Source organism: Carcharodon carcharias, chromosome 25 (assembly GCF_017639515.1).
Source record: "Carcharodon carcharias isolate sCarCar2 chromosome 25, sCarCar2.pri, whole genome shotgun sequence".
Lineage (NCBI taxonomy): Eukaryota > Metazoa > Chordata > Chondrichthyes > Lamniformes > Lamnidae > Carcharodon > Carcharodon carcharias.
In genome coordinates, this window is record NC_054491.1 from 40,500,530 (window position 1) to 40,572,618 (window position 72,089).

Sequence of the window (72,089 nt, forward strand, 5' to 3'; positions counted from 1 at the left end):
CCCTTTTTTAGAAATTCAGGGGTACAGGGAAAACTTCCTGCATTGCAACAGATAGATAGAAGAAAAGACTTCCATTTATGTAGTGAAGGAATCTCTGTTGAAATCTTTAAGCACAGATAAGAGGATCTAACATTCCAGCTCCATGCCCTTATCCTCCAAATCTAGAATGAAGAGGAAATCCCAAATGATCTCAGTGACAGCATGATTGTGACAGTCTTCAAGAAAGAGGACAAATCAAACTATGAAAAATACAGACATCTCCCTGTTTTCCATCGCAGGAAAAATCATTCCAAGAGCACTTCTGAATGAACTTATTACACTTGCTTAAGGGCTGCTCCCCAAATCTCAGTGTGTCCAAGAGGCATGGCTGACATGACTTTTACAGCTCACCGACCACAAAAAATGGTGCAAACAACATCAACCTCATTAGCATTCTTGGACTTGAAAAAGGCCCTAGACTCGGCAAATCATGAGGTACTCTGGAAGAAGTATGGGTGCCCTCCAAAACTCGTTACCATCCTTTGCCTGCTTCATGATGACATGTGAGTGATGATCCTTAACAACAAATCCATTAAAGCCCCTTTCAAGGTTAAAGTAGGGGTCAAAGGGTTGTGTCATCACCCCCAACTCCTTTTTTGTTCTTCCTTGCTGCTCTGACTAGAGACAAGCTCCCTGCTGGAGTGCAGCTTATTTATCGAATGGACAGTAAACTATTTAATATCAGAGAACTCCAATCAACAACTAAAATCACCTCAATCTCAGTCATTGAGCTTTATTACATTGCAGTAAGTGCTGTGGTCAGAAACGGATCTCCAGAGAACCATTGACATACTTACTGAGGCATACGAGAAGACTGAACTTATACTCAACATTCAGAAGACTAAAGTCTTCCAGCAGCAAGCTCCAACTATACACACCACAACCCCACTGATTGGGATTCATGATAAGCAATGGAAATCTCTCACATACGGAAAGCTAACATTGATGGAGAAATCTGGCATCACCTGAACTCTACTGGTCCATACTTTGGCCACCTGAGTAAGCGAGTGTTTGAAGATCACAACATCAAAACTGAAACCAAGCTTATGGTCTACCATGTGGTCGTGATCACTCCCTCATCGTACAAGGCTAAAACATGGACAACTTATAGGAGGCCCCTCAAAGCACTGGAGTTATACCATCAACGCTGCCTGTGAAAGATCTTACATATTAAGTCGGAGGACAGAGACACCAACATCTCACAGGCAGGCACCAGAAGCACTGAGGCTATGATCATCTGCCACCATTCGTTGGATTGGTCATATAGATCAGGGGTCAGATATCAAGCCCCCAAACAGGTCTTCTTCTCCCAGCTCAGTAAGGGCAGATGCCCCAGAGGAGGACAGAAGAGCTTCAAGGATGTGCTGAAAGCCAACATGAAGAAATGCAACATTGACACCAACTCCTGGGAGACCATTGCCTTGGACCGAATCAGATGGCAGCACAGTCTGTGGGAAGGATCCTCGCATTTTAAGACCCAATGATGACGAAATGAAGAGGAAAAGCAAAAGCAGTGAAAAGAACATGCCATGACCTGAACTGATAATATATGACCAAACATCCCACATGACACGTGTCATAAAGTCTGCAGATCCCAAATGGGCCTCATCAGCCATCTTGGGATTTGTTTAAGACAAACATCCTTGCTAGCGAAGGATAGCCGATAGCCAATTATAATAATTCAAAAATTCTGTGACGATTCTGATGTCCTCTGTCACTTTAACAGTTTTAGTTTCCTAGTTCTAGCCATCTCCTTTTCACCATTGACCTCCAATCTCTCAGCAGTTCCAGCCCCAACCAGGCTGACCTCATCCTCTTCCTCCTTGAATAGAGGACCAATCAGACCCCCACCCTCCTGCACCTGCCTGAAGTTCTCCTTTAACTCTACTCACTTTCCTTCAAATAAAATACATTGCTATGGGAACCCAAATGGGGCCCAGTTCTGCCTGTTTTTTCATCTGATATGTGGAACCTTCTTTGTTCTAGTTCTACTCAGGTCCCCTCCCTCACCTCATTTCTGGCACATTGATTATTGTATCAGTGCAGTTTCCTGTTCTCTCCCTGAACTTTGCTTCCAATTTCCACCCTTCTCACGGTTTCACATTGTCCATCTGTGACTCTTCCCTTCCCTTCCCTGACTTTGCTGTCTTCCTCACATCCCACTTCCTGCAAGGAATCTACTCCATTCTCCAAGTTTCTCACCTGTTACATCTGCTGTGACGAGGCAACCTTCCATTCCAGTGTTTCAGATTTTTTTTTTCCTCAAACGAGGACTCACTCCATCCCCCCTCCATGACTCACACTGGGGTAGGCAGAACAGTCAGAGAATTAGCTTGGGCCTCTAGATTATCTCTAGTCCAGTAACATTACAACTATGCTACCATCTCCCCTGAGTTTGTGTTAAGCTTCTTGAATATTATTGGAGTGTTATTGAGTTACTTTTAGGTGGTAGAAGTCATAGCTTTGGAAGGTGCTGTTGAAGGAGCCTTGGTGAGTCACAGTGCACCTTGAATATAGTACACACTGCAGCCAGTCTGCATTCGTAGTGGAGGGAGTGAACATTTAAGATGGAGGAAGGGGTGTCAGTCAAAGATTATTTTGTCCTGGATGGTGTCAAATTTCTTGAGTGTTGTTGGAGCTGCACTCATCCAGGCAAGTGGAGAGTACTCCATCACACTCCTGACATGTGCCTTGTAGATAGATGGTAGACAGGCTTTGGGACGTCTGGAGGTGAGTTACACTGGCAGGATTCCTAGCTTCTGATCTGCTCTTATAGCCACAGTACTTATATGGCTGGTGCAGTTCAGTTTCTGGTCAATGGTAACCCCCAGAATGTTGATTAGGGTGATTCAGCGATGATAATGCCATTGAATGTCAAGGGATGATGGTTTGATTCTCTCTTGATAGAGATGGTCATTGTCTGGCACTTGCATGGTGCAAATGTTACTTGCCACTTGTCAGCCCAAGCCTGGATATTGCCCAGGTCTTGCAGAACATGGACCCGGACTGCTTCAGTATCTGAAGTGTTGTGAATACTACCGAACGTTGTCCAATCATCAGCAAACATTCACACTCTGACTTTATGCTGGAGGGAAGATCATTAATAAAGCAGCTGAAGATGGTTCACCTAGGTCACTACCCTGAGAAACTCCTGGGATCGAGAAGATTGACCTCCATCTTCCTTCGTGGAAAGCTCATACCTGAAAAATTTTCTATATTGCAGGGTAGATGCCAGTGTTGTAGCTGTACTGGAACTGCTTGGCTAGAATTACGACTAATTCTGAAGCACAAATCTTCAGCACTTTAGCCAATATGTTGTCACGGCTATAGCAATTTCTGTATCCAGTGCCTTCAGTAGTTTCTTAGTATCATGTGGAGTGAATCGAACTGAATGAAGACTGACATCATGTTTGTTGGAAGCCTCAGAAGGAGGCAGAGATGCTGTTTTGTAGCTTCGCCAGGTTGACACCCCATTGTTAGGTAAGCCTGGTGTTGTTCTTGGCATGACCCCCCGCATTCTTCATTGAACCAGGGTTGATTCCACTGGCTTGATGGTAATGGTAGAGTTGGGGATATGCCAAGCTATGAAATTACAGATTGTGTTTGAATACAATTCTGCTGCTGCTGATGGCCCACAGCACCTCATATCTGCCCAGTTTTGAGCTGCAAGATCTGTTCTAAATCTATCCCATTTACCTGGCAGTGTCACACAACACAACACAACGGAGTGTGTCCTCAATGTGAAGATGGGACTTAACCTCCATAAGAACTGTACGGTAGTCACTCCTACCGGTACTGTCATTGACAGATGCAGGCAGACTGGCGAGGGCAAAGCCAAATAGGGCTTTTCCTCTTGTTGGTTCTAGCAATCTAGCAACTATGTTCTACATAGCACAGCCCTCTCACTCCAGGGACCAGTCTGGTTAAACTTGGCTTTACTGCCTGCAAGGTAAGTACAGCTGTACTTTAATCAGCCCCAACTTGGCATAGTTTTATTATTATTTGGTTTAAAAAATTACTCTGGTGGGGGCAGAATTTTCCCAGAATTGCACTAAGTGTGGTAGCAGGCAGGTAAAATGGAGTCCTACCCAACCACAAAAATGGCAGGTTTTCATGCTGTATCTTCCCAAGCTCGCCTTATTATTTATGCATTCTTGGGAAACACGCCGTTTCCATGGCAGGTGGGCTCTCATTTGCCCGCTCTCCATCACCCTGCTATTGCATCACACCAGCCGTCATCTTTAAAAGGCAGCCGCCAGCAAAGGGCTCATCACCACCAGCTCACCACCACTTCCTGGGAGACATGACCAGCAAAGGCAAAAAAAACTGCAGCCCCCCCGCTTCAACGACGGGTCCCTCAAGCGACTGCTGGATGCTGTGGAGGCCCGCTGGGATGTGCTCTACCCCCGCTCTGGCCGCAGGATGGGCATCAATGTCACCAACCTGGCTTGGGAGGTGGTGGCAGGGGTGGTCAGCATGAATGTCCTGCAGAGGAGGACAGCCACCCAGTGCCGCAAGAGGATGAATGATCTCTTCTGTTCCATCAGGGTAAGTCACTCTTTACATCACTCCCAACCCACATACTCAGAAACCCATCACACACCCACAGGGCCCTCACTCACTGCCAGTGTAAAGGACATCACTATTCACCCTCTCACACACACCTTCATTGTCCTCATCCTGTCCATGGGACCAGTAACCACCCACACAGGCCAGACATACTTATCATCTGGCCTGGCAGGAGTCCTGATGCACTTTCCCCATCTCTATCTAGTTTGCAGGACAAACTGGCTTACAACAGGAGTGAAAGATCACAGACAGCTGGAGGAATGCCCGAAATCAAAGTTCTGACAGAATTTGAAAACAGAGCCATCCAGCTGGCCGGCGATGATTGGGATCGGTCCTGTGCTGACAGTGAGGTCAGCGCTGCTCTACCAAGTGAGGATCCATCAGATAACCATGCTGTGAGTGATGTGTCCTATTTCACAGGCCACTGCTGTGCATTAATTATCTCCCCTTGCTTTCACAGGCACATCTGCCAAACAGCCGACAGAGTCCATGACCCAGGGCCTCCAGTCAAGATCCAAAGAAACCTCTGAAGAGGAATCTGGAGGCACCTCCCCAAGGTCCCGTCACAGCGCTCACTCACACCCTCCACCAGTGCAGAGGAACACATCTCAGTGGGTCCTAGCTTTAGTGTAGCCTCGGGATCACAATCCGGTGAGCACTTCACACTTTCTGATCCACAGCAGGTGAAGGCAGGTAACTCCCAGGACTCCGGCACTCAGAGGACTGCTGGAGTCAGATGATGAGCCGCTGGACTCAGTCATGTCACAGTTGCCGGAGCCGCGAAGGCAAGCTAGGGAACAAGAGGAAGGGATGTCCGCTGCTCTCCTCAGATTGCAAGGCATGAAGGAAGACTCTTCAGGCTGAGGTGATAGCGCTGGCGTTGCAACACACCAAGGTCAACTCTGGCAGGATGAATGGCCACCATGGAGACCTTGGTCCAGGACGTCACTCCTGCACTGCTGCACAGGTTTAACTCCATCGCTGAAGCCATGGTTGACCTCCAACAGTGTGTATGCGAGGGGATGCTGGGCACGCTCCGGGGCCATCCACCCAGATGACACTGGCAGTGACCAGCCCATCTGAATCCCATCTTCCTATGACCTCCGCAGATCCAGCTTCACGGGCTGAGGAGGGTGTCACTGCCACACAGCAGGACCCTGAAAGCAGGCCAAGGCCCTCCAAGAGTCAGCCCTCCAGAAGACGCCCGCTAAAGTCACCACAGACAGGGCATCACAGGCAGCAGGCTGCCCCCACCACTGCTGTGAAAGTCCAGGGAGCACCAAGACATAGCGGCAGGGTTAGGAAAGTTAGATGAAAGTAGCTGCAGAGCCTGGGCATGGATGTTGATCACTTGTACATACTGTTCACTATTGTCAATAAACTGCTAAGAATGTCACCCTGCCTGTGGCTCCTTGATCTGATGGGGAGTGTTCATGTCACTCAGATATGAAACTTTTCTGCACAAGATAAAGGCAGGTGTCTCAGTCCAGGGCCTCTTCCTTGTGCAGCCTTCAAGCCACAATGATGGTCCAGCCTCACACTCCCTGGAGACATTACTGATGCCTGCACCTCGAAGGTGCTTGTCATTGCTGCCAGAATGTAGTGGGCAGGCACCAGAGAGTTCTCTCATTCTCTCTGTATGCTCTCAGCACCTTTAAGGTGGGGCTGGCCCGCATCACACCAGCATCTGTGACCAGTGGCGTTGTGCACCTGCAGGATGTGCTTCTGGTGGTTGCACACCAGCTGCACGTTCAGTGAGTGGAATCCCTTGCAGTTGATGAAGTCCACTGAGTGTAGTGATGGAGACCTGAGTGCCACATGAGTGCAGTCAATCACACCCTGCACTTGTGGGAATCCCGAGATCCGGGAGAATCCAATGGCCTTTGCATCCTGGCCGTCCCGGTCCCAGGTGAAATGCACAAAATTGTTGCCATGGAGAAGATGGCATCCATGACCTCTTGGATGCATTTCTGCGTGGCGGATTGTGAAATCCCACAGAGGTCATGAGTGGAGCCCTGTAAGGAGCCACTGACATAGAAATTGAGCGCCGCGGTCACTTTCACAGCCACTGGCAGTGAAAGGCGCCAAGTCCTGCAGTAATTGGCAGATGTGAGGTACAGGTCCCTAGACATGTGCAGTCGTCAGTGACACTGGTTCTCAGTCATCTGCAGGAATGGCAGGTGGTGTCTATAGACCCTGGGTGTCACTTGGCGCCAACCAGCCAGGGCTCATTGTCACTCCTGGGCAGCATGTGCAGGAGCCCCTGTAGCCCCTTCTTCATGAGGTTGCTGCTCCTGCCTTTGCACAGCCAAAAGCCACAGCCCCTCTCTCCTCCATCTTCTATGATCTCACTAGGCCATTAGGCAAACAGCTAGGTCACCAGGATCCATGATCCTGACATGGTCCTCCTGCAGCATGAAAGAGAGAGAGAGAGAGAGAGAGACATAGTTATCATGGCTGTATTTAGCACCTTTCCTAGCCCTGTGTGACTGCCCCTTAATGCTTCCCGGAGAGTGCTGGTCACCCCTCGGATGGCCAGAGATGAGTGCGCTGCATGGCTGCCCTGTCAACCTGCTACATGGGGGACACTGGTCCAAACCAGGATGCTGAGATTGCAAGGGGCTGTGAGCATCTCCAGCAGTGACTGCTACATGGCCAGCATTGGCAAGGAGATTGTACAACTGCTCCGCGGTCCAGTAAAGTGGTGGCAGACTCAAAGTCTGTGCCGGGGTGGGGGTGGGGCAAGGCATAGAACACTTGGTGGCCCTTTGGTGCCTCCACATTGCTTGCATGGGTGGGGCGGCTCGGAGCCAGACCCCAATCATATCACTGTGGCTGCGCCTGATCTGTCTTAGCTGCAGAGGCATGGTCAGATTATACAGGGTGTCCTTAAATCGTGGCCACTTCCCTTGTTTACCCTGTCCCGCACCTCGATTCCCTGTGCACGGGATGCAGTGCCAGGGCAGCACTTGACCCCCCGCACCCCGCCCCACCTCAGTAGTCACCTCCAAGGCTGGCCAGCACTTGCCCCTCAGACACCATCCCTTCAGCCCCTCAGCTGTCAACCCGGGGCCAGGCATGTTTCCCCCACCCCCAACCAGTGCCCCTGAGGCCTGTAAACAATGGGTGCATTGTGGAGAACGCTGCTGCTCACTCACCTCAGTTCCTCCAAAGTGAAGGCTGCCAAGTGCATGTCGCCTGTGTGCTGTTGTGAAACACATCAGCGTGCTTTCCCGCCAACGCAGATGGACAGTATGGTGGGGCTCCAAGAGCCTGTCGAGATGGCTTTTTAATTACATGCTAATGAATTACAATTAACTCCCCACCGACCAACGGCGGAAAACGCAGCCCACCGTCTATGGGCTGAGCAGGTGATTGCCACCTGCCTTCGTGCTGTCGTGAAGGCTCCAGATTTTCCACGCGCACCACCTGTTTACCTATCACGCCTGCCACCAGCGGGCTCGGAAAATTCTGCCATGGATGTTTTCACTTAACACGCAGCTTACCCCATTATAAAGCAGTTTGTCAGAGGGACGAGGCAAGCAGGCTTCTTCAACTCATCCAAAGGCACCTGTTCCCCCCCTCCCCCGCCAACCCCTACCTCCTTGCCAACATTTGCTAACTTGCAATCTAATTGGACTGTTCCAGAGTCTAAGAAATTTTGAAAAGTCATAAGCAGTGCATCCATTATCTCTGCAGCTACATCTTTTGGAACCCTAGGATTTAGACCATCAGGTCCTGGGGATTTATCCATCCCTTACGTTTCTCTAATACTTTTCCTCATTCTTATTAGCCCTTTGGTTATCCTCCATTTCTGGTATAAAAATTGTGCCTTCTACTTTGAATCTACCTGACCAATTGCCATGTGACTCAGGTAATGGTCCAGAGATTATTATCTTTCAGGGTTCTGCATTTTAATCTGGACCCTAACACTTCAAACTTCCACAGCAGAACATCATTCCTAGTTCTGCTTACGTTGTTGAATCCTACATGGACCATAACAACCAGATCTTCCCCTCTCACTCCAAGTTTGTCTTCAGAGCCAGGAGAAATGTCTTTAACCCTGGCACCGGGCAGGCATGCAGGCATCACAATCTTTGGAACACCCTGGTGCAGATGCAGAGAATGGTATCTATCCCCATGATTATCCTGTTCACTAACACTTCCTTTACATTCACCACATCTGAATGTGCTCCTGCACCACGGTGCTATGGTCAGACAGGATTTCCTCTGTCCTCTCCTCCCCACTCCACCACAACTATATTCAATGGATCATCCTCTGCCAATGCCATCACCTCCAGTTTGATGCCACCACCAAATATGTTTGCCTCCCCACCCCTTTCAGCCTTCTGATTGGAATGTTCTATCAGTCGTACCCTCAATTGTTCCCAACATTCCCATCTCCATGGCACCTTTCTATGCAAGCGCAGGAAATGCAAGGCCTACCCTTCTGCGATTTCCCTTCTGTCTATATCTCCAAACGCTCCTTCCTGGTGAATCAGCAGTTTTCCTATACTTTTAATTTAGTATACTATAGCCCACGATGTGGCTTCTTTTACACTGGGGCACCCAACCCAGATTGGGTGACTGCTTAACACCTCTGCTCATCCACAAGCATGACCTTGAGCTTCTGACCACTTGTCATTTTAATTCTTTACCTTGCCACTCTGACCTTTCTGTCCTTGGCCTGCTGCAGTGTTCCACTGTGTAAATGTGATTAGGTGCTTTACAGCCTTCTGAGGTCAACATTGAACTCAGCAAATTCAGTTTATACCCTCTGCCCTCAATTTGTTATTTTCCTCATTTTTTTTTGTTTTCAGACAGTAGCTGTTTATGATTCTGCCATTTGCACGTCTTCTAATCACATCTTTAGTTCCACTATCTTTCCCTTTGACCTCACACCATCAACTTTTTTTGTCATTTTGTCTCTCCTGCTTTCCATCCTATCACATGTCTTCCCTTTTGTGCTCCCCACTTTTCCCTTTCCTCACCTCTGTACATGCTTAAAGCCTGTTACATCTCAAACTTTTCCCAGTTCTGAAAAGAAAGGTCATTGACTGGAACAGTTTCTCCCTCCGCAGATGTTGCTAGACCAATTGAATATTTGCGGCATTTTCTGTTCTTATGTCAGTTTCCAGCACCTTAGTATTTTGCTCTTGCAGGAGAAGGGAATGATTGGGTGAAGGGGGTGACTGAAAAGGAAGCTAATTGGGAAGTGGTGGGGGAGGGGTGGTAACAGGAGGACAGTCAATTAGCTGGCACATGACGTTTCATGCCAATGATATTTTGCCAGTTCTGATGAAAAATCATTGACGTTAACTCTGTTTCTCTCTCCACAGATGCTATTGCAAGAGAATGTATATAATTGGGATAACGACTTGGTGAAGATGTAGGGTAAAGGGTTAACATCAGATGCACATGATGATGATGATATAACATTACATGATTGAGTAATAGCGATCTGGAGGGAGCAGAAGTTCTGACCTTGAACGGAGGTCCTTAAGCATACATTGTAGCTGTAAATAATGAGTAATGGTTTTCACAAACTACAGTCTCAAGCAGCTTACTCTGGGAGCATAGACAAATCCCAAATAACCTGTCTGGACCCTGAACACACAACAAAACAGCTACCTGACCTATTGTTTATATTTAAGCCTTCAAGATATCTGCACTCCTCCAATTCTGGCACCTTACATACCCAACTTTAATCACTCCATTATTGCTTTAAACTGCCTTGGCCTTAAGGAATGGAATTACCTTTCAAGACTTCTCTGCCTCTTTGAAACCTACCACATTGATCAAGTAATTCTCTTTTAAGTGCCCTGAGAGTTCTTGGTATTTTTAATGTGCCCTATCAATGTAAGTTTTTGCATAGTTTGATGGTAACACCCATATTAAACAGCCAGCTGGTAATAACTAGTTTACACAGTGGGTGGTAATATCTTTATGACACAACCTGCTGGTAAAATGCACATTACACAACTTGCTGGTAGCATACAAATTAATCTGGCTACGCCTAACACTCATGTTACACACACTCCTGGTACCACCCATGTTTGGCAGTTTGCTGATACAATCTATCTTACTCAACCTGCTGGTATGGTTCACAATACACAAGATACGGGTAACATGAACATTATACAATCTGCTGATAATATCCATATTATACAGTCAGCTGATAACCACATCCACATTAGAAAACCTGCTGTTGGCATTCATTGTATACAGCTTGCTAATAACGCTCATATTACACATTTGCTGGTAACATCTATATTAAATGCAATCTTTAAATTCTGAGAGCTAACAGCAGGTTTTCTAACACACGTTACATACAGTGTGTTAACAAAACTCACCCTGTACAATCTGCTGCTGACTTGCAGATTATACAACCTGCTGGTAATATCCGCATTGTATAACCTGCTAAGAGAACCTATATTCCATAAACTTTCGGTAATATTCATATCACACAATCTGCTGGTAAAATGCATATTGTGCAGCCTAAAATGTGGCATCACCCATATTTCAGAATCGACTGATACCACCCTTATTAATACATTATGTCATTGTGTTGGCAACATCCATATTATGCAGCCAGCTATTAACACCTCGATAGCATGCTGGCAATACCCATGTTACATAGTCTGCAGTGAATTGTTATTGGTGGCTGTTGCTGTGCAGTTAGACAAGTCCTATGGATGACACAAATATTCCATTAGTTTTTGTAAAATCCATTCCATGTTTTGGGACAAGATGATGGAGAAAGGAAAAAGTGCAGAGATGTGCATGAGCGAGGTGTTCATTATCATGGGAGGTGGTGCAAAGAACAGTATCGACAATATATCTGAGTTGTCAGAACAGAGCGCTGTCCCTTCTGTGTGCTTCATTGCAGCTTCTTCATTGCACAAACATGTGATCTGGTATGTGTTGGTAACTCCATTCTCAAAGCATTCAGAAACTGCTATATCTTTGATTTTGGAGAATACTTGCATGTCTCTGAAATACTGTCATCTTCTATGTCAGGTACTCTGCAGGAAGCTCCTGTGTAACAAGACGTATTGTTGACTCTTGTGTTAATTAGCGTGCAGGTTCCTCCTTTGTCAGAAGGTTTTTTATAGTTTCCAGTGTTACATGGTGTGGTTTTAACTCCTGCAGCACACAGTGAGTTGGTAACTCCCAAACTACAAAATATGCTGTGGCTTTTTGGTTCAGAAACTTTGCTGGTGGTTCCCTTGTCAAAAGGTCTGTTAGTGAATCTTTCATCAGAAGGTGGGTTGGTGACATTGTTATCCCAAGGTCTGCTGGATGCATTCAGATTGCAAGGTTTGCTGGTATCATTCTTATTGCAAGCCCTGTCACAAACATACCCATCACAAGGTGTGCTGGAGTCATTCATATCCCATGGTCTCCTGGAAACATTCCTTTCATACACTTCGCAGGTGACACTCCTATCACATGCTGGACTGGTTACATTCTTATCACAAAGCCTACTGGTTACACTGCCATCACATAGCGGACTGGAGACATTCCTTTCAGTAAATCTGTCAGTGTGATTCCCATCACATGGTCTGCTCATATCACTGACACGGGCACCCTTGTGATAAGGTCATAAAATCTGCTGGTTACAGTCGTGTCATAAGATCTTCTAGTATGCCCTGTGTTATAATGTCTGCTGCTGACTGCTGAATCGTAAGGTTTGCTGGTAAACCCTGTGTCATTAGCTTTGCTGGTAAGTCCCATGTCATAGAGGCCGCTGGTGACAGTTGTATCATAAGGTCTGCTGGTGAGGCTTGTTTTACTGATGTGGCTGTCATTTCTTGTGTTACATATTCTGCTGGTAACTTTTGTGTCACAATGGCTACAGGTAATTCCTGTGTCACAAGGTCTGTTGCTGGAACTCCTCTCACAAAGTTTGCTGGGGTTGTAAATGCTGCTGGTGAGTCTCAGGTTGTTGAGTCTGGCCGGAAGACGCATATAATCTGTGCTACTGGTAGCTGTTGTGTCGCACAAACTACTGGTATTTCCCTCGTCATAGGTCTTGCTGGTAGGCCCCATATCATAGGATTGGTTGGTAAATCCTGTGTCATGGTGTTTGTCGGAAAATCCCATATCACACGTTTTAGTGGTAAATCCCATATTATAGGGTTGGGTAGCAAATCCCATATCATAAGATTTGTCGGTGAATCCTCTGTCGTAGGACTTGGTGGTCAATTCCGTACCATAAAATTTGTCGGTAAATCCCGTGCTGTAGGGTTTAGTGGTAAATCCCGTGCTGTAGGGTTTGGTGGTAAATCCCGTGCTGTAGGGTTTGGTGGTAAATCCCGTGCTACAGGGTTTGGTGGTAAATCCCGTTCTGCAGGGTTTGGTGGTAAATCCCGTGCTGTAGGGTTTGGTGGTAAATCCCGTGCTGTAGGGTTTGGTGGTAAATCCCGTGCTACAGGGTTTGGTAGTAAATCCCGTGCTGTAGGGTTTGGTGGTAAATCCCGTGCTACAGGGTTTGGTGGTAAATCCCGTGCTGTAGGGTTTGGTGGTAAATCCCGTGCTACAGGGTTTGGTGGTAAATCCCGTGCTGTAGGGTTTGGTGGTAAATCCCGTGCTACAGGGTTTGGTGGTAAATCCCGTGCTACAGGGTTTGGTGGTAAGTCCTGTGCCATAGGGTTTTCTGGTGAATCCTGAGTCATTGGATTTATTGATAAGCCCCATACCATAGGGTTTGTTGGTAAATCCCCTGTTACAGGTTTCACTGTTATATGCCGTGCTGTCGGGCTTTCTGGTCAATCTTGTGTCATGGGGCAAGTTGGTATATCCCATGTCATAGAGTCTACTGATAGGTCCTGTGTCATATGGTTTACTTTTAAAATTCATGTTGCTGTTTGTTCCTACATTGCGCAGTTTGTCGGTAGCTTTAGTACATGAAGCATGCCTGCTAAGTCCTGTATTATAAGATCTGCGTCTGGATTTAGCACAGTATTTCTTACAGGTGGCTTCAAAATCACAGATGCTGCAAAGAGCTCCCATGTTGGGCGTACTCCAAGTAATCACTTTTCCACATAGCTTGCAGGCGGCATCCACATCCTTGATACTGCAAGACATCTCAGTCCCACACATCCAGCAGGAAATTCTTAGGTCACTTTGTGTGGAGGCTTCTTGTGCATCCCAGGGGCTGCAGGGAACTGGCTTGCTAAAGCTTCTTCCATTGCACATCATGCTGGGAATTCCTGGATCACACAACAAGTCAGAGCTAAGGGCAGTGCTGCGCAGCTGGGATGAGGCTCCCCTACTGCACATCCTGCCAGGTCATGGGATATGTTGGCAAATCTGGTGTCACAGAGACAGTGGGGGAGATATTAGGGAGAGTGCGGCTGCCGTGTTGCAAAGTCTGTTGGTAACTTCAGTGTCACGTAGTCTGTTGGTGGTAGGTTAATAACCGAGCCTGTTGATGATTCCTGCTTCAAATTAGGTAACTCTTGAGTTAAGGGAGGTCCTGGAACTTGTGACATGGGAGTTGCCAGCATACAGTTATACAAGGTTACCAGCAAACAGTGTGGCACAGGAATTGCCAGACAGTGTGACATGGGGGTCACCAGTCAGCTTTGAATCAAGATTTCACCAATTTTCTCGATGTCACAATCTCTCTGTAACCATATTTCTTCATCTGCTTGTACCTCCCCTGCCCCAGGATTTGCAATGGCTCAGAGTCACAGTCAGGGCATAACACCTGTGTCATAACTGCCTGGTTGTGACTCCTACATCACACACTGTCTGTGGTACGTGTAGCCAAAGTTCCTGTATGGTTTTAGTAATTATTATGATTTTATTTACAAGCTATTCTTATACTGCTGCATCCACCATGGTAACCATTCTGGTGTTCAATCTAGGTCCAGCGTGCTGAATATTGTTAAGCTTGCATTGTAACAACAAATAGCGCAAATATGTTTCATGAACAAACAGGCTCTCTTTTCATTTAATGCAGGCTATATAGCTAAGGATGGAATTGTGTGCCCCCCCTCCACACACCCCCCCCCCGCCCCCCACTTCCCCTAGTAGTGCATTGTTGGCTGGAGTGGGGGGGTGGACATGCTTAATCAAATGGGAATTTTGTTTATTTTTTCTGTGCTTTTTTTTCCAGTTTTTTTCTTTTTCGTCAGCACAAACACAATGGGCTGAATGGCCTCTTCCTGTGCTGTAACTTTTCTATGATTCTATGGCAGGGTGGTGGATGGGGACCCCTCCACCTTCCCATTCCACCCTGATTAACTCTGTGGTGGGAAGGCCTGCGAACCTTCCTGCCCCAACACCAATTGAAGCCCTTAAGTGGAAAATTAATGCCCACTTAGGGGCCTCATTCCTGCACCACTGGTATTAACCCAGTGGCAGGCGGAGGGGTTCACCATTCAGGGAACACAGCAAGCAAACACTCATTCAAAGGAACTTACTGCCTGATTAAGAGACCCAACATCAGGCTGAGGGGTGGTCCCACTGAGAACCAGCCCCTTGCCCTTGATGTCAACCTTAACACACAATCCCCTCTCCACCTCTGGCCTGGGATCCAGCGACGACCTTAGGTCTCAGGTGGGTGATATACTAGCAGAAGCCCCCTCCTCCCCAGTAACAATATAATTCAGTAGATCTGCTGGCCTCTGATTGGCTGGCAGCTCTCAGTGGGTGGGACTTTCACTTCCGGACCAATGATCCCAAGAGAAGGTCCCCTGTTTGCAGGTCAAGTGCCTAAGTGGAACACAAAGCGGGGGCGAGGGGAGTATCCTTGGAGTATCCTTGCTATGTATTGTTTAAAATAATTTAAAAGCACAAAGATGGGCTCTAGTGCTCAATCTGATAAGAACCTTGGAAATTTTTCATTGCAAAAGAGATGTCATGTTCTTGCTCTGGTGGTGTTAGGGCATGTTCTCTGAAACCTTCCCCCAAGTGCCCAATCCTCAAGAGGAATGAGTTGATTAAGGATTAGCAAAATCCCCTCCCTCACTAAAATGCCTTTGGAATGGTAGCATTTATTACCATTGTTAAAATGTTAAGAAATGATTGTGATGTGATGTGATAGTCTCCTGATGCAAAATGGAATCATAAAGGCAGCAGGCAACAGAGAATATGAACGATGCATTATGCTCAATAACAGTGATGGGCTAATTCTACAGGCCTCCTCAGCTCCTAGTGCTGAACGGACTCAGCAAAGTGTACTATGACTGTCTTGGTTGAACTGCCGCTGAATTTAGTACACTGGGCAATTAAAGTGTGGGTCTCACTCTCAGTGCAAGAACATGCCTGATATCAAGCACCTTGTACCCATACACAGGAGATGGACCTGAAGTGTAGCTGTGCCTCTGGCTGGTTGACACGAGCTACTGGAGAAAAAGAAATTCCACTTTCAAATTCACCTTTCTGCTAGATACCTTTGGATCCTTCATTCTGGGGGAGGTACTAGTGCAAATCAATAGCCAGTTTCTCAGCAGCTCCTGTGCACTAACATCCTAACCTCATCAGCAAAGTTATCACCACTCAAACCTTGACTAAAAATCACAAATTAAGCACCAGTGACATCACTGCAAATGATCAGATCATGGTGATAAAGGAGCGAGGCCCACACACCATATGAACTACCTTCAAGTGTTGCAGACGTTGGCAAGTACTTCCAAGTGATGTGGATGATGCAAGTACTTTAAATGATGTGAATTATGTTGAGTAGGTGAAGTAATGAGTTTCAAGTTGAGTACTTTAAGTGAGGTGGTTGATGCTGAGCACATTAGGTTTTGTGGATGGTGCAAGTACATTAAGTAGAAAGGTTCATACAGAGTACTTTAAGTAATATGGTTCATACTGCATACTTTAAGTGATACAGATATTACTATTTTAAATGTTGTAGATTGAGCTAGGTACTTTAAATATTGTAGGTGATGAGAGTATTTTCGTTGATCTGAATGGTGCCATGTACTTTGTATGATAAAGTTAAATACTGAGTACTGTACATGTTGCAGATGTTGCTGAGCACTGTAAGTGATGTGGATGTTGATAAGTATTTAAATTGATGTGGTAAATACTAAGCGTCACACATAATGCTGAGTGTTTTAAGCAAGGCAGATGTTGCCTAGTACTTTATATGATGTTGATGATGCCGGGTGCTTTAGATGTGAATGGACTGCTGAGGACATTAAATAGTGTAGATTTTACCATGTATTTTCACTGATGTATGACGTATGTCAGGGTGATAATACAAGTGAGAACCAGGCAGAATATGGGAAGTTCAGGGGGGAAGTGAAGAAGGAAATAAGAGAGTCAAAGAAAGAGCATGTGAAGAGACTAGCAGCTGACAGAAAAGAGCATCCAAAAGTCTTCTATATAGGCTTTAAATAGTAAAAGGAGAGTAAGAGGATGGTGGGGTCAATTAGGGACCAAACAGGGCATTTACACATGGAGGCACAGGGCATGGCTGATCTATGGTCTAATCATGCTCCTAATATCCTCAGGTACTAAATAAATCCTATGCATCTGTCTTTGTCAAGGAAGAAAATGCTGCCAGAGCATTAATGATAGAGGAACTGTGAAATGCAACTTGCAAGCATTGTAAACTGTAAGGAGGATAGTGTATAACTTCAAAGGACATAGACAAATTAGTGCAATGGGCAGACTGTAGCAGATGCAGTTCAACGCAAAGAACTGTGAAGTGATTCATTTTGGTACAAAGAACATGGAGAGACAATATAAAATATGGGGTGCAACTCTAAAGGGGTGCAGGAGCAGAGGGACCTAGGTGTACATTTGCATAAATCATTGAAGAGGGCAGGATAGATTGAGAGCATGGTTAATAAAGCACACAATATTCGAGGCTTTATTAATAGGGTCATAGAGTACAAGAGCAAGGAGATTATGTTGAACTTTTATAGGACACTGGTTCGACCTCAGCTGGAGTATTGTGTCCAGTTCTGGGCGCTACACTTCAGGAAGGATGTGAAGGCATTGGAGAAAGTGCAGAAAAGATTCATGAGAATGGTTCCGGCCTTGAGGAACTTCAGGTATGAAGATAGACTGGAGAAGTTAGGACTGTTTTCCTTGGAGGAGAGAGGGCTAAGAGAAGATTTGATAGAAGTATTCAAAATCATGAGTGGTCAGGACAGAGTAAGTAGGGAGAAACTATTCCCACTCATAAAAGGATCAAAAACAAAAGGGCACAGATTTTAAATAATCAGCAAAAGAAGCAAAAGCAATGAGGAAAAGCTTTCTCATGTGGCAAGTGGTTAAAGGCTAGAACACACTGCCTGAGAGTCTGGTGGAGGCAGGTTCAACCAAGGCACTCAAAAGGGAATTAGACCTTTTATTTGAAGAGGAGGAATGTGCAGGGTTATAGGGAGAAGGTGGGAGAGTGGCACTAGGTTAGTTGCTCATTTGGAAGGCCAGTGCAGGCATGATGGGCTGAATGGCCCCCTTCTGCACTGTAACAATTCTGTGGTTCAGTGATTCTGAGGAACTAGTTGAAGTATTGAGTAGGCTAAAAAAAAATTTTTTTTAAAGAAGAGGTATTAGAAAGGCTGGCTGTACTTAAAACTGATAAGGCACTAGGGTGGTTTGGATGCATCTGTGGGTGCTGAGAGAGGTAAGGGTGGAAATTACAGAGGTACTGGCCATAATCTTCTAGTCCTCCTGAGGTATAGTAGTGGCGCCAGTGGACCGGAGAATCATAAATATGTCTATCCTTGTTCAAAAAGGGTTTAAAAATAACCCAATAATTACAATTAGTTTCATAGCCTCAATCATAGATGACATTTTGGAAACAATAAACTGCACCAAAATAACAATCACGTGGACAAGTGTGGATTAATTAAGGAAAGCTAGCATTGATTTGTTCAAGGCAAATTATGGTTAACTAACTTGAATGAGTTTTTTGATGAGTTAACAGAGTAGATCAGGGTGATGCCATTGACATGATGTATATTGACTTTCAAAAAGTGTTTGATAAATGCCACATAATAGACTTGCCTGCAAAGTTGAAGCCCATGGAATAAGAGGGAACGTGGCAGCATGGATACGAAGCTGGCTGAGTGCCAGGAAACAGTAGTAGTTAATGGTTGTTTATGAGGAGGATAGTGATTGATTTCAGGAGGACATAGGCAGACTGGTGGAACGGGTGGACAAGCAGCAGGTGAAACCGAATGCAAAGTGTGAAGTAATACATTTTCGTAGGAAGAATGAAGAGAGACGATATAAAATAAAGGATACAATTCTAAAGAGGGTGCAGAAGCAAAAAAACCTGGGGGTTTATGTACATGAATTGTTAAAGGTATCAAGAGTAGGCTGAGACAGTGGTTAAAAAGGTGTACAGGGTCCTGTGCTTTATAAATAGAGGCACAAGGTACAAAAGCAAGAAAATTATGCGGAATCTTTATAAATACTGTCTTGGCCTGAGCTGGGGTATTGTGTCCAATTCTGGGTACCAGACTTTAGGAAAGATCTGAAAGTTTTAGAGAGGACACAGAAAAGATTTACGAGAGTTCCAGGGGTGAGCGACCTCAGTTAAATATATAGATTGGAGAAGATGGGGTTGCTCTCCTTCAAGAAATGAAGGTTGAGAGAAGATTTGGTAGAAGTGTTCAAAATCATGAGGGTCCTAGACAGAGTAGATAGAGAGAAACTGCTGACATTAGTAGAAGGGTCGACAATTAGACAGCACAGATCTAAGGTGATTGCCAAAAGAACCAGCTGCGTCATGAGGAAAACCTCTTTTACACAGCGAGTGGTTAGGATCTGAATGCCTGAGAGTGTGGTCGAGGCAGGTTCAATCTGGCTTTCAAAAGGGAATGATTGAACACCTGAAGAGAAAATAAATTGCAGGGTTATGGGGAAAAGAAACTAGCTGAGCTGCTCTTGCAGAGAGCCGGCACAGACATGATAGGCTGAATGGCCTCTTTCTGTGCTATAAGCATTTGATGATTCTATGATATGGATTGATACTGAGAGCATTAATTAGTGAGGTTCACACCGAGTTCTGTAAGTGATGAATATGTTGTCAAATACTTCAAGTGAGGCAAAGTGAATAGTTCAGGTAATGACTTTCACACTGAATACTGTCAGTGATGTGGTTCATGCCGAGTTCTGTGAGTGATATTATTCATACTGAGAACTTTAAGTGATGCTGATATTGATGAGCGTTTTAAGTCATGTAGCTGATACCAAATTCTTTAAGTGATGGGATTGTGTCAAAAGCTTTAAATGATGTAAATAATACCAAATACTTTAAGTGAGCCAGCTGCTGCCAAGTACTTTAAGCAACATAGATGGTGCCGAGTGCTTAAATTGATGTGGTTTACCGAGTACTTTAAGTGATGCAGATGTTGTCAACTACGTTAAATGATGTGGATCTTGCAGGGAACATTAAAAGATGTGGATAGTGTGTGATTTAAGTGATGCCAATGATGCCACATACATTAATGATACAGTAATTTCATTGCAGTGGATGTGACTGAATAGTTCATGGATCAGATTCCTTAAGTGGTACAGAACATGCGGAGCACTCTATGATGCTGGTTCACTTACATGGTGCGGATGATGGTGTGGGTACTTTAAAGAGTATTGGTCCTACCAAGTACTTTAATTGCATTATGCATTATGATGGGTACTTTAAGTAGTTTGGCTTACTTTATCAATTCCCTTTTGAAAGCCAGATTGAACCTGCCTTGACCACACTCTCAGGCAGTGCATTCAGATCCTAATCACTCACTGTATAAAAGAGGTTTTCCTCATGATGCAGTTGGTTCTTTTGACAATCACCTTAGATCTGTGCCCTCTAATTGTCGACCCTTCTGCTAATGTCAGCAGTTTCTCTCTATCTACTCTGTCTAGGACCCTCATGATTTTGAACACTTCTACCAAATACTTCAAGGAATGCAAACATTCCCAGGAAACTGCAATGCACAACAATAATCCAAAATGACATTTAAGCTAATTTTCAAAGGCTCTTATTATTGAGTAGCTAAAATGAAGTTAATGACAGTAACTTGAAATTTAAATACAGTAAAATATACAAATAAAACTGAGACTAATCTTCATACTCTTTTGGAATCTTACATTCAAACATGACATAATGGTCATGACGTGTTGGGGAAATGGTCTACATACCAAGATATGTGCAAGTATTAGGACTATAGAGGATGCTAAGCAGCTTCAAGCAGATCTTAATATGTTAGGGAATGGGCACTGTCTGTGGCAAATGATGAATTAGCAAGTGAAGTGTTATGCCCATGGGCAAATCTAATGCTAAATTTACATACACACTACAAGGAACAAAATCAAAGCTAAAGCAGGAGATCTGATGTTTATGCTGCAGCATTCTCTAGAGCTTTATGACCAATGGCTTGAAACAATGGCAAAAGCAAATGTTATAAGACAAGGCATGATATTTTTATCTTGTACAATGTTTTGCTTAGGCCTCAGTTAAAATGTTGTGTCCACATTTTACCTCCTGATATATGGGGTAGGTGATATTGAAGATTTGTAAAAGTTAGAGAGGACGGCCACAAGTTTAATTACCAGGCTAAAACACCTTAAATGTGAGGCTGAACCAGAATGGTGTTACGCTAGACCCCAAGATGAGCTGCCAACCACATAGCCCCATCAGAATTAAGGCTATCTGTTTCCACTTTTGTAACATCACCCAACTCCACCCAGGGCCTGGATCGGGGGATGCACACAGTGCCAAACACCGGGGCCCGGGGATTTAGGGGGGCTTAGACTTGACATTGTAAATTGAGCTCTCATTGTCCAGCTTGAGCAGCCAGACCTGCAGACCTGAAAGATAGGCTTTTTAAAAAATTCAGAACTGTCAACCTGACTGGTAGGAGGGTTGGTGGAGTGGGGAAGTGGTGGTGGGGGAATGGGGACTGTCACTTTTAAAGTTAGTACCACAAAATTCAATGCTGTTACACTTCTCAAAATTCCCTTTTGCATTTAAACCAGCATATAAATAGTAGTCTAAATTTTCATTCTGTCCTAAAATAGCCAGAATTCTGATGACATGCTGTGTTGATGCACCAGAGGCTTGAGAATCTTATCAAAATAAATATAAGAAACTAAAAACTGGAAGTGATGTGAAGCAGGGTGCTGATTCATTATCACCCATCTTATCACTCTTGCAAAGTCTGGGAATTAAGTCCTGATTTGTCACTAAGAGATTGCTTAGAGAAAGGTGTAACAAAACTGTACTCCATCCTAGGTTCACCCTACCCTGCACCGTCCTGTTTAAAATCTAGCAGAAAATTGTCACACTGTGGGACTAAAACTTCCCTGAGGGGGAGGATTCCCAATCATCCAGTGTAATTTTGGCAAAAAAAAATCCACTGAAATCCCAGAGAAGCAGCTTAAAGGGCTTTTACCATAAATGGTCTTTATAGAAATGTGAATTAAGAGTATCTAGCAATTATTTCTCTCAGGAATTTGCTGTCACACTTTTTCCACTGTTGAAGTTTCTTATCTATTAAATACTTTTTCCACTTAATTTGCCAGTTTCTCTCACATTTCAAACAATTAGAATAAAAAAAGTACTATTTGCTCATTTATTTAGTAAAAATGTAATGCAACAGTGTATGGAACCTGTAGGGACCGGCTGTAAATTCACAGTCTACAACACAATTTGTATGACAGCTTTTGGGCGAAAGGAAATAATTGGATTCTTGGTTAAGGCTGTGCTCAATTTTTGTTCCATGTATTATTCTTCTCTGAAAATTTCAGATCAACGTTCAATCTACATTATTCCTGAGCTGCTGGTAGATGTCTGGTCGACAAATCTTGTGGATTGTGCCACTAGCGTAAAAGGTATATGGTAATATTGTGGGTCAGTGCCACAGAAGTCAGAATGGTAAGATTGTATTAGCTACAGAGTTGAATTGTTTTGTAAATGTAGTGATTTCTTTGTAGCCACTTTCTTAACATCAGTTGATTGCTCTGTGATTAACTATCCTTAGAAAATCAGCCTTGGGCCTCCAATTTCACCATTACTACAGTCACTTTGCCTATTTCATGCGGGTTTAATGAAAGAGAAAACCTATATGTGTACAGTACTTTTCATGATGTGCCAAATCACTTTATAGCCACACTGGTTTGGATTTTCATCCTCGAGGCAGGTAGCAGATTCAAAGAAATTCCCATCTCAGCCCGCCCACCTAAGGAGAAAATGGGATCTTCATTGCTGTGAGAGTTGTGGTGTGTGGTGGTGGAATGGGGGCTGATGTGGGCTTGAGTCAAGTCAACCAGTCCAGGAGAAGAGTTGGAGGCAGCCACAGGGGCTGCCGAGTGTCGAGGCGGGCTGTTTAAAGGGCCCACCTCGGTTCTGTAGGACTTGTCCCAGTTAAAATAAAAACACAGACCTCCTAGTCCTCCCCTCCCCTCCCTCACCCTCCAAAAACTCCCCACGTCCCATCCATGCCACCTCTTGCACCCACCAACTCTCCCTGCAGCCCCTCATCCCCCAATGCCAGGCTCTGTCCTTGAACACAGCTCCTATGGCCCATCATGCACCTATGCTAAGCTATGGCACTTTCATGCCCATTAACTGTATAGAACCAATGAGCCCTATAATGACAGTAGCATATGTTAAAAAATAGTTTTATAAAAAGGAATTAATTCATAACCTACTATCTTGAAAAAAATGTATTTCACTACAAGCTAATAGAAGTGTAAACCAGTGTAGACCCTTTAAAGTATAGTAACAAAAACAAACCCTTGAAACCCTTGAGTAAATGAACATTGTGAAATTGACGGCAGAGGTTAGAGAGCCTGAGCTGCCAATGAAACAATATTTTCTCCGGGGCATGTGTTCAAAAGGCTTAATGGTTGTCTGGACTCTCAGCCGAGCCTATGATTTTTGACATGAACCATCCCACAACCCTTAAAGGCACTCCCAAAACTCAAACTGCTTGGGGATGGAGTCAGGAATCCTAGACTCAGGACCATCCATCATTTTTAAAGGGATCCCAAGTCCTCCCAACTCGTGAAAATCCAGGGCGTAGACACTGGTATAATGTAGGCAATGTTATCAAATGGCGCAGGCTTGAGAGGCTGAATGGCCTACTCCAGCTCCTAATACGTATGTTTTTATTACATTTTGGCTGGATGAGATGAAATGGGCTAGTTAGCTTTTGTTCATCCATACTTACCTTGTGAACAAAGGGTAGAATAATGGCTGGAGTTCTATTTATTTTGTGAATGGAAGTTTACTGTGAGCAGGCTTTGTGGGGTGAAATTGTCCAGACAGCAGCCTGTAATGGGCTCATATTTACACTGCACATGATTCTTAAGGGTCTTTTCTATTGAATTCAATCTTGTTATTTTGTCTACTTACCTATTATCCCACTCAATCTTGGTGCTTCTATGAGTTTTTTGACGTATTGAAATACTGATAAAGATATATTGCATAGTAGATATTGAAAATATATTGTAGTTTGAAGCAACAATCAGCAGAGTCTTCGGACTTGCTCATCAACAAAACACAGATACAATTGTGAACTATTCAGTCTTTGTCCTCTGCCTCTTAAATATTGTGTTGCACAGAGACACCTGAGAGTTCTAACACGTCTCACTGACAGTGAAGACCTGTGTTCTTCAATCATCACACTTTGTTGCTGAGGAGTCATTTGATCCTTCCACCCCATGAGATTACTGATAAAATAGAATCCAATCTATTTGTAGAATTGTATGAAATAATTATATTTAATAACATCATGCACCCAAGCAGGAGAAAGTCTTTTAATTCTTCTACTGAATGAAAAAGATCTCGTGCAGGTAACCTGGGTTGCAAGTATTGAATCTTTCCCCCAAATACGAGTTTACTGTCACTGTGTTCATATTGTGCAAGTGCAGAATATGTTAATGAGGGCTGAGACAGTTACCAAAATCAGTGTGCACGGTGTTATAAGTAACTAATGGGGTATTTTCCTGTCAGTTAACAGTATTGCCTAATGCTGTTAAAGAAAAATTTGTATCCTCTGGTTTGTTTAATAGTCAAGGAATCACGTATATGACGTACACGGTCAGACACTGCATTATATTGTTGCTGCTCTTAATACTAATGATCCATGCTGCATATATATCAAATGATATTTGTGCCAGATGCCAACAATGGCCATTATCATTTTACTAGGGCCTTTCTGGTGAATCTTGAAAGGGAAAATATGTCATACATGATTGAGGGTTAAAGGGTAGGGGTGCGGAGAAAGAATAAGAAGCCCAGAAACAGGAGAAGCACCAAGACCCATGATTTCTCACGTAGGGCCTGACTCTACCTCCACCTGAACTCATCTGCTGCTAAAACCCTGATCCATGCCATGACTATTCTAAAGCACTCCTGCCTGGCCTCCCATCTTCCACACGCCATAAACTTAAACTCTGCAGCCTGCACCCTAACTCATACCAAGCCACATCCACCCATCACCATCGTGTGGTCTACATTGGCTTCGGTCCAGCAAAGACTCAATTTTAAAATTCTCATCCTTGTTTTCAAATCACTCCAAGGCCTCACCTATCTCCATAACTCCTTCAGCCCTACAACCCTCGAGATGTCTGCATATCTCCAATTCCAGACTGTTGGGTATCACCGATTTTAATCACTCCACTATTAGGGGCTGTGCCTTCAGGTATCATGGTCCCAAGCTTTCAAATAAACTTCTGTGCCTCTCTTTCCTCCTTTAAGACACTCCTTAAAGCTTTGACAATTGACCCAAGTTTTGGTTATCTGCCCTAATATCTTCTTATGTAGCTCGGTGACAAATTTTGTTTGAAAACGCTGCTGTGAAGCACCATAAGATGTCTCACTATGTCAATGACGTTATATAAATGCAAGTTGTTGTTATTACCAACTTCCTAAGATATACTCAAAGAAATGGATCCGTATACTTCAGAGAATCATGGATTCAAATGCAATTTGATTGAGGTTTATAAACTAATCAAGCTACTAGATGTGTTTATGTGGAGAACTAATAAGGTTATAAGTAATGCCAATTTTGAAAATTGCATATTAGGCGGTTCTTATTTTTCAACAGAACAGTAAACCTGGAAACAGGTTACAGGCTCATGTGGTGAATGCTGATTCACAGTATTCCTTCAAGAGAGAGCTGAAGAGCTGTTTCTGGCTGGACAGGAGCCACGTTGGGTGAAAGCTATAACATAAAACAGAGTCAAATTAATCTCTTGAGTTAGTTTTGGTGGTCTAAAGGTTTTGAAGAGAAATGTTATAATTTTTTCTTCTCTGATTGAGCTGTGTTTTTGTCTGGTTTTTCACCTCCCTCAGGAGATTACTTTGGATGTCTGGGGACTGCCCACATTCTGATGTGGAGGTCTTGTGGCGCAGTTATGTCTAAATCGGAAACTCTGGGTTTGAGTCCCACCGCAGGATTTGATTGCCGCGGGAGATACATTTGTGGCATGACCAAGCAGACTGATGGTGAACCCGTAAATCCTTCCGATACACCTATGGCAGGCAGTAAGATAGGGAGAGTTTTTGGTCAGTCAGAACCATGTGGTAGCTGCAGCACATCAGCCTCCCCATACTAAAATCCCCCAAACACAAACTCTTGCCACGGGCTCCGAGGCAAATGAACTCCTCTCTTTGAGGGACTACATCACAACTATATGGGACAGATGAGATGGACCAGTGTATATTTTTCTTGTCCATAATTTTGTATGTTTATATGCTCATAACCAGAGAGAATGCCGAAGGGAGACAGAGGGTAGAATCTATTTGGCCCTGCAGTGATGGCTTGAAGATGGGACCAGGAGAAAATTCTGAAATGAAGGCATCAATCAGTGTCCTGACATGTTCCTGTTTCTAGGTGAAGAGGGTCATCACTGGCAACAGCTGTGACAGGCAGCCAATTTGAATAAGTACATGTCCAATTATGGATAGATTGAAGGCACTGCTGGGATCTTTCTGACAAGTTGGGGGCCAGCGAGGCCTCCTGCATTTACCCTCTGACAGGAGTAGCAGGAGGTTACACCTTCAGCCACTGGCAATCCTGTGGAGGAGTTTCCCCTCTACAAAGGTGACCTGGCAGCTATTTTTAAAAATTGTTGAAAACTCTTCAAGGGCCCCTCAAAATGGAGGCAGTCTCACGTTCCCCCTTCTACATGGCAGCAGCACCTACTTCTGGCAGTGGGGTTGCTGTCCTTCCAAGGCTCCAAAGCCCTCAGACTGGGCCTGCAATCACAGGAAACTGGGCATCATTCTTGATTGGGCCTTGCTCCCGGAGGTGGTGTCTTAATTGGCAGCTCCGGGAAGACCTCATAAGCAGACACGCTGCCATCAGGCGTGAGGTCAGGACTTGAAAATGGTCCAAGAATAAACCCATGAACAGGCAAGATAAGGGCTCATGGAGTTGGGGTTAATATATTAGCATGGATAGAGGATTGGTTAATGACAAAAAGCACAGAGTGGGCAGAAATGGGGCATTTTCAATTATGCAGGCTGCACCTATTGGGTCAGTGCTGGGTTCTCAGCTATTTGCAATATATATTAATGACTTAATTGAAGAGACAGAGAGTAATGTCTCTGAGTTCACTAACAATATAAGGTTAGGTGGAAAGGTAAGCTATGGGGAGGACACAGAGAGGGCTGCAAAGAGATAGAGACAGGTTAAGTGATTGGACAACAAGATGGCAGATGGATAATAATGTAATGAAGCTATTCACTTTGGTTGTAAGAATATACAAGCAATATAGTTTTTAAAAGGTGTGAAACTTTTAAATGTTGATGTTCAAAGGGTCTTGGGTGTGCTCATACAAGGAACACAGAGAGTCAACATGCAGGTGCAGCAAGCAATTAGAAAGGCTAATGGCATGTTGGCCTTTATTGTCAGGGGAATGAGAGCTTAGGAATAAAGAGTAAAGAGTTTTGGTGAGAGCACATCTGGGATACTGTATGCACTTTGGGTCTCCATATTTAAGGGAGGATATAATTGCATTGAAGTGAACGCTCACTAAGTTGGTCCCTGGGATGAGGAGGTTGTCCTGTGATGAGAGGCTGGTGGGAAGACCAAATGATCATATTGATGGTGGAGAAGGCTCAATGGGTCATATGTCTAATCCTTCTTCCATTTCTTGTGTTCTTGTGTCCCACCTGCAGATTGTTCCTTAAGTGGACAAGATTCTGCCCAGAAAGCCAAGCCTGAGGGGAATCTGTACCAGAGACCAACAGGTAAAAGCCACAACAAGGAGTCATCGCGAATCACAGAGAGCACTGAGAGAACAAATTACAAATCAAAAAAATCAAGGACTGATATCACAGGGCAGCAGGTGGACAATTGTTTTTTTGGAGACCCTGGAGGCAAGGACTGGGACCTGAAGGAGTTCAGGGCCAGAGCAACAGAGCAGAGTGAAAACATGAAGTGAGGAGTGAGGTTAAAAGAAAACTAACATTGATATCACTGCAACAGAAGGTGCTGATTGGCAAATAACTGGTATGTATTCTGTTAACATATGTATTTAATACATCTTTAAGTTTATTTCTGCTAAGTTTAGTTATTGAAATAAATAGAGGCATGGAAAGGTACCCTAGTCCCATGGAATGCATATTCTGTTCCATATGGGAACTCCTGGCTGCTTCTTGCACTTTGGATAACCACATGTGCAGGAAATTTTGCCAGCTGGAAGATCTCAAGCTCCAGGTTTTGGAACTTGAGTAGCAGCTGGAATCACTGTAGTACATCAGCAAGGCTGAGGACTACATGGATAGCATGTCTCTGAATATGTCACCCCACAGTGAAGACTGTGCAGGCAGAGCAGGGATGGGTGACCACCAAGCAGTCCAGGAGGATCATCCATCTCAGCCCTATGCTCTGGAATACCCTCCCTAAAATTCTCCACCTTCTTTTCTTCTTTAAAACTTTGACTCAGATTAGTGGCCCTTCCCCATATCTCTTCTTTGGGTGGTGTCCATTTGTGCCTGGTTATACTTTTTATGAAGCACTCAAAGTCATTTTTCTATGTTAAGGTGTTAAGTAAATACATTCATTTTTGTTTTAATTTGTGTCTATATAGGAGTTTTACTATTATCCACATGCACTGGTCCATCTATGAAGCATTATTCATGAAGTGCTGTGTCTTCATTCAAAATAACTTCCTAGGAACAAGAGAAGGCCATTCAGCCTGTCGAGCCTGCTCTGCCATTCAATACAATCATGGCTGATTGAACACTTCAATGCCTTTTACCCACACTATCCCCAAAGCCCTTTATATTATTGTTAATCAGAAATCTATCAGTCTCTACATTAAATATATTCAATGACTGAGCTTCCACGGCCCTCTGGGGTAGAGAATTCCAAAGATTCACAACGCTCTGAGTCAAGAAATTTCTCCTCATCTCAGTCCTAAGTGGCTTCCCCCTGGTTCTACACTCCCAAACCATGGAAAACATCTTACCTGCATCTACTCTGTCCATTCCTTTAAGTATTTTGTAGGTTTCAATGAAATCACCTCATTCTCCGAAACTCTAGAGAATACAGGCTCAGTTTCCCTACTCTGTCTTCATAAGACAGTCACACCATCCCCAGAACAGGCAGGTAGTGCAGGAGTCCCCTGCATGCACGCCACTCTCCAACCAGTAGTTTCTTCTGAATTCTGGTGAGAGCGATGGTTCATCTGGGGAGTGCAGCCAGAGTTAATTCTATGGCACCAAACCGACTCAGCTTACGGGGGGACAAGAGGAATATTGGGAAAACAATAGTAATAGGGGATTCAAAAGATAGGGGGGGCAGACCGGTGTTAATCCAATCCCAAGCCAGCTGGTGAAATATGAAACTGCTCACTAATAAATATTATTGATAATGAGTTTATTCACAGAATGCAGCATTACATACATCTACTTCCAACCCAATTTTCCAGCAGTCTCTTTTTATACCGTTTTGAGTACCAGTGAAAGCAAAAACTAATTAATCAATCAAGAAATGTCAATTAAACCAATTGATAGGCATTTATCGGGCATATCACTTGTCTCTCTTTATACTTTTTTGAGTGAAACACTTTAACAAATTAACCAATTAAAACAAAAAGCCAATTGAACAAATTCATAGCCCCTAAGGGGCACTCTAACTAAAGAAACACTTTAAAAGAACCTTATCAAATTAAACTAAAATGTCGTTTTGGGGCCAGTGAGACACTCCAGCCTCCGCAGTGCCCACCAGTCACAGAGGCTTCAATTGTTCCTGTGGACCCCGCGTGCTCCCTCTCCAAGGATACCCAGTTGTGCAGAAGAGGGGCAGACGGTAGGGCTCTCTTTATAACTGCTCTGCAGTTAATTAAACAAGGCCCTTAACCTGTGTATCTGAACAATGTAATTAACATACCATTAAAAACACATGTTTTTATGCTGCAGATGTGAATCCAGGAAGGTATATTACCTCCTTGTTGCCAAGGTCAAGAATGAGACTGAGCAGCTGCAGAACACTCAGGAGGGAGTGTTATTAGCTGGATATTGTGATCTATATCAGTACAAAAGACACAGGTAGAAAGGGGGATGAAGTCTTGCAGACAGATTTATGAGCCCGGAAAGAGATTAACAAGCCAGACTTCAAAGATAGTAATTTCTGGATTACTCCCATTGCCATTGCTAGTGAGTATAGAAATAGGACAAAGCAGATGAATGCGTGGCTGGAGAGATGGTGCAAGAGGGAGGGCTTTAGGTTCCTGGGACATTAGGACCGGTTCTGGGGGTAGTGGGACCTCAACAAGTTGCACCTCACCAGAACTGGGGCTAATGTGCTCACAGGACAGTTTGCTAGTGCTGCAAGGGATGCTTTAAGCTAACATAGCAGAGGGGTGGTACATAGCTGTACCATTTGGAAGGATAAACAAGGTGCACAAAGGATTGGAAAAAGCAAATAGTACCAGAGTAAGAAATAAAAAGATATTAGGTGGGGTCAGACTATGAGGGAATACAATAACGTGTAAATTAATTTAACTGCGCATATATGTAAATGCATAGCATGCTATATAAGGTTGGTGAGCTGCAGCCACATGGAAAAATGAGGTTCTGGTGATAATGAAGATCTGCCTTAAAAAGGGTGGGACTAGGTACTAAATATTCCTGTATACAGGAAAAATAGGAAAGACATAAAGGTGAAGGGATAACTGTAATGATAAAGGAGGATAGTACAGTGCTGTAGAGAGAGGATATTCTGGAGGGGTCAAGGACAGAATCTATTTGGTTAGAGTTAAGAAACAATCAATAATTTGTGTATTTTATAGGTCACAAACTAGTGAGAAAGATATAAAGGAGCAAATTTTCATGAGAATTACAATTATCCTAATATAGACTCAATTAGTAACAGTGTAAAGGGCAAAGAGGGGCAAGAGTTCCTGAAATGTGTTCAGGAGAATTTTCAGTATGTTTATGGTCCACTGTGGATGGAGGCATTCTAGATCTGATTCTGAGGTGGGTCAAGTGGGTGAGGTGTCAATTAGAGAACAGTGATCACAATATTACATTTAGGTTTACTATAGGAAAGGACAAGAAGCAATTAAAGTGAAAAAAAATGCTAAATTGGAAGAGGGTCAATTTCAGTGGGGTGAGAACAGATCTGTCCTAGGACAATTGGAAACAAAAATTGGCAGGAAAATCTGTATGGCATAATGAACTGACTTTAAAATGGAAATGATTTGGGTACAGCTGAGGGGCTGTAAACTTCCTTGACGGGGAGAGGTAGGGCAACCAACGCCAGAGCTCCCTGAATGATTAGGGAGATAGAGTAGGATGAAACAATAAAAGGTTTTACAACAGTTGTCAGCTGAATATAGGAAATTCAGAGTGGAAGTGAAAAGCAAGGCAAAGAAAGAGTATGAGGAGATGGGCAGCTAACATAAAAAGAAATACTGAAGTCTTCTTCAGACAAAGCACTAATAAAAGTGTAGTAGGAGGAGGGGTGGGGCAGATTAGGGGCCAATAAGAGGATCTATCAACATCCTGGGCGTTGACCAGAAAGTGAACTAGACCAGCCATATAAGTACCCTGGCTACAAGAGTGGGTCATAGGCTGGGAATTCTGCGGAGAGTAACTTAACTCCTAACTCCCAAATCCTGTCCACCATCTACAAGGACAGGTCAGGCGTGGGATGGAATATTCTCCACTTGCCTGGATGAGTGAAGTTCCAGCAACTCAAGAAGCTTGACACCATCCAAGATAGAACAGCCCACTTGATTGGCACCCCATCCACCATTTAAACATTCACTCCCTCCATCATCAATGCACAGTGGCAGCAGTGTGTACCATCTACAAGATGCTCTGCAGCAGGCTTCTTCGACAGCACTCTCCAAACCCATGATCTCTGCCACCTAGATGGACAAGGGCAGCAGATGCATGGGAACACCATCATCTTCAAGTTCCCCTCCAAGCCACACACCATCCTTATTTGGAGCTATTTACCCATTCCTTCACTGTCGCTCAGTCAAAATCTTGGCCTCACTAACAGCACTGTGGATGTACCTCACCGCATGGACTGCAGTAGTTCAAGGAGACAGTTCACCACCACCTTCTCAATGGCAACCAGAGATGTACAATAAATTATGGCCTAGCCAGGGATGCAAATCCCATGAACGAAGAGAAACAAAGATTCACACATGGAGACAGAGGGCATAGATGAGGAACCAAATGAGTTCTTTGTACTATGTTTACTAAGGAACAAGATTCTGCCAAAATGACAGTTAACAAGGATAATTGAAAACAAAAATAAAAATATCTGGAAAAACTCAGCAGGTCTGACAGCATCTGCAGAGAGGAATACAGTTAACGTTTCAAGTCTGTATGACTCTTCAACAGAACTAAGGAAAAATAGAAGAGGGGTGAAATATACACTGGTTTAGGGGGAGGGTGGGACAGGTAGAGCTGGATAGAAGGCCAGTGATAGGTGGAGATTGCCAAAAGATGTCATAGACAAAAGGACAAAGAGATGCTGACAGTGGCGATATTATCTAAGGAATGTGCTAATAGGTGACATTAAGGGTAGAAAGCAGCACGAGCAAGGGACTGATAGCCCTAGTGGGGGTGGGGGGGGTGTGGTGAAGGGATTGAAATAGGTGAAAAGGTAGAGATAAAACAATGGATGGAAATACATTTAAAAATAATAGAAATAGGTGGGAAAAGAAAAATCTATATAAATTATTGGAAAAAAGGGGAATCGGAAAGGGGGTGGGGATGGAGGAGAGAGTTCGTGATCTGAAGTTGTTGAGCTCAATATTCAGTCCAGAAGGCTGTAAAGTGCCTAGTTGGAAGATGAGGTGCTGTTCCTCCAGTTTGTGTTGGGCTGCACTGGAACAATGCAGCAGGCCAAGGATGGACATGTGGGCATGAGAGCAGGGTGGAGTGTTGAAATGGCAAGCGACAGGGAGGTCTGGGTCATGCATACAGACTTGAAACGTGAACTGTATTCCTCTCCACGGATACTGTCAGACATGCTGAGTTTTTCCAGGTATTTCTATTTTTATTTTTGTTTTGGATTTCCAGCATCCACAGTTTTTTTGCTTTTATCTAAGGATAATTGAAATACTTGATGCCCTAAAAATTGATTAAAAAGAGGTATTAGAAAGGTTAGTTGTACTTAAAATTGATAGACTAGGACCAGGCGGGATGCAAACGAGGATACTGCAAGATGGGCCAGTGGAAAGTGTAGAGGAACTGGCCGTAATCTTCCAGCTTCTTAGATACAGGGAGTCATAGAAAATTACAAATGTTATAAAAATGGTATAAGGACAAACTCAGCAACTACAGGTCAGCCAGTGTACCGTTGGTGGTGGGAAAGCTTTTCAAGACAATAATCTGGATCAAAATCAACTGTAGCTTGAACATATGTAGATTAATTAGGGCAAGTCAACATGAGCTTCTTAAGGGCAAATTATATTTAACTAACTTGACTGAGTTTTATGACAAGGTAACAGAGATGGCTAATGTGGGTCCTGCCATTGATGAGATGTGTATGGCTTTCCAAAAGACATTTATTAAGGTGCACAAGATAGACTTGCCAGCAAAGTTGAAACCCATAGAATAAAAGGGAAAGCATTTGAATGGTTATGAAATTGGCTAATTGACAGGAAACAGAGGGTAGCAGTGAAGGATTGTTTTTCAAACTGATGGAAAGTGTACAGTAATGGTCCCCAGGAAATGGTATTAGAATTGTTTCTCCTGACATATATTAATGACCTAGGATTTTACGGCCTCGTTGCAGGTGGGACCCACCGTGGGTGAGGCACCCCCAGCCAGATGCCCATTGACTTGCAGCGGGACCGGAAGATCACGGCGATGGGCGGGTGCGGAAAATCCCGCCCCTAGATTTGGATTTTGCAGGAGATGACTAAAAACTTAGAAGTGCTATGAGCTGCAAGGAGGATAATGATAGACTTCCAGAGGACATAGATAGGCTGGTGGAATGGGCAGACTCGTGGCAGATGCAATTTAATGCAGAGAAGTGTAAAGTGAACAGTTTAGTAGGAAAAACAAAAAAGACATTATAAAATAAAGGGTACAATTCTAAAGGGGGTGCAAGAGCAGAGAGGCCTGTGAGTTTATGTAAACAAATCATTGAAGGTGGCAGGGCAGGTTGAGAAAGTGGTCAAAAGGATCTATAGGATCCTGTGTTTTATAAATAGAGACAAAATACAATAGCAAAGAAGTTATGATGAACCTGTATAAAACTCTGGTTCGGCCTCAACTGGAGTATGGTGTCCAGGGATGAGGGACTCCCAGGTACATGGCTAAATTGGAGAATCTGGTTTAAGGTGATTGGCAAAAGAACCAATGGCAACATGAGGAAGAGCATTTCATCACAATGAGTGGATAGGATCTAGGATGAGTTACCTGAACGTGTGGTGGACGCAGATACAACTGGGCTTTCAAACTGGAATTAAATAAGCACCAGAAGAGGAAATATTTACAGGGCTAGAGGGAGAGGCAGGGAGTGAGATAGCAGAGTTGCTCCTTCTGTGCTGTAACCACTCAATGATCTACCCTTACCAAATTCATGCTGATTCTCTAAGGATCAGCTCATCATTATATGCTCATTCACTGGGCAGAACAATACGGTGGGGGAGGGGTGGAGGGGGCAGATGTTGGTAGATGATGCCCTCCCATGTTGGCATGGAGTTGACATGTTCCAGCCATAAACCGCTGCGGGAGGGCTAATGTGGGTCGAGTGGGACTTCCCCCCCCCGGGGCGAATATCTCACTCGCTGGAGCTGCTGGCCAATCAGATTAGCTGTCAGCTCCATCAGTCCAGCAGGGCCAGGAAAGCATCAGTGGCCACTGCCGGGCCTGCAGGAGGAAAAGAAGATCAAGGCTCATTGATCCCCTGGAGCCTTGAGCCGGGAGGGTCTGGAGAGGTTAGGTAGAGGAGCAGGGGGTGGGAGGGGGTGGTTTTAAGGAAGGGACCAGGTAGGAAGGAAGGGGTGATTCAACCTAAGGGGGGGCCCCACCCCGTGCTCCGCTAAGGGAAGTCCCCAAAGAGTGATTCCCCCCTTTCTTCCCACCCTTTAAACATTAAAGTTTTTTTTTTAAATGGGCCTCCCACTCCCACACTGCTGCCCACACCAAATGTTTTATGGTGTGGGCAGCATATTATCAGGGTCAATTGGCTCCATAACAAGCTTAATCAGCTCTTAATTGTTCATTTAAATATGGTGGGCGGGCTGCTGATTTCGGCACACACCCCCCTCCCCTGCCCCCTGTATTATGGGGAAGATCTCAGGGTTGGGTGCGAAGCTGATGGGATGGGCGCTCACTGCACTTTACGTGCCTCCCCCCCCCACCCCCACACGAACCATGCTATGCCTGCTGGGGGCACATAAAATTCAGCCGACTGTGTCTCTGATTCCAGTAACTTCCCCACAACCGGTATTAAAATGATGGCTCTGTTGTTGACTGTTTCTTTTTTACCTTTCCTTTTAGATAATGGAATAGTGTTTGTAATCTTGCAACTCAAAGGCACAATTCCTGAATATAGAGAACTTTGTCAAATGATGACTAACACCTTTGCAATTCCCTTACCTATTCATTTCACTGCTCTGGGAACATCAAGTCCCTAATTAACTTCATCATTATTTTTTACTGGATGCAGGGAAAAACTACCCTGCTGATGGATTGCGCATAGAAGGATAGTCAAGAGAAAAGAGAGGCCATTCAGCTCCTCATGCCTGCTCTGCCATTCAATTATCTCGTGGCTGATTTGTACCTCGACTCATTACACAAAACATTATATGCATGTTTCCCCAATCACTTGATAATCTTGGTTTAAGTGAAGACTCAGACAAAGAGTTGAACACTGGTCCCTCACATGAAAAGCCTGAAGTCCTACCAGCTGAGCTCCCTAGTTATTTGTACGATATGACTGAGGGATAGAAATATAGTGTAGGATTTCCTAGAGGGCCTCTGAATCCTGCCATCAGCTTCAAATGGGTCAAGTGTGGGGAAAAAGTCACTCAGTGTGATTTTCCCCCAGTGGCCAATTAATGGCCAGAGGTCAGGTTTGATGTCCAATTAAGGACGGCGGGCAGGCTCTCGAAGCTGGAGAGCCAATCAGAGGTCTTCCTGCTTGAAAGCAGCAGCCATGGCAGGCAAGTGAGGGGGCCAGCACCCCAAGATGGAGGGCCCATTCTTTAACATTTTCAAAATTTAAATAAAGATGGCCTTTGCAGCCGGGTCACCTCTGTGGGGAAGGAGCCACTCTACGTGACAGCCTGCGTCTGCTGATGCGCACCAGCTGACAGAGAGAGGGCCTCTAAACCTGTCTGCTATGTTGGTCCCTGGTCATCCACCAGCAGGCCACCTCCAGGCAGCTAAACTGTCTCCCTCTGGCCCAGGACCCCCTCTTGAAATTCCCAGCCAGCCTCCTATAATTGGCCTTGTTAATAAAATGAATCAGCTACCCGCAACTACTGCCTTACATCCTAAGCTCACCTCTGGGAAAATGGCCCAGGGATAAGATGGAGCTGAGAAACCGGCACATCAGCCATTGTTGCTATTTTTAACACTGTCTGCCTCCACTACCAGCTCCAATGGGGTTAAAAATCCAGCCTAAAGTTATAGAGCAGGATATTGAGTTCGGCGAGTGGGGGTTGTGGCGGGGTTGGTGGGGGGTGGGGGGGGGGGGGGGGGGGGGGTGGAGTCTGGGGGCAGGTCCCACTAGCCGACGCGTAAAATAACGTGGGATGATGTTGGGTGGAATTCCCGATGTCACCCCTCATCATTTCCATTTTCAGGTCGGCGAGGGCACAGCCCAATCAGCTGTGCACCCGCCAACCTGTCAATGGCCAATTGAGGCCATTTAAAAACCAGTTGAAGTAGTTAAAGGACCTGCCCATCCAACCTTAATGTTGTTGGGCAAGCTGGGAGCCCTGGCGGGCATTAGAAAAAGCCTGAAACTTTATCCACTGGCGGGGTGAAGTTTCATGTAGATTTTTTAAAAATTAATAAAAGTTGAATTAAAAGTGATGGACATGTCAGGGAAATTTTATTTGTCTATACTTTACATTTTTGTTTTGGCACTGATCTCCCTGAGGCAGCACTTATCCTCAGTGAGATGAGTGCACTCGTTCCCACGCATGCACGAAAAAGCGCACCCTCGACTTAGAGAATCCACCCCACCAGCGCAGGGGGCGCATAGCGCTTCCTGGTGAACATCATGTTGGGCAGGCCTTAATTGACTCGCCTACATAAAATGGCGGCGGGCCCCCAATTGGGAACACCGATCAGAGACACACCTGCACGCTCCCGCTCCTGAATTTCCCCCCCTGACGGGGGGAGAATTCTACTCATAGGCATACTGAAGGATTGGAGGTGGAGCGAGAGACACAGTGGGAGATTTAAATTCAGTGAGAGATACACTGAGGGATTTTGATGGTGTATAGATACGGTGAGAGGAGATGGGAAATGGAGAGACGGACTGAAGGTTTGGAGGTAGAGGGCTAGATACACTGAGATTTTGGATATATAGGGTTATACATGCAGTGTAAGATTGGAGATTGATGGATAGATACTGAGAAATTGGATATAGTGGTAAGAGACCCCGAATGTTTGAAGAAGGACAAACTCGGTTGTTGTTTCCAACCTGGTAACTGTGTTTTCAGTGCTGGGCACAGCTGCAACGTAATTTACCCTGTGGCTAGTTGCAAAATATTTGAGCCCCACTCAGCAATCCATGATGCTAACATTCAGTGAAAATGTGTTCCAAGCGCTGCATTAAATCCTTCATCTTGATCAGCTCAAAACAGCAAAAGAAAGTGTGAGAAGCAACAAGAAATAAATTGTTTGAGTGGAGTGGAACATTTTGATTGAGGTGAATGATTATGAGTGAGGAGGTTTCCTATTGTCTGCATTGTTGGGCTCATATCCTAAGAACATAAGAAATAGGAATAGAAGCAGAACATTTAGCCCCTCGAGCCTGCTCCACAATTCAATAAGATCATGGCTGATCTTCTTGTGTTTCATTTTCCACATTCCCATCTAACCCTGATAACCTTTGATTCCCTTGCCTAACAAGAATCTATCCACCTCTGCCTTAAAAATATTCAATGACCCTGTCTCTACCACCCACTGTTTCATTTTGTTACAGAGCTTAAGAATAGTTTTGTTCACTGCATTTTTGAAACTAGTGTTTGTTTATTTTTGCTTCTGGCCTGCCTCATACATTCTACCCTCTGTAAAACTTGAGGTTATCCAAAACCTTGCTGCCTCTGTCCAAACTCACACCAGGTCCCATTCACCCATCACCCCTGTGCTGACTGACTTACATAGACTGCTGGTTAAGTGACACCTTGATTTTAAAATTCTCATCCTTATTTTTAAATTCCTCCATGATCTAACTCCTCTCCATCTATGTAATCTGCTGCAGGTTTCCAATGCTCTGAGATATCTGCGGTTCTCTTAATCTAGCCATTTGTATACCCCAGGTTTTAATCGCTACACCACTGGCAGCCAAACATTCAGCTACCAATTCCCATGCTAAACCTCTTTGTCTCACTACATCTCTCTCTTTCTTTAAGATGTTCCTTAAGACCTAATTCTTTGACTGAGTTTTTGGTCATCGCCCTAAGATTTCCATATGTTTTTTTTCTGGTGATTAGGTGGGGCATTTCTAGCTGGGCCAACACTTATTGCCCATTCCTAATTACCCTTGAGAACAGAGTGGCTTACTAGGCCATTTCACAGGGCATTTGAGAGTCAACCACATTGCTATGGATCTGGAGTCACATGAGGGCCAGACCAGGTAAGGACAGCAAATTTCCTTCCCTGAAGGACATTAGTGAACCAGATGGGTTTTTACAACAATGGTTTCATGGACATCATTAGACTTTATCAAACTCACATTTCCACCATCTCTGTGGTGGAATTCAAACCCAGGTCCCCAGAGCGCTACCCTGGGTGTCTGGATTACTAGCCCAGTGACAATACCACTACGCCACCACCTCAGTATCAAATACCAGTTGATAATCTTCCTGTGAAACATCTTGGGATGGTTTACTACATAAATACAAATTGTTGTTGCTGATATTTTGTATCTTTCTCTAGCTCTACAATGCTATATTTCTGATGACACTTATTTTCCCCTTCTCCCTCTTGGCCTCTGGGTCTGCCGGTTCTTTGTTTTTCCATTTATTTGCACTTTTATCTACTCTCGTTTTCAGTCACATTCTACTCTCTGCCACACTCACGTTCTCTCAAGTTCTCCCTCAGATCCTGCCTATATTCTCTATTTGTTATTTCTGTTATTCTCATTTTCTGGGTCACATTCTCTTTTGTTCCTTTTCTCTTATGTTCCTGTTCTCCATTTCTGTCTAAGTGCTCCTTTCTCGGTACCTCCTCCTGATGCCCCATAAGTTCAACTAGCTGAGAGTCATTGACATTCTCTCACATCTTACCAGTCGGTGCAATGGCAACTCAAAATGCCAATGCTACATGACACCTTGCTGCCGGATTCAGGTTTTGCAGTAAGAAAATAAAATGTGATCCTGTATGTCTGTTACACTATCTGAAGAATGATAGAATTGCTGGGTTAAATGGGTTAATATATATATTTTTCTCAAAAATGAAGCATACACCAAGAGTATGTCCGAGCACATCGCCTCTCCAAGACTCCCTGCAGTGCATTGCCTGATGAAGTGTAATGACAGCTACATTTTCACATCTGTGTAAACTGACTCCATTAAATATTCATCTTTTTACTCCTACAGACACTTCCTGAAAAATAATTACCAGGGTATTAAGTATTTGTCAATAATTTAAGCAATTCTGCCTCAACATTAAAGCTACAATATATTCCATTAAGCAACAGGAGGATCTCTGTCCTGCTGAACAGACACATCATCATCATCAATGCATGCAGCCAGCTAATTAAGAATATGTAAATTCCACAACAACAAGTAATTCTGGATCTTATTTACTCTGCAAAAATTCACGCATTAACTTAGCACGAGATTATAGTTCATCAGTGATGGGGAAACACTCTTTGTTTATTCAATTTATTTACGCTGTGAAGGTCCCATCAAGGTAAAAAGCACATGAGAGAAGAGGAGATAAATCAGGATGAGGTGATTAGGTGGCACCAGGTTTCAGTTTTAAAAGTCTGTCAAAGGAAATGAGGATTGTGGAGCTTTACACCTGCGGTGCTAAAAAAGAGTGTGTAGAAGATGGTGCCTTGAATTTGATTTTCTTCTTCTCCTTAGGCAGTTCCTCAGGAACGAGGATGACTTGCTTCCACTCTGATTCTATGGGTTCTGAAATGTCTGATAAGTCCAACGCATGACCTGCAGACTCTGCCATATGTGGAGCAGCCCTAATCCAAGGTGGCTCCTATGCAGACAGCACCCTAGGGAGCTCCTCACCATGCCCATCTGTCCTTGGACATCTACAGCTATCCACTGCCCTTTCTCCACTCTAAATGCTCATTTGGGGGAGTTGGTGGTGTCATGGTAATGTCATTGGACTAGTAATCCAGAGGCCCAGGCTAGTGTTCTGGGGGCAAGGGTTCAAATCCCAACATGGCAACTGGTGGAATTTTAATAATCTGGAATTCAAAAGGTAGTCTCAGTCATGAAATCATTGTTGATTGTCATTCCTATTTGGTCTGGACTACAAGTGACTCCAGATCCACAGCAGTATGGTTGACTCTTAGCTGTCCTCTGAAATGATGTGACAAGCCAATCAGTTTAATGACAATTAGGGATAGGCAACAAATGCTGACCTTGCCAGTGACACCCACATCCCATGAAAGAATAAAAAAAGACTTTTGCTGATTTGATTTTAATACAGTGAGGATAGAGGAAGAAGGAGAATGGAGGATTTGGTTAGAACTCAGAAGGAGAGGAAATGCCACAAGTCACCAGTTAATTGTGAACTAAACTGATTTTAAAAAGGGCTAAGTTTTGAGAAAGTAGGCTGAAACCTTGGCTATAAAGTTGTGTGCCTCTGAATTTTTGACAAGTGCTTCTAGCAGGCAGGAATCCATGCTGGAAACAGAGACCAAGATTTTATCAACAGCGTGTCATTTCCGACTTTGTAACAGGAACTGAGTGCTATTTCTCCTTTCTCTTTTTTTGCCTTTTCCCATGCGATTATAATTCAAATTCTAAGTGCCAGAGGCAAGCATGCAAAACATGTGCAACTGAGCAGTGGAGTAGATTCTCACTGGTAAAACCTACTGTCAGCTGACAATGCAGCATCTACAGGCAGCCTATTAAAGAGCTGTGCATCACTGCCAGGACAATTCGCCACTGGTTGAGAATTGCATAATCTTTGCAGAAATGTCTGTCTTTCACAGCAACCCAACCCCACAGACCAGAGATGCCTCCCTGCATGTTCTCCTCTGGGCTGGCAGGGAAAGGCGAGAGGTGAAGATGCCATAAAAAGGTCCTCCCTCCTGACCAAGGTGGCCTGGACAGAGGAGGCAGAGGAGGTGAGCAACTGAACCTGGGTCCAGTGCAGGAAATCGTTCAACAACCTTCTCCGATTTGTAAGGGAAAGTACTAGTGTCACATCTTCAACAGGAGTTTCTCATGGGGGATGCAACATATAAATGACAGGGTGATAAATTATGTTGGGGATGCATGCAGACAAAGGGATTAGGTGTCACTTGACATGTCACTAACTCTGCTCCTTGTCATGCAGGATAACCTGACCCACAACAGCAGGGAGAGGAGACAGACCTGAGAATGAGGTCACAACCACTGAGGATGAGGTGTTGGAGATCATTGGTGAGGAGGCTGTGATGAAATTTGAAGGCTCAAACTGTAATGGTTCTTAATCTGATTCTTTTTATTCTCCACTACAGGTCATCACTATCCAAAGACCAGGCCTCAGCCAAGACAGGAGCCCAAAGACTTCACCCTGGAAACGAAGCAACTAATGCCCCATAGTCAACTGCTTCATCATCAACCTCTGCTGGCACAGTTACACCCAGTCTGGAAAAGTTCACATGTAGATTTGGGAGCACAATCTGATGCGCACACCACAGACACATCCCAGGAACTGAGAGAGGATGTGACAGCCAGATCCCCAGGTGATCAGTGGACCGCTGGCGATCAGACCCCTGCTGAGCCCCAGGCTGATGATGGGCCTCTATTCATGACCCCAAGAAGCCTACAAAGGCTAAGGGAAAATATGGCGGATTATGCACAGCTTTAGGTGGGGAGTAGAGGAGTCCATGTAAGCCATGAGTTCGACCATGTTCCAGACATTTGAGCCCATGACTTCATCCATGGAGAAGATGGTAACTACCACAGAGACACAGGCTGAGCCTTCGATCCATATGTGTTCTGAGCTACATTCTATCATTCTAGCCATGGTTAGGTGAGATGGGGATGAGGCACCTGGACCTCCCTGCAGGAGCCACTTCCCCTCAGAGGGACAGGAGGTGCCATCGTGCATACAGGCACAGGAGGAGTGCATGCCAGCTACCCTAGTGCCATCACCTCAGGGCACCTCCAGTGTTAACGTCTCCTCACCTCTGCCACCAATAGCTCCAGCAGACGAGGCCCAGGTAGATGCCTTTGTTTCAGTGCGGGAGACCCCCAGTAGGCTGGAGCTCTTAAGGCCCCATGGCTCCAGAGTCATGGTCATCCAAGACAATAGGGCATGAGACTGAGTAGACTGTCTCAAGCTCAGCTGTTGATGTTAGGGCTGCGCTTAGTCATAATGGAAGAAAATAAATGTATGAGCACTAAAGTGGCATAGGTGATTTTTCCATTTGTTGTTGCATTAATAAAAGATGTACAATATTCTAAGTGGTAGAGGAAGCAAGTTTATAGTTTACTCAGCAAGGGAAGATGGCAGGGCAGGTCTGCACCCCAGCAAGGCGATGGAGGTCAGGTGATGGAGTGATGGTCATGTTGACACATCATTGTTCTGAAAATCTTGTATAGATTAGGTTTGTCCCTGGCATTCCTTGTACATCTCTCCATGGCCTTGGCATCCATGAAAGGCTCTACTGAATTTATGGGGTTCACCTCATGCTCTGACAAATCCTACACACCTGAGGAGTGCTGATCTTCCTCTTGCTCTTCCCTGGTCTGCATTACAGCACCAGGTTGTGTAGTGTACAGCAGACCAATACAACTCATGGTACCCTCTGCGGTATGTATTTCAGAGCCCACACAGACCAGTCAAAGCAGCGGATGCGAATTTTAAGAAGCCCAAAGGTGTGTTCAATAATGGCTCTGGTGGAGACATGAAATTGATTGTAGTGCTGCTGTGCCTCGCTCTGGGGATGCCTCACTGGCGTCATCAGCCATGGACACAGAGGATAGCCATGAAACTGGGGATCCATTCATCAACCCGGGCTAGGGCTTCAAAAAGCTCTGGGAGCCATGTGTTGTACAAGGGTATGCATTTTGACAGCTCCCAAGGAAAGGAGCACAGATCTGCATTATTTTTCTGCTGTGGTCACACACCAGTTGTACATTCATGGGGCAGGATTTTACGACAGTGGGATCTTATGTCCCTGCTGTCATCAATGGGATTTATAATGGCCCACCAAAGTGGGGCCGTAAAATTCTGCCCATGGACTGAAACCCTTTTCAATTTACAAGTGCTGCTGGCTGTTCCCAGAGAGATTTTATGGCCACATGAGTGCAGTTGATGACACCTTACACTCAAGGAAACCCAGTGATCACACCGAACAGGCTGACCTTGCAGCCTGGCTGTCTTCATCGATGGTGAAGTGGATAAAATCATTGGCATGACTAAATAGGCATTGGTCACCTCCTTTATGCACCTATGTGTGGTAGCCAGTGAGATGTCACCTATGTTGCCTGTCATGCCCTAGAAACCACCACTAGCATAGATATTGAAGTACCACTAGATCTTGATGGCCACTGACATGGGGTTCCCACAAAATCCTCATGGCTACACACCTTGATGAACAATCCAAAATAGCTCGGTCACCATTTCTCAGGACATCCTCAAAAATCCTTTGTAACACAGCACCCTCAATTCGACCCTCAGACTCCACCAATGATAGCACTGACCCCGCCCTTTAGGCCTTCATCCATCTTTCAAACCTTGCTTGACCTGCCAATCCCCATCCTTTACAGGACCACCACACACAGGATACTAGACCCTTCTCTCCACCGCATCACCTCCCTGCACACAAACAACACCCTCTGTTCACCCTCTCTTCATTCCACTGCACCTCCCTGCACCCGAACACCAAACTTTAAGCACCCACGGCCTTGTGCCACGGAATTCAACACGGAAACCTGTTTACCTTAGTCACGACTACACAAAGCTGATGGATGCACCCCACCTTTAAATGTCCCTGAGCCAGGTACACATGCTTCTCTTGCACCACTGGCTTTATCCCAAGGGTAGGACTTTTTTGGAAACTTTCACATCAATGAATATTCATGGAATGCAAAGGTATTACAAGTATTAACCCATCACAGGCAAGTTTAATTTTTGACATGCGCAAAAATGCCACATACTTAATCACTGCTTCTCAACCCACCATTCATGGGAAATCAAAATTTCGTATCCTTCCTAATTAAGTCACCCCGCACGCCACATTTCCCGCTCTAGTGGGCTCCTTAAAATCTGCCCCACTTAAAGTTGGTAAATTACCCATTTAAATCAGCATACCCCAAATTGCTTCACAGAATGTCTCTATTCGCAGGGTAATACGGAGTGAACGATGCTTCAGCATACTGAAGAAAGAAGGAGAAAAATGGATTCAATCGTTGAAATTTCCTCAGCAAGGAAGAGTCAGCATTAGTTACATGATTGACCAGCTTCTACTTTCACTGTCTATTTAGTAACTTTTAGTTCCCACCACTAAAAATTGCACAAACAGGGTAGAACTTTCAACTTTGGCGGCTGTTGTAAGACTGCTGGCAAGAAGTTGATCCCTCATAAAGCACAGTGCCCAAATTTATTTTCTAAATTTTTTAATTGTTTGGGATGTTAAACATGCAGCTAATCCAGTACTGCTGTTTTTGCCAACTCCCCACCCCCAACAGGTATTGAAAGTTCCAGCCACTGTGTTTGGTTGGGGTTCTCTCATTAGCAAAGTCCCCAGCAGTCGATTCAGACACGCTCTGGGCTGACTGTAAGGCTTAGAAATTATGCTCTACACAGCCGAGGAATGGGACATAACAGTGGGAAGAGTAAAAAATCAGCTTTAAATTGGCTGTTGGTTTGTGAATTGCAAATACTCATAAATGCAGCTGCTGCACATATTCTGCAATTTGTTGGGAGACAGTTTGAGCCCTGAAGGATGCTTACAGCTTAACCTTTTATGAAGCATCTGTTACTTTGACACAATGTGAACATTTGCAAATTCTTCATGTCACTGGCAGATGTTTCTTGAACAAACAAAATATGCCAGCATATCTTAAAACAGGAGGCATAATGAAGAAAATTCCCAGAATCTGAGCATTCAAATTACAGAAGCCCATGCTGAGTTATTCTGTGAGGTTTTCCTTTCTTATCTGTTCTGGAAAAGATTTGTATTCTGGTCCATATTCTTAGCAGGCGTAAGATTCCCTGCATCTGGCTTTATTTACCCTAGACCAGGCTGAGTATTGACTATGTTTATGTTATTTATTCATCATTGCAATCTTTAAAATGTCAATAAATGTCATCGAATTTAATGATTGTGAAGTCTCCAATTTTTGTGCTCTTCATACTGCTTAAACTTATATAGGGTCAGATGCCTGGACAATTCAAATTGATCTAAGAAATGACTTGCATTTATATAGCCTTTCATGACATCACAACATCCCACAGTCTTTTACTCCCATTGAGGCATTTTCACAGTTGTAATGTAGATTAAGCAGCCAATTTTCACACAACAAAGTCCCACAAGCAGCAATGAAATGAACGACTGTTTTAATGATACTGGTTAAGGGATAAATGTTGCTCAGGACAACAGGGAGAACCCCCGTGCTGTTCTTCCAATATGGGATTTTTACATCCACCTGCAAGAGCAGATGGAATATCAATTTAGCATTTGATCCAAAAGATGGTACTGGAGTGTCAGCCTGGATTATGTGCTCAAGTCTCTGGGATAGCGCTTGAGCCCACAACCTCCTTCTCAGAGGTAAGAGCACAATTGTAACCAAATATTGTCATCCATAAATGGAACAAGGCATTGACAGTTATATCATTTCAAGTTTAACATAGTAAATTGCAAAACAGAAGCAGAAAGCTCAGCTACTCCAATTTTCAGAGAATCCAAAGTGGAGGTGGTCAACCAGTGTTCCAAAGCCAACCAGAGCAGGAATGGTCAACTGGTGTTACAGAGCCAACTAGAGCAGGGACAGTCAACTAATGTTACAGAGCCACCTAGAAGTCTACTTCTATCATGAGTGTTGCAAGAGTCTCTTAAGTATGTGATGGAATCCGTGATTTTGAACCTTGTATTTTTTGGGTACGACTAACTGAAAGGGAAACTAAACATGATTCTAGGGAAACTGAAATGGAAACTTCAGGGGCAGAATTTAGTCCTCACTGGGCGGCCGGGCAGCCGAGCTCTGCTGCTGAAACAGGCCCCGCCACCATTTTGAGTGGGCGAGCCAATTAAGGCCCGCCCAGCAGGCTGCCCAACGGGAAGCACTATGCACTTCCTGTGTGGGAGGAGGGGTTCCCCAACTGTCAAAGTGGGCACTGCTCCCTGAGACTAAGTGCTGTCTCAGGGAGATTGGTGTCAGTTTAAAAAACCTCAAAAATAGAAAAATAAAAAAATTATTAAAATGTACCCCTCATGTGACAATGGCACATGCGATGGAACATGTTAATAAATATAACAAAAAGTTTATTAAAGATTTTTAAAATGGACATGAAACTTCATCCCGCCAGTGGATGAGGTTTCATGTTTTATCTACTGCCTGCTGGGGCTCCTGGCCTGCCCGCCAGCCTTAAGGTTAGATGGGCAGGGCCTTTGATTGGGTTAATTATCCTGTCAATAGCCTCAATTGGCCATTGACAGGGCGGCAGGTGGATTTCGCTGTCCGCCTGCCTTCCTGAATATTTAAATAGGGCGGGATGACGTTGGGGGTTCCTCCTGATGTCATCCCGAGTCATTTTCCCGTTGGTGAGTGGGTCCCACCCACAAATCGCCGACTGGAAAATTCTGTCCCAGGTTTTTGGGGAAACTGAAGCTGGTTGAGACCAGATAACAGACACAGAGCCATTCGAGCTCAGATCCCCAGTGGTGTTGTTGGAAATAAGTGACCATGAAAGCTGGATCTGGGAGTGGCAATAAAGAAAAATAAGGTTACTGTCACTGGTTCCATTATTTTAAAGGTTTGACCAGCACCGGCCATAGAGTGCACACGATTGTTACTGAGGGTTTGGATGAAAGTGCTTTCCTTGAATTCATGCAATCAAGATTGTCGTCAATTGAGCTGAGGAGGTTCTGGAATAGTGTGCCAATTTGGTGAAGACCATGCCACATGGCTGGAAATCAGGTTGATCGTGAGCTGCTGTTAGATGAAAATCATTGATTAAATCCTGAAAAGAAAGGAGATGGAATTCTACCTGAGGACATTCAGAGCCTTGAAGAACTTTGTGGCTGAAATTGGTGCCATATCTGCTGAGGGAACTGCCCATAAATCTGCAAAATCTACCATTGGTGTATCTGCTATTCAATGTGTAATTTTTAGCTTATATTGACCACAACTTTCCTGTTAAGTCATTTTTAATTTATGAAGAAATGATTTATGATTTTGGTTTGATTATTGAAGTAAAAGTCACAAGAAGTGAAATCTTAAACATTATTCTTCTCATTAAGGCCATTCAGTAAAATCAGTTGCGTTGGTTTGGTGGTCTCCATGGGGTTCATAACAGGTGTTTGAAAAGTAGCTTTTTGAATGCTTTGTTCAGCTATTCTCTTCACAAGTCCTGATGTGTGAGGCATATTACAGTGAACAACATGATCTGCTACAACAAAACTGGCAGGCAGACACAGATAATCTATATAATTAGAATTAATTGTAATATATTAACTATAATTTACAGATGGGTTAACGGTATGCTAGTTTTCAGATTCCAGTGATCCACACAGTGTGCACTAAAACAGAGCCTAACTTTATTCACAAGGAAATCTATTTGATTGCAGAGGCAGGTCAAAGTAATAGAATGCAGAGGCATATTGATACTGTTATATCAGTTACTCATCCCAGTGAATTGTGTTTGGGATTTTACTACAATGGGGAAAATGCAGAAAAAGGAGCATTATTTATCATTCCTTACTTATTGGCCTGGAAGATGAACTGAAGACAGCATAGTGGTCAAATCCAGAGATGAAGAAGGCCCTTAGAGGTACTTGTCCTTGAATGTGGATACATTCAGTATTACTCTATCTTATCCTTTATTTCAGAATATCTCCTGTAGCCATATCTCAAGTCATCCATTATGACACAGAAATTTAATTGAGAACCAAAAACTTAGTTCTGGCAAATCTCTAGCATTTTCCATTACTGCAGTAAGTACACCCACACAGCACTTTTACAAGGAAGCAAGTCAAAACCGCCACATGGTATTGATCAACACTTGAAATAAGACTCAAGTCATATCCGAGTCACAGTCAAGTCTTCACACATTACTTACAATATGTCATTTAAGTGTGAAAACAAGTACAGGTGACAGGATATAAAAGAGTAACTCCACTCAGAGAGAAGACACGGTTCAGGACAATCAAATGCAACTAAATATACTGATAATTAAAGGGGAATGAACACTCTAAATGTAAATTATGCTCTGTTTTATTCTTACTTATATGTAATTGTACTGTTTTATGGCTTGAGGAAGTCTTGAAGCAGCTATTTTGTATAGAAGTCCCACTGATATGACAGCAGCAGAAGGGCTAATGATGTCATTGGAACAGAACTTCAGATAAGACCATAGAACAGAAGTAGAAATCAATAATTATAGTGACAAAAACCGGACAGAAACATACAACTTCAAAAGGCACTAGATGCCAGTTTGACACAGGTTTTCACCTAAAGAGGAATTAGGTCCCTTGTCTATGTAAATGAGGTGCTTATCACCTGTTTTGGACCGTTTAGGGCTGCCCTGATTACAGTAGTAGTGCCCTGGACTGTTTAGGTCTCACTGGTGTGTGGTTTAGCAAGCGACCACTGCCAAAAAAACGTAACTAAAACTAATTTAAATTTTCATGTGGAGCCAGGAGCTCTCCTCCCAGGTTCACAGCATGCTGGAAGGTCACAGTCATTCAGCCTTTGTCTTCTGTCCAATCTGTACCCCATCTTTGCCCCTGCCCCAGGACTCACCTGAGGATGCTACCGGTGAAGCAAGTGGCCCAAAATTCAATCTTCTTGAAGGGAGTGATGGTGCAAACAGGCACTGGCAGCTCACCCAGAATATATAAGCCCTGAAGCCAACATGGAATAGGTTTTAATGTGATTGCCCACATAGCACCAACACTGGGCCAAAGAAGAGGCCAAAACCAATTTCTACTCCAATGAATTTGCAGCCCCATCCGAAAAAATATCCTCTTTATTCTTTCATCACACAATATTAATATCACAGAAATATAGGAGGAGACCAGTTGACCCATTGCATCTGTGCCAGATATTTGATGTCCATTGCTGAAAAGAGAAACGTGTCGCTAAAGCTTTTTTTTTTGCACTCATCAGGACAAATGCAAGAATGTCAAATTTTAACCAATCACAATAATTTATACTACAGGAAAAAAGGTGCTGAGTGGTTAGGAAGTCAACTCTGATTGGTCAAGGCCATGAAGGAGGCAACAACTTAGTGAAACCCAAGCTCCTGGGTTATCCAAAAAAGATGCAAGGTTTGAACATACTCTTTTTGTTTGAAGAGCATGGTTTTTCTGTATGGATGTATGTTGATTCCAGCAAGTATAAATGAGCCATGCTACAAGCTCTTAAATTGCTTGTTAGCATAGCTATCAGCGCACTAAGGATTGTTCGGCAAGTGGTGCCTAATCACAGAATCACATCTACTAGTTGAAGTCCTGTTTTGGGTTATGCAAGCATGGGCGGGTTGAGTATGGTCTGAAATAAAAACAGAAAATGCTGGAAAAACCAGCAGTTCTGACAGCATCTGTGGAGAGAGAAACAGAATGAACATTTTGAGTCTGTAAGACCCTTCTTCAGACCTAAAGAGGAGTAGAAATGTTATGAAATTTATACTGTTTAAGGGGGGCGGAGCAGTTCACCTGGATAGAAGGCTAGCAATAGATGGGGGCTAAGGAGAGATTGACAAATATACCATGGACTGGTCTGTTCTCTGCCTATAATCATCAACCGAAGAAACATGCCATTTGATTGATCAGCTAATCGCTAATCAATAATTACAACCTACAAACTTAGCATCATGCCAGCACTGAAACTCATACAACTGCTCAATTGTGTGAGAGGCAGAATGTCCTTTTGGAATGATGGCAGCATTCTCCTAATGGAAAACACCACTGGTGTAGTTACTCATAGTAGCAGCATGAAATGGTTTTCTTAACCTGTTGTTCAAATATTTGACATATTTTGCCTTTCCAGGGTAATTTGAGGTAGACTGGGCACCAATCAGCACCCTTTTCTCCTGTACTATAAAGTTTTGTGATCATTTAAAATTTGGCATTCATTCATTTATCCTGATGAATGCAAGACTTCGCTGTAGAGGATACAAAAAAAATTCCAGCGACAGCTGTAAATTAGAAGGTGAAGGGGAAAGAGGAACTTTGTGAAATTACAATCACTGGGGAAGCGGTACTGAGCAAACTGATGGAGCTTCGGGCTGACAAGTCTCCGGGTCCAGGTGGATTTCATCCTAGGATCTTAAAAGAGGTGGCTAATGAGGTAGTAGATACGTTGGTGTTAATTTTTCAAAATTCCCTAGATTCTGGAAAGTTTCCATCAGACTGGAAAGTAGTAAATATAACCCCTCTATTCAAGAAGGGACAGAGGCAGAAAACAGGAAACTATAGGCTAGTTAGTTTGACATCTGTCGTGGGGAAGGTGTTAGAGTCGATTATTAAAGATGTCATAGCTGGGCACTTAGAAAAGCTCAAGGTAATCAGGAAGAATCAGCATGGTTTTATGAAAGAGAAATCATGTTTAACCAACCTTAGAGCTCTTTGAAGGAGTAACATGCATGGTGGATAAAGGGGAGCCTGTAAATGGGATTTCCAGAAAGCATTTGATAAGTTTCCACATCAAAGATTATTTCAGAAAATAAAAGCTCATAGTGTAGGGGGTAACATATTAGCCTAGATAGAAGATTGGCTGGCTAGCAGAAAACAGAGAGCATGCATAAATGGATCATTTTCTGATTGGTAGGATGTGACAAGTGGAGACCCACAGGGGTCTGTTCTGGGGCCTCAACTTTTTAAAATTTACATCAATGACTTAGATGAGGGGACCAGAGGCATGGTAGCTAAATTTGCAAATGACAGAAAGATAGGTAGGAAAGTATGTTGTGAAGAAGACATAAGGAGTTTGCAGATGGAAACAGATAAGTTGAGTGTCTGGGCAAAAATCTGGCAGATGGAGTTTAATATGGGAAAATGTCAAGTTGTTCACTTTGGCAAGAAGAATAAAAAAAGAGTATTAATTAAACAGAGAACAACTGCAGAATTCCGTGGTGCAGAGGGATTTAAGTGTTCTCATGCATGAGCCACAAAAAGTTAGTATGCAGGTACAGCATGTAATCAATAAGGCTAATGGAATGCTTTCCTTTGTTACGAGAAGAATCGAGCATATAAGCAAGGATGTTATGCTTCAGTTATACAGGGAATTGGTGAGGCCACATCTCAAATACTGTGTTCAGTTCTGGTCTCCTTATTTAAGGAAGGGTGTAAATGCGTTGGAGGCGGTTTAGAGGAGGTTTGTTAGATTGATAACTGGAATGAGTGGGTTGTCTTATGAGGAAAGGTTAGACAGGCTGGGCTTGTTTCCACTGGAATTTAGAAGAGTGAGGGGTGATTTGATTGAAGTATATAAGATACTGAACTGTATTGACAAGGTGGACATTGGAAACGATGTTTCCTCTACACTGTTTTAAAATTAGGGGTCGCCTTTTTAGGGACAGGGATAAGGAGAAATCTTTCCTCCCAGAGGGTTGTGTGACTTTGGAACTCTCTGCATCAGAAGGCAGTGGAGGCAGGGTCACTTAATTTTTTTAAGGTAAAGCAATATAGATTGTTAGGCAAGGGAATCAAAGGTTATCAAGTGTGGATGGGAATGTGGAATTCAAAACACCAACAGATCAGCCATGATCATATTGAATGGCGGAACAGGCCTGAGGGGATGAATGGCTTACTTTTCCTCCTATTTTACATGTTTGTATGTTCGTAGGACAAAAACTTTCAGCAACATGTCTTTCGTTTCAGCAATATTCAAGTTCTGCACCATCAAGTGAATATTTGAAATGGCTATACCCCGTTCATTCCATGCTGCTGATCTTTCCCCAGAGCCCTGCAAGGTTTTCTCCATCATGTATTTATTCAATTTCCTTTTGAAAGTTATGATTGAATCTGCTTACAACACCCTTTCAGAATTGCATTCCTGATCATAACCACTCACTGCATATAAGTAATTCTCCTCATCTCGCCCCTGGTTCTTTTACCAATTACCTTACATCTGTGCCCTCTAAAAATGCTGAATATCTAAAGTGAAACAGACTAATTTAAGTACAAGTCTTCCATCTTGCCTGCACCTGCCATGTCACACTGAAGGAAATGTCACATCTTCAGGCTTCAGGGTATCACAGTTTCTGATATCACAGATTCATGAAACAAAAATTTACAACTGGTTTCAAGGAGGAGTTAACTGTTAAATGATCAGATAAACAAACAGACTGGAAGTTAGCAAACTAAAAGCAATAGTGTTTGATCAGTAAGCGTCATTGGGAATAAATAGAACAAAGCAGAGAAACCAAATCTCACTGATAAAAAATAAAAAGTCTAGATAAAAGGAATCTGATAAAGAACACATTTAAGTTCATATCCAACTGTATCTTTGAAAATAAATTGAGTAATTTGATTAAAATTCAGAAAAATATTGGATCCTTCGGTCAGCATCTATGGAGGGAACAGTGGCTATCTTGATCAGAATTGAAAAATGGAGATAGAAAAACATTTTAATAGGATCAGAAAAAGGATGTGAGACCCGCATTCACCTTGCCATCTTTTTCAATTTCAACCTCAAGTCAATTTTAATGTTAAGCCTTATTTCTGGATTCTATGCTTCCCATCTTACCCATTTTCTCACCTTTTCACAAGTAGTTACAGCACAGAAGGAGGCGATTCAGCCTGTCATGTCCATGCTGGCTCTCTCCTTAGGCCTCATAGTGCCTCAACTACTCATCCTTTATTGTTTTACCAGCTTAGAATATTAGATCAGACAGTGGCTATTTTGTGGCCATGGAACAAGGTGTCCAAATGTCCAATGTGGCAAGCAGTGTATGTGCATTCATTCAGGTTCGGCTATATTGGTTAGGGTTCCTCCGTATGCTCAATGGTATTGGCCATTGCAAGTGCAAATAGAGAGTCTCATGCATGTTTGAGGGTCCCTTTGCCTATTTTGATTGCGATTGACTGTGGCATGTGTGGCACTGTGTGTCTTCAAGTGTTTTCAGCTAAACCAGCAGTCTTAAAAGTGTCTGCTGGAGGTTTTTCCCTGAAGAAAAAGTTTTAAACTTTTCATTTACCTTATCATGAACGCAGAGGGAATGAGGTTGCTCCTCTTGGCTCCTCTTGGCTCCACATTTAATCCACAGCCTTCTGTCAGCAACCTTTCACCCTCCCGTGTCTTCCAAATAGCTCCCCTCTTGGATTCTGTTGAGTGCTTCGTTTGCTGTTATCAAGGCTAAATTTATTCCCTTTTCATGATTGGAATGTTACCTCCAAGGCCAGCTCACTGCTAATAATCAAATGAGACCGGCAGAACAATTTACTGTGGCCCTTAGGTATATTCTTCCTGGGCAGTTTCTCGATTCAAGTGTTGTCCATTTCTTCAAATCAATTTTTTTTATTTCTTGAATTATTCTTTTCATCACTTGACTGTTATATCATTCCACTGATAATCCCTCTCTCTTTTTCCCTTCATTCTCCACATAGTCCTGAGTTACACACTAATACAAAAGCAGAACACTGAAGATGCTGGAAATCTGAACTGCAAACAAAAAATGCTGGAAATACTCAGCAGGTCAGGCAGCTTCAGTGGAGAAACAAGAGTTTCAGGTTGAAAGGATGGTGAAAGAGGCTAGGGTAGGAGAGTGATCTGTTTGGAGTGAGTCACCAGACACCAGTGCTCAAATGGCAGGGTGGGGGTACAGGATGCCACAAATGCCAGCTCACCATAGAGTGAGGTCACTTGTTATTTCAAGCTCAGAGGACCCAGAAGTGGGCTTCGATGGGCCAAGCAGAGGAAGGCTCATGGGCATACACCACAAAATTCTTCATGCTTCAGAACATGCCTATAATGCCACAGAACATGGAGGAGCCCACCTCCATCTTGGCGCAGGGCTATGCACAGGGTTTGGAATCCATCCTTTCCCATGAAGAATGAATGGTCAGTTGAACCACACAGTTAGGTAATGCACTATGATGGATCATCTCATGACAAAAATGACAGCTTGTATCACAGTATGAAACATTATCAAGGAAACTCATGTGGTTGCCAATGTATCTTAGGGTGCTACTTTCAGGGCATTGACAGCAATCTGGCATTTGATTCATTAAAGATTGCCAGGGCTCCTGTGGCATCTGCCCAGTAGGTTGCCATTGGTTTCTTGGAAGCAGAACATGCTGTCCTTGTCGTGTTATTATAATTATATAACACCCTATTTACTTCACAAGGCACAAGGCACCTATCCCTAATAAGGGATTGGATAAACATGTTGTGGCTTAATTTATTAAGACGAGGCATGTGAGAAAAGTTACATATAGGAATAAAGCTTGAAGACAAAAGAGCTATGTGTGTGTGTGCTTTGCTTAAGGCAAAAGTGAAACTAAGACTGGATCACAAGACACACATCCCTTCTAGTACTGCCATGCTGATATCCCTTAAAGGCATATCATAATGGAAGAGGAGTCTGCTGTCCTTACTCAGGATGACAGCAAACATGCTCCCACCCCTGCTACAATACCCGTGCCCATGCCTGGTGCCTGCGAGCCCACCTGCTACCCAGGTCGACATGGTGGGTCTGCAGCCAGATTCTCTAAATGATGGTTATTCTAAGAAGAAAAGTAAGGATTGTGTAATCACTGATGAATGGGAGTTGCCGTTGTGGTTGGTGAAAATATGTCTCAATTGGCTGACCTCACAGAAACCTGAAAAAAGCCTTAGTTGCTATCTCTCTCTGCCTCTTCCCCCTCTCTCTCTTCCCACTTCCTGTTCCTCCTTCTCAATTTCCAGGTTCATACATGATGATGATGATAGCATGCATCAGAGCAGCACAACTCTCAATCGCCTCCTGCTGTGTACTCCAACACTCTTCCTGAATAATCCAGGTAGAAGTACTGTTTGACAATGTCAGTTATTTACTCAGTGATGTTCCTAAATGGCCCTCACGCTATTCCTGCTGCGCAGCTGTGCACTGATTCCTGACAGGAGCCCAGAGCAGAAGAAATTACCCTCATTGCCCAATTATCAGTCTTTAACTTGGAACTCTAGTAGAAATATAGGCAACACTGAGGACTGATGCAGCATGCAGGAGTCGTGACTGCTGCTGGTTTACAGGCTCAGACCTGCATAATGCATTGTCTCTACTTGCAGATCAGTTGTACATTGACAAAATAGAATCCTTTTCTATTGATATTGCAAGGTTCTCAAAGCAGCCACATAAGACAGTGTGTGTGCAGTCATGGCACATTGCACCATGAGGAAGCCTATGTTCTCTCTTTCTGCTTCTCCATCAAAGGGGAAGGAGATGTGTTTATCTTAACGTATAGAAGTTCAGTGGCCATCTTGATACACCAGTGTACAGTGCAATCCATACCCTAGTTTGAGGCTAAGGTAGCAGCTTCAGCAGCAGACACATCTCAGTAACAAGTTCCTTGGTAATGAAAAACGTGCCTACACTGCTCTCTGAAGATCTCTGAGGGTATGATTCCTTCTAAGTGCCCTGCCCTTGTCCTCCCTCATCTGACACCTTGTCCTGATCTGCACTGTGTCCAGTCATGCTCTATTCTTTGAGACAGCCTTACCAGGCTGCCCATGTCCGGAAATTGATCATTTGTGAAGGAGCCAACAGGAGTGCAATGACAGCCAGGCCTCTGTGTGGAGAAAAATTAAATTATGAACTGTGCTAGAACTTATTAAAAATCACCCAATAAGTCAAATGACAGACAAAAGTAATAATTCAACAATATAAAAGTGAAATACTGTAGATGCTGGAAATCTGCAATAAAACCAGAAAGAATAATACCGTGAGTAACTGCTACCTGTTGAATAAAGACCTCTGATTAGCCCTCAATTTTCTGAGTAACCAGGAATGCAGTGCAATTATACAAAGAATACTCTGCAACCTGATGATTAATTAGAAGCCTAAATAAAAACAGAAAAAAGCTGGAAATGCTCAGGAGAACTAGCACCATCTGTGAAGAGAGAAACAGAATTAACTTTTCAATACAATGACCTTTCATCAGAACTTGAGATCTGACAAGATTAAGCAAGTTCAAAAGGTCAGTAGTAGGGGTTAGCTGCTGGGGGTTAGGGGAGATGTTGTTTGACGATAGAACAAATGGCATCTCCCTGTTTTCTATTGCAGGAAAGATAATTACAAGAACCCTTCTGAATTGACTTATTACACTTGCTGAAGGGCTATTCCCCAAATTTCAATGTGGCTTTAGCCTGTCAAGAGGCTCGGCTGACATGATTTTTACAGCTCGCCAACTACAAGAAAAATGTCACGAGAAACACCACCTTTTCTATATAGCATTCTTTGACTTGAAAGAGGTCTTTGACTCTGTAAATCATGAAGTGCTCAGAAAGATTCTGCTGAAATATGGGTGTCCTCCAAAATTCGTTACCATCCTTCGCCCCAACTCTTTTTTTGTTCTTCCTTGCTGCTCTGTCTAGAGACAAGCTCCCTGCTGGAGTACAGCTTATTTATCAAATGGACGGTAAACTATTTAACCTCAGTACTCCAATCAAAAACTAAAACCACCTCAATCTCAGTCAGTGAGCTCTAATATGCTGGTGATGCTGAAGTAAGCGCTATGTCAGAAACGGATCTCCGGAGAATCATTCACGTATTTACTGAAGCAGATAAGATACAAGAAGATAGGACTTATACTCAACATTCAGAAGACCACAGTCCTCCATCAGCAAGCTCCAGATGTACACACCCCAGCCCCATTGATTAAGATTCACGATGAACGCCTGGAAAATGTGGAACACTTCTGGTACCTTGGAAATTATCTTTCACAGAAGGCTGACATTGATGAAGAGATCCAGTATCACCTGAAATCTACTGGTCCATACTTTGGCCACCTGAGGAAGTGAGTGTTTGAAGATCGCCTCAAAACTGAAACCAAGCTCACAGTCTACCATGTGGTACTAATTATATGGGGCTGAAACATGGACCACTTTTAAGAGGCACCTCAAAGCACTGGAGTTATACCATCAATGCTGCCTGCGAAAGCTCTTACATATTAGGTGGGAAGACAGACACACCAACATCAGTGTTCTCTCACAAGCAGGCACCACAAGCTATGATCATCTGCCACCATTCGTTGGGGTGGTTATATAGTTCAGATGTCAGGTACCAAGCTCCCAAAGCAGGTCTTCTTCTCCCAGCTCAGTCATGGGAGACGCATCAGAGGAGGACACAGGAAGCGTTTCAAGGATGTGCTGAAAGCCAACATGAAGAAATGCAACATTGACACCAACTCCTGGGAGACCGTTGCCTTGGACCAAATCAGATGGCAGCACAGTCTGTGAGAAGGATCCCAGAATTTTAAAAACAAATGACGTCAAAATGAAGAGGAAAAGTGAAAAGAACACACCATGATTCAAATGGATAATATTACAACCAGATATCCCACATGATAACAAATGCCTTACGTCTGCAAATCCCGAATTGACCTCATCAGCCACCTTCGTACTCATGGAAGACAATCACCCTCACTAGCGAGGGATAGCCAATAATAATATAATAATGAGAACAAAAGGGAAGATCTATAATAGGGTGGGAGGCAGGAGAGATTAAATGATAAAAGGGATGATGATGATGCAAAGAAAAGGACAATAATAGGGCAAGTAATAATGCAAAGGATAGATCCAAGCAGGAACCACCTCTTTGTGTGAGTCTCAATTGGACTCACATTGTTGCTGTAGATAAAATTCACTGTGGAGATAAAAAGCTTCTCCACAATAGCTCTACACTCCAGTGCACAGCTCGACAGACTAGCCACAGGGAATCATTACCTAAAACTTGCTCTGCATAATTATAACATCTGCCTCCTCCACATCCCAGTGTCAGTCTTGGCCAGTCCTTTCTCAGGGGTTGCAAGCTCTCCAACATGAGAACACTGAGTAGTGCAGGCTGCAGAAAGTAGTTTTCCTGTAAATTAACTATGGTGCTTGACTTGTGGTGAGTGATTTATTGAAAAGAAAAGAAAGACATGTACTTGTACAGTTCATCATACAACCTCAGGATGTCACATAGCACTTTACAATGTACTCACTGTTGTAATGTAGAAATGTAGCAGTTAATTTGAGGAGAGCAAGGTACCACCAAAAGCAATGTTGGGCCTTGTGTGAGTTATTATTTAGCCCCAAAACACAATTACTTCATGGCAGTAGCACAGGAATACCCATAAAGCTTCATAGGAAAGAAGCAGCACTTGTAGCTTAGTGGGTCAATGTACTATGTAATGTAGAGCTATGCCATGTAGACCAAGAAGGTCCCAACTTTGTACCCTGGTCTGTGCTACATTAACTGGCCTTTGTCAGTGGAACAATTCAAGCACTCCTGTTGACCTCAATGTTCAAGGTTAAGGGTGAGATTACTGCTCCTGATCCAATAACAGTGCTCCAGATGGGAAGTGATGGTGTATATGGTGGGCAAGTACAGGACTGGGCTCAGGTGTTTTGCTCAAGAACTGATTTGATGTTCCCCCTAAACTGAAATAAAAACAGAAAATACTGAAAATAGTCAGCAGGACAGGTAGCGCCTGTGGAGATAAATAAAGTTAACAGCCTGATTGACACAGGAGCCCTTTAAGAATGACAGATGGGTCTGATTCCTAGATTCCTGACCCCATTCCTGAGCAGCCTGATTTTTAGGAGCACCTTTAATGGGTGCTGGTTCCTATCAAAAGTCCGCATCCAGCACTCTCAACCTGGCCAGCTCCATCACAGGGGTAGGCATGTCCTTCTCCTTCTCAATTTTCATGGAGTTGCATCAGGTTTTTAAAGAGTCATGGTTCACAGCCTCTTAAAAGATTTGTGAACCCTCATGGGCAGGAGAGGCCCTTTTAAAAGATAAGTTTAAAAGGTCCCCTTCATGCACCCTGTGCCAAATTCTGCCCTTCCACCCACCCCTATGCTAAGCACTGCTTTTTCACATGCCCCTTGAATGCCCCTCATGACTCCTATGTCAAGCTTTGGCACATCCATGCTCATTGGCCCACTCTACAGTTTCTAGAACCAATGAACAGCATATAGTGTATAGTGGTAGTGCAAAAATACACTTTGCAACAATATAAGCCATTGATAACTTTTGCCTATTCTTGAAAAATAAAAATCTGGATGACAAGGTAATAAAAGTGTCAATCATCCAGGCTGTTTGACATTTCAAAAACCACAAACCCTTGAAACTACTAGACTTGTGTCAACAAACATTGTGAAATTGACCACAGAGAACAGAGATCATGAACTGTCAATCAAACAAATGTTTCCTCTGGGGTGCAGGTGTTCTAATGTTGTAATAGTTGTCTGGGCTCTTAGCCAAGCCTTGTTATGTGGTAATAGCTAAAATAAAGATGCAAAAGATATGTGCAGGTGGAATGTGATGGGCTGGATAATGGCCATCTGAATGCAACATGAATGAATAAGGAATGAAATGAGACAAAATGGAGGCAGAGGCTTTAATCTAAAATTGTTGACTCAATGTTGAGTCCAGAAGACTGTAAAGTTCTCAGATGAAAGATGAGGTGCTAATCCTCAAGCTTGTGTCGAGCTTCATTGAAACACAGTAGAAGGCCAAGGACAGAAAAGTCAGAGTGGGAACAAGGTGGGGAGTAGAAAAGACAAGTGACAGGAAGCTCAGGCTTGCGATCTGAACAGTTCAAAGTAGTTGCCAAGTTTGCATTTGGTCTCCTCAGTGTAGAAGAGACCACATCATGAGCAGTGAATATAGTGTACTAAATTGAAAGGAGTACAAGTAAATTGATGTTTCACTTGGAAGGAGTGCTTGGGCCTTGGGTGATGAGGCGGGCAGAAGCCAAAGGGCAGGTCTATCATTGCCTGTGCTTGCATGGAAAGGTGTTGTAGGAAAGGGAGGAGGTGCGGGGGGTAATGGAGGAGTGGGCTAACGCATCCTTCTAAACTATGAGGGTTTGCACCCATTCAGCAACCTGGAAATTACTGTGCAGGCCATACACATGTTATTATCTTTAAGACATGTGTGCATGCTTTGCAATAAATTTAAAGGTACTGTGCACTTAAATGAGCAGGTCTCACATAACCAAAAATATTACTGAAGTTGCTATACCCAATGTCAAAATTTAACATGAAGAATGCCCAGTTTAATGAGACTGATAGAGTACAGTTTGCCCATAGACTTGCACTTCAGCATGACTCAGCAAAGAAGACAGCGAAAAATGGAGAGGGGAATAAAATACATTAAAAATCTATCAGGGGTCTTGGGAGTCTGCAATGCGAGATCAAGAGGGAATAGCACAGAAGCCAGCTGCAGTCCAAGAGGAAATTTGGCAAAATGAATTAACAGATGGAAAAAAGCAACGTGATACTATAGAGTGACAACAGTTAAGTCTTTATTGCTTTCACTATTACTAACACAAGGGTTAATGGAAAGTTGTCTGCTTGTGTGAGCAGGGTCATTACACTGTACTTATTCATATTTAAAATATCATTAAATGCTATTAAAACATAATATAGTTGTAATAAATTGAGCATCCTGTGGCTCATGGAGTCTTGGGCATTTTAATTCTACTTTGGCTCATCCTTAAATCAACTCATATTTCTTTGGTTTTCATTGCCTGATGCAGAGAAATTAAAATTCTAAAACAAGCTTTTGAAGAACCAAAGACTTTCATGTGTGAGGGGTGATATGAGTCTCTTTTGGTCAAGTGTTCTTCAATCGTTGGTCACATTTATTTTCAGCAAAATCCAGGGATTTTTTTCTTAGAATTATATAGAAACTTACAGCACCGAAACTGGCCATTTGTCAGTGTTTATGCTCCATACAAGCTTATTCCAAATTTACTTAATCTAATCCCACTGACATATCCATGGTCTTACCAACATAAACATGTCTCTGTTTTCTGTATTACAGCCAGCTTGTTATCCATTCTGCTACTAACTATTCTTTTTTTAAAATCACATACTTCTCTAGCTTCCTCTTAACTATATTTACACTATTCCATGTGGCAACGAGTTCCACATTAATACCACTTTTCCCCAGAAAGCAGTGGATGCTGGGTCATTGAATTTATTCAAGGCAGAGTTGGACAGATTGTTGATAGACAAGGGAGTCAAGGGTTATGGAGGAGATAGACAGCAAAGTGGAGTTGAGGCCACAAGCAGATCAGCAATAATCTTAATTGAATGGTGGAGCAGGCTCAAGGAGTTGAATGGCTTGCTCCTGCTCCTAAGTCTTATGCTCTCCCCTGATTCAACACGCTCACAACTCTGTCATCAGAGTGTGTGACAATTTATCGAAAGGTTTTTGGAAGTCCATGGATATTACATCGACTATATTACCCTTCTCAAATATTAATGTTATTTCTACTAAGAATTTAAGGAGGTTGATCCAGCATGGCTTTTCGGATTAAAATCTGTGCTGATTTTTAAAAATAGGGCAATGACATCAAAAGCAGTAACTTCAAGTAAAATCAAATGGCAATGATTAGAAAATTAAAACGTCCAGGCCAGTTTAGGCTAAGACAAGGGCCAAACCAGACCCAAAATTGGGAGTTTTGGAGAAGAAAATTCTTAGGTTACAGAAGTACATCAGTAATAAGTAAGAAACCAGAAGGAATACAAGTTAATACATTTTTATACTTTGTTGGTGTATTTGCAGATGAAGTAATCCTAAACAAAGGTATAGATGAATACTCAATCACATTTTGTGAAATAATAAAGGCCGCCGACAAATATTTTAATCTCCAAGTTGTGGAGAGTGCAAACCTTAAAGGTAAGCCTAAAGCACCCCCAACAAAGCACTGAGGGAGACAGAATACCCTAGAGCGAGGAACACAGGGGACCCCAGGCTGAGGGAGACAATACCCAAGCAAACCATAGGATGGTGGCAGACCATGTAGTGTATGAGCCGAAGTGTTTAGTAGAGAAGGAAGAAGAGGCTGAGAAGCAGTCAAAAGGCTTAAAAATACTGTGTTTCAAAACAGCTGACATATTACCCAAAATGCAACAGCAGATGGCAGTGCAGAGCGCCTGTGCTGTGAATGAAGGAAAGCTATCTGAGGTAACCCAAAAGAAACAAAACCTGCAAAAAGAAAATGAAGCTATTCCAAAGGAAAGTGTTCAAATCAAAGCTGAGTTGAAGGAACTCAACCAGAAGTACAGCCAGGCACAACAGCAGGAAGAACATATACTCAAAGAAGCCACTGTCCTGAAAGACGCTTTGAAGAATCAATATGTTGCACTAGAAAAGCATGAGGATTTAAGCCTCCATGCTATCCAAATTTATAAAGTCAGAGACTTGAGCTGATGGTGGTGGGGGTGTGGGGGTTTGGGGGGTGGTGGTGGTGGGGATGGGGTGGAGAAGGGGTAGCAAATAAGATAAACATTGTATTGTAAATATATTTGGGTAAGGACTTGGGGAGAGGTGTAGAACAAGGGTGTTCAGCTGAGCAAAGGATAATGTGGGACTGGAGAAGTACCACCCACAGTAGGGTCACATGATAGTAGACTGCCTGAGAAGAATTGTCTGGAAGGAGACAACATGGGGGCAGCACCCAAGCATGACAGTACCTTGGAGATGTACATAGTTAAAAATTACCAATAAACAATTTACGTTTCACCATTCAAGGCTCCAGACCTATGTGTGAAACATCAAACAACCTTTACCACAGGTACCACATTTTGACATCATTTTGCACCCAAACATTCAACAACATCATTTAGCATCAAAAAATGTAACTTGGAATGAGTTTTTAATGGTAGAGATAGTCATCAGTTGCCATCAAAATGCTCAGAAGAGATCATTGGATGAAGCAATCATCAGGCATCAAAAGTAATCTTTCGTCCTCCACCCCCCCGACACAACAGCCCATGCCTCTCCTCCCATCCCCACTCATCCCCCATTCACTCACTCACTCTCCTCCCTCCCCCAATCTCACTCATGTCTTCCAATTCCCACTCAGGCCACATTCACTCATCCTCTCCTATTTTCTACCCTCGCCTCATATCTGGATTCCTCCACAATGCTTGAATGTGGGAGAGCTCCTACCTCTCCCCCCTTCCCCCCATTCCCCCCATCCATGCTGCTGACTCAGGCACACCACCAACTGCCTGCCACTGGTCTCTGGACCTTCCCAACCACTGCCGCAGACACAAGCTTACTCCCAGCCACCTGCCACTGGACTCGGGACCTTCTGGCTGGACCTTCTCCCACCCTGCCAGTGACTCGGGCCTGTAGCATAGATCCCAATCCTGACCCCATCCCAAACCCCAACCCCACATACCTATCTGCTATGTTCTGCTGTCCTGGCTGCTCCTCGTGGTGGCTGACTGGTCTGGATTCCACGTGCACAGACACCAAAGATACTTGGCCGGCAGCAAGAGGCCATAAAGAGCAGTCCTCCCCAGTCATGCTGGGAGGAATATGGGATAAATGGACTCTCAGGAAGCCCATGGATGGGATGAGGGACAACAGGGAAAATTCTGGGAAAGCCAGGACGCATGCCTCTCTTGCCGCCATTGGTCTGGTCCTCAGGCTTCCTGACGTTGCTCCTGTCCTTGGGCCTTGTTTCTGCCACCACTCTGGGTTTTGGACTTTATTCACTGCCACCACTCCTCTTCCCACCTGCTTGCTGCTCCTCCATTCAACAGGCTGTTTCTCTCCACGTTTGCTGCTAATAGGGTGAGCAGCAAAAGCATTTGTATTCAGGAAAGACGTGGATTTACATTTCACTTGGCTGGGGCGTTACTGCATTTGACTGAGGAAACCAGATGTTTCTCACTGAGAAGTCAATTGACATTAAAGCTGCATTTCTCCAGGGGAAACACCTGCGGAGGGAAGGGTTCCTCCAATCTCCTAAGGAGGAGTCAGGTGTAGAAGGAAAATGTTGCAAGTTAAATAAATGTGTGTAGGATTTGAACAATGCCTCCAGAGTATGGTACATTTCAGTTAAGTCGGTTTTTTAAAGTTGGGCTGTCTTCAGCTGAAAGCAGATCCTACTATTTTTTATTGGTACCTTGGGCAGAATTGGACGCTGGTCGGCAGGTTTGCCCCCGACCCAATCATATGCAAGATCGTGCGAGATTACATTAAGAGGCCAATTAAGGTTATCAAAGGTGCAATTGTGTCCAATGTTTCGTGGTCCGTCCAACCTTATAATTGGTGGATGGGCGAATGTGCCAGCCGGACTCTGCATTCTTCATGAAACCTCATCCAAGGGCGGGATGAGGCTTCCATTACTAAATGAAAGAAAAAGAAAAATCGATGGGACAGTATTTTAATCATATACATTTTCAGGTGACTGATTGTGATGCTTGGACATTTTTCCCTGATTTTAAACACTTTATTTAATGATTTTCAGGTCTTCAGCTCCCTGAGGCAGCTTTCTGTCAGCGCTCGCCCATGCTCCCACTGACGTCAGCACCCGCCCTCCTCCCGGGGTGGCAGTGCTGGGCTTCTCAGCGGGCGCTTCACATTGGCTAGCCATTAATTGGCCAGCCAGTGTGAAATCGTGGTTGGGGGCCGATTGCGGTCAGCAGTTCATTCCCCGGCTGATCCCGGACCCACCAATTGCGTCCGCCCAGCGACCTAAAAATTCTTCCGTATAGCAGGAAACTTCCAGGCATCTTTATGATGCATGTTGATGTCTTCTTGTGGAGTGGCACTAGTGAGCTCGAAAAATATGTTATTGACAGGATTATAACACAATTTAAGATTGGAAATCAGGCTTCAGGGGCCTAGAAATAAGGCAGTATGGATCTGATGTTACTTTACATCAACAGCCCTACTTAAAAAGTGTTAACCCTATCACAGTCAATTCCAGGTCCTCACAAAAAGACACAGGTGCTTCCAAAGCTGAGACGGAACAGCTGCAAAGTCTAATTTGACTGTTGATTTGGCTGGACACACAGACAAGGCATAATATAAGTTTCCATGTCTTAGAACTAAGTACTGTAATTAAACATCAAAAGGTCATGGACATTTTACAAGCCGACAAAACATTTATAAAAAAATGTGTGCTGAAATTTCTAACATTTGGTGACCCCCAAGAAAACAAATTGCTTATTTTTCGCAATGCACCTCATGCAAACCTTTGTGAGGGGTTTTCAAGCACAACCAGTTTTATAATATTTCTTATGGGAGAAAGTAGGAAATGTTGTCGCTTGGTTTGGGAAGCCAAGAAAATAAAGAAAGTACCAAGTATCCTGGCTGCTGAAACTCTTGCACTTATTGAGGCAGTAGACAGGATACTCTTTTTATCAAAGATACCATAGGAAATTCTATATCAAGGAGATGCCAACAAAACCATACCTTTATTATTGTTTTATATAAGCAATCATTCCCTTTGGAATAATGTGCACACCAAAAAATGTGTGAATGAGAAGAGATTAAGAATTGATATCATAAGTTTGAAATAAATGTTGGCAAAAAAGATATCTTGAAACTCATCAATCGTCTGGCTGTTTTATCAAAAAGAATGCTTCCAGCAAGAAGTTATTGGGGGTCTTAGAAGAAAGATGCCTCATGATGGGAGACTTGGGAGTGCAAGATTTATTTCTCTTTCTTCAGTTCTTTTTTGAAATCTTGTCTGTAAATATGTACTTTTTTTTCTTTCAAGAAAGAAAGGAACCTGTTAATGTTGCAAATGCTGTGACAACTGAATGCATGCTCGCTGTGATTAAGAGCTGCTGATACTAACTGGTGAAAGGTTAGGACATCTATATAAGGACAAGTTCCTACCTGTGTGGGAAACTGGGTTGAAGGGAAAAGAAGTCTGCATTCATATTATACTGGGTTTGTCAATAAAACTATATCGAAGACAGGCTGGTTCCTATGCCAGATGCCATGTTCAGTGATATAACAATAAACATTGTGCAATCATCAGCAAACATCCCTGCTGCTAACCCTATGATGGATGGAAAGTCATTGATGAAGCAGCTGTAGATGGTTTGGATTAGGTTAACTCCCTTGATGAACTCCTGCAGCGATGTCCTTGGGATGAAATGATTGACCTCTAACAACCACATTCATCTTCCTTTGTGCTAGGTATCTCTCCACCTGGTGGTGAGTTCTCCTCCCAATTCCCATTTACTTCAATTTTGCTAGGGCTCCTTAATCTGCTTTCAGCCAAATGCTGCCTTGATGTCTGGGGAGCTGCTCTTACCTAACCTCTGGAATTAATCTTTTTTGTCAATGTTTGGACCAAGGCCGTATGAAGTCCGGAGCTGAGCAACCCTGGTGGAGCCCAATCCGAGCATGAGTGAGCAAGTTAGCGCTGACTAAGTTCTGCTTGCTAACATTGTCGACGACATCTTCCATCGCTTTTCTAATGATTGCGAGTGGACTGATGAGGCAGTAATTGGTCAAACTGGATTTGTTGTGGAGAGGACATACCTGGGCAATTCTCTGCATTGTCAGGTAGATACCAGCATTGTAGCTGCACTGGAAGAGCTCAGCTCTTACCTAAACTCTGGAATTAATCTTTTTTGTCAATGTTTGGACCAAGGCTGTATGAGGCCTGAAGCTGAGCAGCGCCGGTGCAGCTAGTTCTCTGGAGCACAATTCTTCAGTACTACAGCTAAGATAATGTCAGGGCCCACAGCCTTTGTTGCATCCAATGCCTTCAGCTGTTTCTTAATATCATGAGGACTGAATCAACTTGGCTGCAGACTGGCATCAGTGATGCCTGGGGCCTCAGAAGGAGGCTGACATAGATCATCCACTTGGCAATTGTGGCTCAGGATGGTTGTAAATCCTTATCTTTTGCACTGAAGTACTGGGACCCCCAGTTATTGAGGATGGGGTTGTTTCTGGAGACTCCTCCTCGAGTTAGTAATTTAATTGCCCACCACCATTCATGACTGGATGAGGCAAGGCTGCAAAGTTTTGATCTGATCCATTTGTTGTGGGATTGATTTGCTCGTCTATCACAAACTGCTTCAACTGTTCAGCATGTAAGTAGTTCTGGTTTGTAGCTTCACCAGGTTGACATCTCATTTTTAAATATATCTGGTGCTGCTCCTGGTGACTTTCCTGCTCTCCTCTCTCTAGTTACTTGTGTGTCTAGTTCTCTCTAGGTGTAGGGGTCTGCTTTGGTCTAGCTACAGGTCTTTTTAGTTCTTCATCTATGTACAGATGAACCTGGTTTCTCTTGGTCTCTTTTTTTATTCTTTCATGGGATGTGGGTGTTGTTGATCACTAATGTCCTTGAAGGTGGTGGTGAACTACCTTCATGAACTGCTGCAGTCTATCTGGTATCTGTAGCAGTGTATTACAACTGAGAGGTTTTCTAGGCCATTTCAGAGGGCAATTAAGAGTCAGCCACATTACTGTGGATCTGAAGTGACATGTAGGCCATACTGGGTAAGGATGGCAGATTTCCTTCCCTAAAGGTCACTAAGTGAACTAAATGACTTTTGACGACAATCGATAGTTTGATGGTCACCATTACTGAAACTGGCTTTCAATTCCAGGTTTATTAATTGAAGTTAAATTCCACTAGCTGCTGTGGTGGAATTTGAACCCATGTCAAAAGAGCCTGGACCTCTGGATTACTAGTCTCATGACATTAACAGGACACTACCCTCTTCCCCCAAACTCCCACCCTCTTCCCCCAAATTCCCACCCTCTAGTATGCCTAGTTCTCCCTGAGTGTAGATATGTTTGTTCACTCTCCAGGTGTAGGTAGGTCTGGTTCTCTCTTTATGTGTAAATGCGGATGGAATTCTCGTACAGCTGAGCCTGATTTCTAGGCACGGCTGTGTCTGGTTCTCTCTCTATGCGCAGAATTTTATGTCCCATGGGTGGGTGCATGCCCGACATGATTGGGCGTAAAATAGCATGTGATGACGTTGGGCGAGCGTCCCAATGTCATCGCGCACTTGTGCAATATTTCACTCGGCAGGAGTGAACTGGTGCTGGAGCTGCACCCACAATTAATTAACTGGTGCTGGAGCTGCACCCACAATTAATTAACAGGCCACTTAAAGCCCTTAACAGTCCAATGACGGTGATTTTTTGTTGCCCATGCGATTTTGCGCTCGTCACATGGGCAAACCGGGCAGGCGGCCAGCCAACATTTTCAAAAACCTCTTCCAAGTGCGGGATAAAAAGGGTCATTGGCATTGCCAATGTCAGTAGTGGGGAGTTTGGTACATAGTTTGCTGCTGGTGGCTTACTGGTACTTGGCAGCTTCAGCTCTGTTCGGGGCTTCATTCTTAGCATTTCCAGGCTTCATATCAGGACTCCTTGATATCGGACTGTGCGGGCCCTTCAAGGGTTCAGAGTGCCTTCCCTTAGCCTGGTAATGGGGATTGTGGTCTCGACAAGTTTCCCCCCCCCCCCATCTAAGAAGGAAGAGAGGGGCAGAAGGGGGAGGAGGCCAGGTGTCCCTATGCAGTTTCCAGGGGAGGGACCTGTGGGAGGTGAGGCACAGGCACAAAGGGCACAGGACCAGCAGGTGGTCCAAGACGGAAGGGGCTGCAGAATATGCCCTGTCCTGCTGCCAGGGTTTACAGGCAGTGATGCAGCTACCTCAATATGTCCAAAGTAGAATGCCGAAGGAGGTCCACCTCTCAAGGGAGACAGTGACCTCCATTTGTCAGATGATTGGGCCTGAGATCAGCTCCAACTGTGTGGGTGGACACCCCATGCCAGTGGCGCTGAGGGTCACAGTGACCCTCAACTTCTATACCTCCGGCTCTTTCCAGGGATCAGTGGGGGATCTTTGTGGGTCTCCCAATCAGCTGTCCACAGTTACGTCAAGCTGGTGACAGAAGCTCTTTTCAGGTGGGTACTGACCTTTATTCTTTACCATATGGATGAGGCCAGCTAGGCTGAGCGAGCCAGAGGCCTTGCAGTGATTGCTGGATTCCCCCATGTCCAGGGTGCTATAGACTGTACACATGTGGCCATAAAGGCACCAGCGGGTGAGCTGGGTGTCTTCGTCAACAGGAAGGGCTTCCACTCCATGAACGTGCAGATAGTGTGTGATCACAGGATGCAGATTCTGCCAGTCTGTGCAAGGAACCCAGGCAGCTCCCACAAAGCTTACATCCTGAGACACTCCCAGGTGCCGGGACTCTTCAGTGCTCCAGCCCGACTGGATGGATGGCTGCTGGGTGATAAGGGCTACCTGTTGAAGAGACGCACATGACGCCTCTCTGCCATCCAAGAACAGAGGCAGAGAAACATTACAATAGGAGCCACGCCTCCACAAGAACGACGGTAGGGGGGACCATAGGTCTTCTTAAGGTGCGCTTCCGATTCCTGGACCATTCGGGGGAGCACTATAATGCCCCCCAGAGTGGGTGTCACTGATCGTGGTTGCATGCTGCGCTCTCCACAACCTGGCACTAGCAAGGGGAACCCATTGGAGGAAGGGGATCTTAACCCAGCTCCACAGGCCAAAGATGGTGAGTCCAGTAGTCAGTCCAAAGAGGAGCCGGGTGAGGAGAATGCTGAGGGCATGGACTTCAGTAACTTCCAGGGAGGCAGGAACATCAGGGACGCCTTGATCCAATGCTCCTTCAGCTAGGCTGCCAAAGATCAGCTTCAACCACATGTCAGGGCTGCCACCTCCATCCCTGATGTCTGAAAGGACCCTTTCATTTGAACCCAAAGGGCTCTCATTACCTTGCAATAAAGTTCAGAGTCACTTATGTCCAGCATTACATACTGGCGTTCCCTGCACCAATTACATAAAAAGATGAAGCATACTCAGGCCATGATGACAAAAACACGATTTATGTCATTCTGACAGTTTAATAATCTTAACAGAAAAGTTTCTGTATTCAACATCAGACCAGTATACATAAAGTAAACCAAAGGAACATAAAATCAATTGTCAGCAGTCCATCTTGTGCTCATGATGCCTTTAACTTACGTTTGTGAGTGCTAAGCCTAGGTCCTCCCACCTCACTGGCACCGGTATTGGAGGCAGCCCACTGAGCCTGGTGTTCTGTTGGCCTTGATGACCTTGGCGGTCGTCCTTTGGCCAGTGGAGCCTGTGCTGGCCCTGCCTGGGAGGGAGCGGCCAGTGCCAGGGTTGATATCTCCCCAGTCACCGCAGCCTTATCAGATACCATGGCCACTGACAGAGGGGAGCTGCTGCCATCATCCAGATCACCCCGAGAGGAGCAGAGAAGACAGGCAACTCGTGTGCCAATGTGGGGTCACTGTGGACCTCTCTGCTCACCATTGATGGACTGGCACCTAGCTGGGATATTGGGTGCCTCATCCATCTTCCACACTGACACTGACTGGCTGAGGCCATTGCCTATGTGAGGGCTTGCAGGTCCCAGCGCAACCCCAGGATCCCCTCATTCTGTTCATGGAGCTGCCTCTCCACGAGAGTCGCCACTCTCACTATGAAGGAGGCAGTGTGCTCGACCATGAGGGGCAACACCATTCTCACACTCCACATTGACTCCTCCATCATGGAGACCATGGTATGCACACCCTCATGTATCTCCGTCAGGTCCTCCTGCACACCCCACTGGACATCCAGCATCTGCCCCTTAATGGGTGACTCCAGGGGCTCATCACCTGCCTTCGACTGAGTACTGTCCTGGTTCCCAGAAATCCCCTGACTGCGCCTGGGTGCCCTGGGCACTCTCTGCCTCTGCCTGCACCTCAAGCGATTGTGCAGTTCCCTTACCAATGTGCACTGAGATACTAGCCGCCGCTCTAATGTCCACCGAGGTGCTGGTATCTGCATTGGTGCCTGCTTCAGAGAGCAGGTGTGACACAGGTGCAGATGACGCCCGGGGGTCCTCTGGTGCCAGGGGTGGCCCTTGCGGAGATTGAATTCCTGTTGGTGAACTAAAAGGGAGAAGCAGGCATGTCATTAATTTAAATCATCACAATGCCACTATGCATGTCTGGGGAGACAAATGGAGATCCGCATCATGGTGCCCTTGTCTTCCAATGATCAATGGGGACTCCAGGTTTGAGGCTGACATCAATGAAGAGACTACACTAGAATGGTTGCACAAGCCAAAATTCTCACCTCTGTGCACTGCGCTCTTACCTTCGTCTGGCACCCCCACCTCTCCATGCCCAGTTGCACATGGGGCATGTCAGCACTTGAGCTCAAGGGCATCTTGCTCATACCTCGAGAGATTTAGGAGGCTAGCGGGGTATCCATCGGTCCACAACCCTTCCATATCATTGTGGGCCGCTTTCTCCTGGAACAACAGAGGAGCATTGATTACTCCCCTCTGTAGCTGCAGCCCCATTGCATCCTGGCCAACCCAGCTGAGGAGCACCTCACAGGGCACATCCTAGTCGTGGCCCTCGAGCCGGAAGGCACTCAGTCCAAGCAGCCAGGGCTCACCCCCTTGGCCAGCTCCGGAGTGATTGACAGTTGGCACTCAAGTTCTAGCACCCCTGAGGTCTACGGTGGGGCAGTCAGACCTTAACGTATCTCCAC

General features: G+C 44.1%; 1 long non-coding RNA gene across 1 annotated transcript; it reads left to right on the forward strand.

Moving 5' to 3' along the window:
* Positions 1 to 12,231: 12,231 nt before the first annotated feature.
* On the forward strand, positions 12,232 to 42,093 carry LOC121269674. The gene is made up of 4 exons (XR_005941386.1): positions 12,232 to 12,334; positions 27,719 to 28,052; positions 41,735 to 41,820; positions 41,898 to 42,093. It is a non-coding gene; the product is annotated as an uncharacterized LOC121269674 (long non-coding RNA).
* The last annotated feature ends 29,996 nt before the right edge of the window (positions 42,094 to 72,089 follow it).